General features: G+C 42.3%; 1 protein-coding gene across 2 annotated transcripts; it reads left to right on the top strand.

Annotated features, from left to right (window-relative positions):
- Positions 1-2,368: 2,368 nt before the first annotated feature.
- SUCLG1 (succinate-CoA ligase alpha subunit) lies at positions 2,369-18,980 on the top strand. Of its 2 annotated transcripts, XM_030947975.1 has the most exons (10): positions 2,383-2,471; positions 8,252-8,320; positions 11,089-11,192; positions 12,072-12,188; positions 12,701-12,913; positions 13,002-13,059; positions 15,368-15,451; positions 16,060-16,211; positions 16,747-16,935; positions 17,931-18,980. In XM_030947975.1, the coding sequence occupies exons 1-10, from the start codon at positions 2,420-2,422 to the stop codon at positions 17,955-17,957; spliced, it is 1,065 nt and encodes a 354-aa protein (XP_030803835.1). In that variant the 5' UTR covers positions 2,383-2,419; the 3' UTR covers positions 17,958-18,980. The 2 variants fall into 2 exon arrangements, with proteins under 2 accessions (XP_030803836.1, XP_030803835.1); XM_030947976.1 differs by lacking the exon at positions 8,252-8,320 and having other exon boundaries at positions 2,369-2,471.
- The last annotated feature ends 44,108 nt before the right edge of the window (positions 18,981-63,088 follow it).

Here is a 63,088-nt window from a genome sequence, read left to right as displayed (position 1 = left end):
TGGATGCTGTTAAATACCTGCCCACAAAGTCCATTTTGTGGCTGTACTGACTGTGCAGTTTGTACAGATGCCAGGCTGAACACAACCTGAAGTTTTTTAGTATGTTATGGATCAAGCGTGTGACTCCTGCCACACAGTTACAGAATGTCTTGGGTTGGAAGGGACATTAAAAACCACCTAGGTCCAACCCCCTGCCATGGGTGGGGACACCTCCCACTAGACCAGGCTACTCAGAGCCCCATCAAGTCTGGTCTCAAACACTTCCACGGATGGGGAATTCACAGCTTTTCTGGGCAACAAGATTATCCTGAAGGATTTCTGCCTGGTGGGAAGCTCACCACAATGTTTGTGTTCATAAGGGGCTGCAGTCCTAGGACAGTGAGCAGTCCTTTGGTCGCTAGAACTGGGTCTGACAGGAGCATTTAAGAGGCAGCCCCTGTCACTGCTACCTGAGTGTTGGTAATTGCTGCATTGTTTCTCCCTGGCCTGAATGGTTTCTTTCGAGGCAGTTGAATAAATCAGCAAAATTAATGTTGGTGGGACAGAGTGTTCTCTGACAGGAACCAAACTACTGCATTAAAAAAATTGAAAAGAAGTTTATTTTTCCTCAATTCCATGTATGTCTGGCCAATTAGATATTGTACAGCTTGTTTCTATACCCTGAAACTTCAACAGTTAGAGTATGATGACTTGCATTAATGTTAATTACAGAATCAAGACTCTATACACAATAGGTTTTGAAAGGTTTTGAATGCAAAGGACTGAAGAAATGTTTCTGCTACCAAGGTTTAAAAAAAAACAAGCCATCAAACCAACAACCCCTACCCTCATCTGACATGATCCTATTAAAAACACTGAAAAAGTGAAATGTTCCTGTATACAGAATGACGATGCATTGGCAGCTAACTCAAATTCTGTAATCTCAGCAAGAGTCTTAGTGAAAGCCTCAAGGAAAAATTGATTTGGAAATGGATCCAGGTATAAATCTTTTGGTAGTGAAGATGTTCCTTATAAAATCAGTGTGTGTGTCCTCCTAAGGGGATACTTCATGAGAAGTTTAACATTTGGATGCTTCATTCATTACAGCCTCCTTCCAGCCTCAGTTTTAGGGACACAATTAATTAATAAATCAGAAAGAAATCAGAGTATGACTTTACTTGTTTATTTTTGCTCTGAAGCAATACTTTGTCTCTTCTCAACCACTTCCACAGCCCTCCCCACCTCATCTATGCTCAAAAATATACAATTATTTGTACTGGTTATATTTACAGGAATGTTTCTGGAGGCAGCTGATGGAATGGGTCAAATCAGGTAACATGCTGTGGTTCCTCCCAACCTGACCCACCCTGTGATCCTGCAAGGTGATGGAGTAGAACAAGCTGAGTTGGAAGGGACCCACAAGCATCATCCAGTCCAGCTCCTGGCCCTACACAGCCCCATCCCCCAGAGTCACCCCCCGTGCCCCAGAGCATTGTCCAAACACCCCTTGAGCTCTGCCAGGCTGGCGCTGTGACCACTGCCCTGGGCAGCCTGGTCAGGGCCCAGCCACCCTCTGGGGGAAGAACCTTTTCCTGATACCCAACACAAACCTCCCCTGACACAGCTTCAGGCCATTCCCTGGGTCCCATCACTGTCACCAGAGAGCAGAGATCAGTGTCTGTCCCTCCTGTTCCCCTCATGAGGAATTTGTAACTGCACTGAGGTCTCCTCTCTGTCCCCTCCAGGCTGAACAGACCAAGTGCCCTCAGCCTCTCCTCACACGGCTTCCCCTCCAGGCCCTTCACCATCCCCGTGCCCTCCTTTGGGCACTCTCTGACAGTTTAATGATTTTGTTCTCTTGTGGCACCCAAAGCTGCCCCCAGCACTCGAGGTGAGGCCGCCCCAGCCCCGAGCAGAGTGGGACAATCCCTCCCTTGCCCGGCTGGCCATGCTGGGCCTGGTGTCCCCAGGACAGGGATGTCCCTCCTGGCTGCCAGGCCACTGCTGGCTCAGGTTCAACTTTCCACTGCCCAGAGCCCCAGGTCCCTTTCCCTGGCACTGCTCTCCAGCCCCTCATTCCCCAGGCTGTCCGTAGACCCAGGGTTGCTCCATCCCAGGTGCAGAATCCGGCACTGTCCCTGTTGAACCTCACATGGTTGATGATTGCCCAGCCCTCACATTTGCTGAGGTCTCTCTGCAGGGCCTCCCTGCCTTTAAGGGAGTCCACAGCTCCCCGCTGTCACCGTCCCTGGCGGCGTTTGAAGCCAGACTGACGTGTCCGTACCGGTGCCGGGTGGCGGCTTGGACTCGGTGATCCCGGAGCCCTTCCCCACCTTTATGGCTCCCGTGCCTACAACACCCAGAAGGCCCCGCAGAGCGGCTTCCGCCGCCGGGGCGGGCCGAGCTCGGGGCCGCCGCCGCCGTCATTGCGGAGGGGACGATGTCTCGCTGCAGCCCCGCCGCCGCCCGCCTGCTCGGCCGCTTCCTCCGCCGTGAGTACCGGGACGAGCCCTCCCGGCCCCGCCGCGGGGGCCGCGGGCAGCGCCGGGGCTCGGCCGGGCCGGGCCGGGCAGGGGCCGGGCAAGGTCACGGCGGAGCGCGGCCGGGCGCGCTCGGCCCGCGGACACTGGGGCGGGATCCGGGCTGTGCCCGGAGGAACCCGCGCTGCTCCCGGCGCTGCTCCTGCATCGCTGGGAGCGGGGCAGGATCGTCCTGCTCGGGGCAGGGGCACGCCTGGCTGCTGGGGAGCTGTTTGTAAATGTAGTGGGAAGTTTCCCGTGCAGAGTGGGCGGCCGCGTGTGTGGGGGCACCGGGAGGTTTTCTGGTTTGCTCGGCGTTGTGGCCCCGGAAAGGCTCCAAAGGGCAAGGGCTGGAGGGAGCCCCTAGAACTGGGGCTGGAGGCCTCTGGAGGGCCTTGAATTACCCTGTGGTTTCAGCACAGCGTGCTAAAGTTCTTTCTGTTGCCAAGATAAAGGTTGTAGATTTCCGTTTTTGGAGATTTCGAGCAGTCTGAGACTGGTACTTCAGCTCAAAACATTTAATATGTGTTGTTCTGAACATCGCAATAGAAAATAAAGTGCTTTTCTCCTTTTTTTTTTTTTTTTCTTCTTTCCAGTGTGCTTTTTCTTTGGCGGCATCCTCTTGAAAAGGAGACTTATAGTGATAGAAAAAGGATAGTGGCCTCAAAGTGAAAGAGAGTAAGTTTAGATTGGATATTAGGAAGAAATTCTTTACAGTGCAGAAACTGGAACAGGTTTCCCAGAGAAGCTGTGGCTGCCCCATCCCTGGACATGTTCAAGGCTGGGTTGATGTGGCTTGGAGCAGCCTGGTCCAGTGAAGGGTCCCTGCCTATGGCAAGGGTTTGGACTGAGATGGGCTTTAAGGTCTTTTCCAACCCAAACCATTTTGTGAGATCAGTGTGGGTATGCCCAGGCACAAGAGGAGATACTAGGAATGTAAATATAGAAATTTGTGCGTTAATGTGGTTCTTGTAGCTGAAAATGAATGAACAAACTCAAACCTTCCTCATTTGACTGCACACAGTCGAATGAGGAAGGTTTGTCTTGCTGGGATGGTGACTTGCAGGTCAGGTAACGTAATCAGGTCACAACCCCAGGCTGGTCTGAGTGGTTCCTGTGGCACACCTGCTGTCCAGGTGGGTATCCGTTCCTGCCTCTTGCTCTCCACAAGGATGATCAGAAAACTATTTATGCTCTTAATTTCTGCCACTTCAGCTTTTTGAATTGGCTCCCCTGGGCCCAATAAGAATTGGTTCTGATGGAGGGGAACAGATGGGAATGTAGCAGCTTCCAATTTAGTTTAATTTATATTCCCAGCAAAGCTTCTCTTGAGTGCAGTTTTATGTGTTAAAACTCCACATTGTTCTCTTTACAAATAGCAGTAAGAGATTCAGGGAGTAGTTATTAAAATAGTCATTTTGAGGGGTAAAAAGGAAAAGGTGAAAGAAAGGGGGAAGTGGCTCAAGAAGTGCCTTTTTGCAGCTGTTCCTGAAGTCTTTTACAGAAACTCCTGCAAGATGAAATAGTCCTTCATTGCAAATCTTTGGTTTGATACTCTTTACCCTTTAAAGACTCCTGAAAACTTAAATTTGGGCTTTGTACATACATTTTCACCTAACAATTAACATTTCCTTCTCTGAGTGATTTGAAATCACGAGTGTCCAGTGTGTTCTGTTGCAAAAGAGATGCACACCTTGTTTTTGTTGGTGCATTGCTGAAGGAACATGCAGGGTGTGTATCCTAAGGTTCAGATCGGGAAGCTGTGGAAATGGAGTATGAAATCTGTCAATACATGGTGAGTGCTGTTCAGAGGTCAGCTCAGAGCACAGCTGCTGTATGGACAGAATCAGGAGAGACCTGTGCTTGTCCACATCCTTGAAGAGTTTTTGTAGGCATCTGAACTGACTGGAGAGTCAGGATTAGGGGTTCCATGTCCTGGATGTGTTAGAAGCTTTGGAGAGCTCTTAGATTAAAAGTTTACAGTAATTATGTGAGTAACCCTGGCAAAGGATTGCTGCAGAAATAACAGCCCAAACTGAAGAATTCCTTAATTGTTTTTATATCAACAGTGTGTAGGGAGGAAAGCTCACAAACCTTTACCTGCTCACATTCTTGGTGGAGGATACCTGGGGAAAAGCAGCTTGGCTTGCAGGAAGTACTGGATTTGTGCTGAGGAGAGACTGATTAGGAAAGAGAGATGTGTTGGAAGAACTGAATTTTTTCTGAATGTCATTTCCCACTGGTTGTAGATTTGTTTTAGTGTGATGGCTGTAGTGGAGGCATTGCATCTGCCCTTTGCAGCCTGATTAATTTACTTAATTCCTCAACTCCTATTTCATGGTCACAGATCTGGGTTTCCATCATTAACAGGAATTTGGCAAGAGGAGAGTGAGAGTAGAGAACCTGGGGACTGATAAACAGGAATCCTGGAGTGCACAGTCCTCTTAAACAAAGGATATTTTGAACAATCCCTCAATAGCATGAAGGCTTCTTTGTCATCAAGGAGCATCCTCTGCTAATGTAACTGATAACTTTAGGGGTGAGCTCTGGGGATGGGATTATCCTCCTGTGCACTGTCAGGAGCTCCCCAGAACTGTTCCTGTTGTGTCTTCCTCAGGCCTTGCATTTGTTGGCAGAGGAAGGAGAAAGAAGATGGTCATAAAAATGTAAATTAAACTTGCAAAAAAAACCATTGAAAGGAACTCTGAGGAGTGAGCTGAAGGCCCATAACTGGTGGGAGATAAAGAGGGGTAGTTGGGACGTGTGTGTGGAAAAAAGACACAGCATTTTAAGTAGCACTCCTCCTACCTCATACAATGGAAAATAAAGTGCTTTTCTCCTTCTTTTTTTTTTTCTCTTCTCCCTTTTCTCTTGTTCCCTGAGATTCCCCTGCACTGACCTCCATTTTCCCCATTTATATTGGAGCTCCTATGATTTCTAAGGCTTTCTTCTTTCCTTACATAGGTTATAGAAAAGAAAAGGAGTATCTTCCATCATCTCCAAGTTCTGTGGCTATTTCAAGGAGCAGTAGAGGAAGAATTTCACTTCTTCTTCTTTCCGTAAATAGGTCCAAGAAAAGAAAGGGATTGTCTTCCTTCATCTCCAAGTTCTGTGGGTATTTCAAGGAGCAATAGAGGAAGAAGTTCAGTCTTCTGGCAATGTTGGTGTCAGCTCAGGTCATTGTGGGGAGGAATCTGCTCTTTCACCTTCCTCTTATACTGGGCTTGTTTTATGAACAGCCTCAGATGCTACCTTAGCTTCCAAATTTCCTTATTTTTTTGGTTTGGGGTAAATATGGGTAAGAAGGCGACACTTTGATTGGATTTGTGTCCATAGGAAATGTTACAAGAAGTCCTGATAATAGTAAGTTTTGAGCTTTGTATATTTTGGATGACGAAGAGATTCAGCCTTTAGTGTCTGTGCTGTCACCTACTTTGCACAACCCAAATAGAGAAGGGCTTGGAGTGGATGACCTCTTAAGGTCCCTTCCAACCCAAACCATTCTGTGATTCCATGAAATGTAGCTTGAGTTGCATTGTTTTAAATTACATTTGTGCCTGAGAGGTGTTGCTGCTCAAGGAGGGCCTGAAAGCTCAGTGTAAATGGTATTTAAATACCCTGTGTGCTTTAACATACCTTGTAAATGGATCAGTTTTCTTTTTAACAAGTAAATTGCTGTTTGGACTCCGTGATAAATGAGAGGGTATTTTTCTAGAAAGCCTTGTTAATTGTAATGCACAAGTGAGCTTTAAATCCTGCTTGAGCCTTGGGATTGTGAGATTTTTTTCCCTAAGAGGTAAATGAGGTGGATTTTCCAATTATTTGTACTGCAGTGAGTTCTGCTCTTGGCTGAGGCCTCGTTGCCTGGAAATGCCAGAGGAGCCAGCAGCAGTGTGTGGTGTTGGAGGAACTCTGTCCCTTAGTTTCTAATAAGGTTTCTTGACTCTAAAACAGCTGTTGTTCCATATACAGACTTATGCCCCACTGCTAAATTTAGATACTGCTTTTCAAATCTCCCCTGAGACAGCAGGGGTTGGTACTTGTGCAATTTTCATAACTGTTTTCCTATACAATGGACCAAACTAGGCTCTTGCCACAGTACTCACATCTCACTTTTTATCTAAGTAGAAATTAAAGCACTGAAAAGCCAAAATAAATCATCTTGTGATTTGAATAAATTTATTTTTAAACCACAAACTGAACAGGGGTGGGGCAGAAATGAACATTGTGCCTGGGAAAGATTGTCCAGTCTCTTATTTTATTTTTAATACATTTTTTTAAAGGTCTGTTACAGGCCTTTGTTGGACATGGTAATGTTATCTTAGAACTCTGGCTTGATGAAATGTAACATTTTCCCTGTGCTTTTGGGAAGAGTTGGATTTGATAAGACTTGTCCTTGTGCTCTAAGACTTCATCTGGAGCCTTCACCTTTGTGACTTGGCCTGTAATTTAGATGTGAGCATTAAAATAGCATCACCAATGGGTTTGGCCTTGCTGGTTCACAGCTGAAGAGCATTTTATTTTAATTTTTTTTTTCCCTCCAGTCTTCATGAAGCAGCGTGCATTTACACCTAAGCACCCAGATTTTTTTTTTTTGGTAGTAAAATCAATTGTCTGGGCTGATTTGGAAGTTGTGAAGCAGGTCCTGGGTGGAAGTTGAGACTTGGCTTCTATTTCTGACTCCTACCTGCTGTGAACTTGGGCATGCCATTTCCACTTTCCACCTGTTTCCTTCTCATCTTGTATCTGTCTTAACTATTGAAATTGCCAGCTGCTTGCGCCCAGGGCTTGCTGTTTGTGCCACGTGGAGCAGAAGCTCATCCTGACCCATGGCCCTGCTGCTCCCCCTCTGCTGATAACTGAGGCAAACCTTGCTGCTGCAGGCAGGGCAGGAGCACAAGTACAGAACTGTATCAAGCCATTTGAAAAACTCCAGAAACTCAGACTCATCCAGCCCAGTGCAAGGTGATTTTTAGGTTTTTTGTCCATAAATCACTTCAAAAATATGTTGCTCTCCAGACATTTGCCCATGTTAAGCAGCGCCTGCCTCTGGAGACAGCAAAGGGCTCAAATCTGTAGCCAGGATTTTTGAACCAGCTGTGTTTTCTCTGAAGGAAGGCCATACAGTAATGTAAGAAGCACATGGTTTTCAAGGGTAAATCCATACAAAGTTTAAATTTTAAGCTGCTGTTTAGATATCAGTGCCTAAAGGTTTTTTTTTGATAGTTTAGAAAATGCTCAGAAGCTTTTTATCTTTGAAAAATATATTAATAGTGTCTTCTGAAAATGGAGGATTGCCAAACTTAAGCTTTCAAAAACATTTTTATGCAATGTTATAAATACCTGAGAATAGATCTGGAATGAACAGTTGAACTGGAGTGTGCAGTTGCTGTAAGGTCTAGAGAAATGTGACTATTTATTAGTTTGTCAGCAACAAAGAGACTGTGGAGTCTCCCTCACTGGAGATATTCAGGAACGATCTGGACACAATCCTGTGCAATGTGCTGCAGGATGACCCTGCTTGAGCAGGGAGGTTGGACCAGCTGTAATCCAACCACTGTAATCCATTCCAGCCTGACTCATTCTGTGATTTTTATTTTTTCCAAAGTACTGAAATTGCTCAGTGACAGATAGGTGGCCAGCAAGCGTCCCTCTCTTACTTTGCAGGTGGATTTGTCAGTGGTTGGGCACAGGCTCTGTAAAACTTAGATCTGAGTCAGTTTATGTTGCCTGTTTGTTCTTTCCCCTTGCAGGCCCATTTTCAAACAGTCATTGCCATTCTCCTGGAAGCCTGGAGTGTTCTCCCCAAGGCCTCACTGGGGGTAAGGACTGTAACAGCTCCTTCTCAAGGGGAACCATCCTCTGCTGTCCTCAGGGTTGGGTGTCACCCAGGCACATCTTGTGACAGTGAGGGATTGCCTGAGTTGCTGGGCTCAGGCAGATAATTCCCTGCTCTCCTGACCAGCATTCCAGCTGTTCCTGGTTTTGTTTTGCCTCTCCTTTGCTGGTGGCAGGCTGCTCTTCACCAGATGTGCCTTTGAGTTGATTCAGGTGCAGGACCTTGCAGCCCTGCCTAGGAAGACCCAAGTCCTCAGCCTAGGACAAAGATCATCCTGTGCTGTTTTCCGTAGCAGTGGCTTCTCTCTCCCCTCCCACAGCCAGCCTGGTAGCCTTTGTTCATTAAATCTCAGCCTTAGATATATTCTCATAAAATCATAGAATTACAAAATACTTGGGCTCAGAAGGTGACCTTGAAGATCATCTTGTTCCACCCCCCTGCCATGGGCAGGGACACCTTCCACTAGACCGGGTTGCTCCAAGCCCCATCCAGCCTGTCGTGAAACACTCCAGGGATGGGGCAGCCACAGCTCTGCACAACCTGTGCCAGGCCCTCACCACCCTCACAGTACAGGTTTTTTTCCTAATACCCAGTTTAAATGTTTTCTTTTTCACTTTGAAGCCATTCCCCCTTGTCTTGTCATTACATGCCCATGTCAATAGTCTTGTTCCATCTTTCCTCTAAGTTCCCTTCAGTTACTGGAGGGAATTGAGTCACCCCAAAGGCTTCTCTTTTCTAGGCTGAGCAATCCCAATTCTCTCAGCCTTTCCTCATAGCATCCTCATAGCTCCATCCCTCCCATCAACTTCCTGCCTTCCTCTGGATTCACTCCAGCAGCTCCACCTCCTTCCTGTGCTGGGTCCCAGAGCTGGACACAGCCCTGCAGGTGGGGTCTCACTTGAGTGGGGCAGAGAGGCAGAATCCCCTCCCTCACCCTGCCCATGCTGTTTTGGATACAGTCCAGGAAACAATTGGCTTTTTTATGGCTTTTCCTCAGGATTTCACATGGATTTTGTCTGTTGCTGCTTTGTATTTCCTGGCACGAGGAGCTCTGCAGCAGTATTTGTGGTGATTTAGGTTAAAACCCTGCAGGTCACTAAGCTCAAGTACACTTTTGCCACTTTCCTCAGAAGTTTGCTGCATCCTAGTCTGTTCCTTTCTGTATGGAGTTTTACTTTGTGTCTGTGTGAAGTTGAGGATTTGCTGCAGCTCCTTAGAGAACAGCAGAAGGTGGCTGGAGTTAAACCCTGGGTTTGCCAGCACTTTCTAAGAACAGCGGAAGGACTTCAGGTTTAGCAGTAGCACTGATGTGTGTAGGCTGCTTCTGGCATGGTTTGGTTTTTCTGCTCACTCCTTTGAATACAACTGAAGCATAAAAGCAGTGTAGCACTAATCTTTGGTTGGCAAGAGAGGACTGTGAAGCTCTGATGGAAATGTGTGTGTGTATGTATCTTAAAAAGTTTCTGCAGATTTACTAACCCATAGAAATTCTGTTATTATAATAATTTAATAATGCATCTTACCAAATTCTGTGCATTATCATAAAGATACTTTTTTTTTGCTTTTTTCTCCTTAAAAGCTTTTACTCCCTTCCTAAAAAGAGAGAAAGGAAAAAATATTCCCTTGTTCAGATGTGCCTGAGTATGTATATGGAATATTTTGGGGACCATGATTCAGGATCTGTTATTTTGATTTCAACTGTACTATTTACTTCATTGCTAAAGTTTTAAAAGAGCTAAAGGAGTAAATAGTAACATATTGGTTTATACATTGAAGATCCTGTATTAGGATTGTGCCTTCCCAGGGTCACTCTATGTATAAATTAAGGTTTTTATGTCGAACACTTGCAGGGAATAAATTGGTTCTGATCCCCTCAAAACTGTGGTGTGTGAAAAAGCACATGGCAATAAATGTAGATGTGCATCCTATTATATCAGAAGCCTTTTCTTCTCATCTCAAGCTTTCTTCCGTGGTAACATTCTGTGCATTTGCTGTCATCGTTCCTTCTCTTCAGCACAGATGCAGTCATTCCCCTTGGCTTTTTGTTGCCAGCACACACTGTGCTCTTTTTCTACAATTGTGTTGTTTTCTTCTCTCAGCACCAGAACTGTGAGAACTAAATTGAAAATCACTTTAGTGGAGTATCTGGAGAGCTGTGTTTCCTCTCAAGCCCAAATGTGTGTCCAGCAGTGATGCCATAGCTAGGAATCTGTTGGAAAAAGATCTCTTGCTTCTTACATAGCATCAGGTTATTCCTGGGCTGAGGGACCCTCGAGCTCCTCAGTGTCTCTCATTGTCTGCTCTGGACTGTGCTCTGTTCACAGGAGGTGTCACATAGTACCAGCGTTGTAACAACCTCAGGATTTAATCAGGATTTTAGCTCTGCTTTGTCACTTTGCAGAGTGTCTGAGAAGCTAAAAAGGAGTGTTTGATTGCAGATGAAAGCAGTGCTTAAGAAGTTGTTTCTGTCTGTCAGGAGGAATCCTGACATTGAGTACTCAGTATGAGAAACCTCTCCTAATTTCTAGTAAATGGAGTAATTGGCATAATAGGGTGAGCTACAGGTGTTTAATGTCTTAGCCTGACAAGCACTGAATGAGGCTTCTGAGCTGCTCTTGAAAACATGAGCTGCTCATGATTTTTTGATACAAGCATTGACTGATATGCATTTACTTGGTAGGACATTTTTTGACTCAGAGTCTACCAAAGGAGTGGATTAATGGTTTGTGCTCTCTTCTCTTTTCTCTCCAGTTCCACAGAATGGAGTCCGACACTGCTCCTACACAGCATCCAGGAAAAACCTGTATGTTAACAAGAACACAAAGGTTATCTGTCAGGGTTTTACAGGCAAACAGGTATGTCTATGTTATTTTTTCTATCAGCCCTTCAGTCAGAGAGTTAATTGCTCAGAAAACATATTTATGTATGAAATGGGTTATATACTGCCTTTGTCTGTGTTGATAGGATTCCTTCACCATCAGGAAGGTCCCTTAGCACTGTAGTTTACAGTTTACTACACTGTAGTTTCTTTGGCCCAAATACTTGTGCACAAGCTTGAAAGTTAATTTTTAGTCATCTCTGTTACAGTGTTTTTCATTTTTGTTTTTCATATTTTATACAGCTGAAAGGGTTTCCTTGTAAAAGGCTATTTGCAAAAAAACTGCAAAAACCTGCCAATTTTCAAAGTGCTTCTTTCACAAATGAATTTCAATATCAATGCCTATAAACGAAATTTCTGGTTTTATTTCAGGATATTTAATAATTTTCTCAGATTCACTCTTTTACACATTTGCAGGCAGAGAAGGTTGCTTTTGTAAAACTATGAGGTAGTCATGGATGAGCATGCTAATTTCTATTTCACTGTAATGTTTGTCACTGTAGTGTTCATCATCTGCCAAACTTGATGTGGGAAAGAAACTGTCTGGAGGTGTGTTAGCAGCACACAACAGAATACTCTTGAGCATGAAACTACAGTGCTATGACTGAAAAACAAAAAGAGCATATTAGCATATTCCAAATGCATTTAAAACATGTGGATGCACTCTCCAAAATACCTGATTATATATATTTATATATATATACATATATATATATATGTGTAGTGAAAACTTCCCTTCTTATTGCAGATTTCAGTGACATAAATTGCCTTCTGAATTATAGATAACATCAAAGTTTTTGGTTAAGTTTATTTGCTATTATGTGCCTTCTAACTTTACTTATTTTCTCTCTCATAGGGCACCTTTCACAGCCAGCAGGCATTGGACTATGGCACCAATCTAGTTGGAGGAATTTCTCCAGGGAAAGGGGGAAAAACTCATCTAGGTCTGCCTGTGTTTAATTCTGTGAAGGAGGTAATTTGCAGCAGTGACTGGAGGGCACAGAGTTTAAAGCTGAAGGGCTCCTTATTTCATTGCTCACAATATTTGAGCTGTGGATGTCACTGGGCACGGAGTGAAACAGAAGCCTTGTAAGAGAGGGAGTATTCAGGGTGCTCAGGCACCAGTTTGGCTTCCACTGTGAAGTTCACAGAGCCCGGGTACACTTGCTTTATGAATGCAGCTAGTTTCTGATTGATTCTGCTGTGCACGATGAATTTTTAGCAAACTGTTTTGTAAGAGTATTCATGATGGTGATCACAGGGCAGATCCTTCCCAGACAGTGGTCAGTTCTCAGTTCCCTGGTTATGCTCCATCTTCAGGGAATTTAAACTTGCTTAGATTATAATTGATGTATATATATCCTTAACTCGTGCCTGAGAATGGATGTATTTTAAATGCCTTGTTGTCAGTTTCTCTCAGCTTGTTGTCGATTTCTCTTCAGCCCCGCTAAACGCACAATGTGTTTTTTCTCATGTCCCTTGCAGGCCAAAGAACAAACGGGTGCTTCAGCCACTGTCATCTACGTCCCTCCCCCGTTTGCTGCTGCTGCCATCAACGAGGCCATCGATGCAGAGATGCCCCTGGTGGTGTGCATCACCGAGGGCATCCCCCAGCAGGACATGGTACGCGTCAAACACCGGCTGCTGCGGCAGAACAAGACCCGCCTGGTGGGCCCCAACTGCCCCGGCGTCATCAATGTAAGTGAGCTCTGCCTTTGGACCAAGGCTGAACTGTTCCTAGTGGTGCTTTGAATGTTCCATCTGACTTCTCCCACTCTTTCCTTAGCCTGGAGAATGTAAAATTGGTATCATGCCTGGTCACATTCACAAGAAAGGAAGAATTGGTGAGTTTTTGAATATTTATGCGTCATCTAAAACACAAGTTTGGTGCTCTAGTCTTTTTCCTCATGAGGCAAGGCACATCCTGCCCTGGAGGGAGTTGATAACACTGTGGGACAGCTTGTCCGTCCTCAGTTTGTACATGAATTTTAGCATTATCAATTCTGAAGGCCTAAATCTGGAATTCTTCCATAGTAGACACTGAGTGCTGATGGTAGAGGCAAAGCAGTTAGGAATTCCTGTAGGTAATGTGATTGACTTGGTATCTTCAAAGGAGAGCATTGAGGAAACTTCCATTTTTCTTAGGATTTGAGAGCACTAAGCTGCAACATTATTCCTTCCAACAACTTGGCTGCTTGGGACTGGGATCCAACTCTTCTGGTGATCTCAGTACTACAGCAAAGAGAAGAGACTACAGAGAAGTTTGAACATAGTTTAGACAACTATGAAACCATCACAAGTGGGAGTGACAAATATACCCAATATTTAGGCAGTGTGGTAAAGGGCAGGAAGGCAGTGACTTGTTCAGTGTTAATCACACTCCCTGTGTGTAATGAGTTACACACCCTGTTGCATGCAAGTCTCTTGTCCTGACTTTTGTCAGCTCCTTGTTGTAAACTATAGATATAACAACTTGATTTTTTTATTTTCAAATAATGCAGTTCAGGAGCTGTAGAGAAATTTCTTCTGAAATGTCCATTTGTACTTAGGTAGTGCTTCAGAAATATTGCTGTAAACAGTACATGCTGCTGTTGCCTGTCAGCAAGGTAACCAGTTTCACTTGTGCACAGTAGTACCCTTTGCAGCACTACCTTTTTTTGTGATGGAAGATGTGTTTATTGTGGGGAAGCCTGTTCAATGCTGTTGAACTACAAGGACTCAATGCATTTTTTTAGCATGAGGAGCTCCCTCTGCTAGGTAACCACTTCTGTCTTGAGACTAGACTGTACCTAAGGAATGCTGGAAGATATGTTAGCACTCATTTCCACCTCCAGGTTTCACAAGTACTCATAAACCTGGAACTGAAAAATCAAATGGTTGCAATTATGCCCTTTGTAAAAATCACTGAGACATTGCTCTGTGACTGTCAAAGGGAACATCAACCAGTGTTGCTCTGAGCTCCCTTCTGAATCAAAGTTCTGTTCTGATTTTCTAATTATATACGAGAAATGTGTTGCAGCCACAAGTTATTAGAATCTGAATGCAAGGCACATCAAGTGCAAAAGAATATGTAACATCTTGAATCCAGTAGCTCTGCCATTGCTGGACATGTTTTCAATGGTGATCCAAGAATCAAGGAATAAAAATGTGGATTTGCCACCCTCCCAGTTTCATCTAACGTGTGACCTTTGGTGATGTGCTCTCCAGCTTTCTATTACCGTGAGGCATCCAATAATCATCTGAATATACTGTGATGCAAGGTATAAAAATAGCCACAGTCTTTGGACTTTCATCTGTAGCTTCTCTGAGGCAATCTGATCTTAGTGGTAAACAGGGAGGCCTTTTCAAACATAGCAAGGAAAAAAACCCTGTGCTAGAACAAGTCTGAGCTGGCCAACAGTATAAATAGTTGATAAAACTAAGGTTCTCAGTGTAGTGCTGTATTTCCTCCTCTGTTCATGCAATGTATGTGTTATATTCCTTCTTATATGGCTTAAAGTAGATGGAAGATGGTGTCTTGTTTTTCCTGAAAACCTTTTCTTTTGTAGTACTAACAGAAGTCTCGACTTGAAAAAATGAACAAAAAGCCATGCAAATATTTTGCCCCTGCTCTAAGCTCTGTGCTACCTTCCATCCTGAATTTAAAACTGGGTCTCTTGTGATATTGTAATGTAAATGCCAGGTGTGTTGTGTAGAGAAGCAACAAATACCTTAATAGTGATAGGTATAAGATTTGCGTTTGTGCAGCATTTTCCTGATCTGGAAGATCTCTTATGTGCCTGGCCATACTGGGGATGTGATTAATACAGAATTATTTTGTTAATTGTTCAGCTGCAGCTTTGTTTCAAGACCAGTGCATCAGCTACTCACATACAAGATAAGAAGTATTTTATTTTATTTGCTTTTCAGTTTTCTTTCCTGGTAAGGCTTTATCATGACAAAAATACTATATACTTTCTGGGCAGCTTTAGTCCAGTCTCAGTTAAGTGTCAAAAGATGAAAACCAAGAAAGAGTACAGTGTTTTGGCAAGGCCAGCTGGAAAACCTGGAATCTCATGTTGTTTACTGAGGTGATTTTCATTACTGTAAGAACAGCCGCCTCTAGTTATGTGCTGTGTTAGTGGTAAGTTTATCTTCTTTTCTTTCCTCAAGGTATTGTGTCAAGATCTGGAACCCTGACGTACGAAGCTGTTCATCAGACGACACAAGTTGGGTTGGGGCAGTCTTTTTGTGTTGGTAGGTTCCCTCAGAATCAGCCTCTTGGACCTAGACTAATTGCTTTTCCTTCACAAGTGTACATCCAAAAGAATTCCTTTTTGCAAGCGTAGAATTTGCTGAATGGCAGTTGTGTTGACAAGTGAGATCCCTGTGTGCTGTGAAGAGTACAGCTCATCTCTAATTTCCACATCAGGTTAATGAAAGTCTTAAAACCAGCTTTGAACAGAGAACTGCCAGCAAATATGTCCATTTGGAAACAGACTGTCCCAAGAAGTTTAGCTATAAAGGATTAGGGCATTCTTAGGCATTTAGTTGGGTGTGTTAAGTAAATTCAGTTTTCATACACCAAAATTCTGGAGCTGGCATCTTGGTCCTGGTGTGTTCATAACATTTTGTTTATGGTTTGAAAGGTGAACACTCAGATATCAGAGTTCTCTGTGAATTGTGGGGGAGGTGTTTGGAGAAGGAATTTGACATGCTCTGACTTGGGTAGAGCCTTCAGAGCTGCCTGTCTTATGAGCCTGTGGGAATACTTCTCATGCTGAAATTTACTTCTAAACTTCAATTGTTAGTGCAATATCTTTATCCTGAGTTACTCTTTTTTTGTGGTTTTTATATTTTTGTAGGTATTGGAGGTGATCCCTTCAATGGAACTAATTTCATTGACTGCCTTGATGTCTTCCTGAAGGATCCTCACACTGAGGGGATCATATTGATTGGGGAGATTGGAGGAAATGCTGAAGAAGATGCAGCAGCATTTTTGAAAGAAAATAATTCTGTAAGTCTTAAAACACCTTGCTTCTAGACACTTTCATAGTTAGCCATCTTCTTTTGCCACATCAAGGAAAACTCATTTCAGTCTCTCATCTCTATTTACAAAAACCACAAACAGTCATGGGTTTTTTAAAGGAAAAGAGTTGAAATTAAGAGCGTTGTCAAGGTTGGACTCAATGGTCTTAGAGGTCTTTCCAAGCATATTCTGTGGTTCTGTGAAGGGGAGAGCATTGTCAACTTTGGAATTTTATTCCTGTAACAATATTTGTAGTGATTTTTTTTGTAGTATGCATGGTCTGTAGAAAGATTTAAAGTTTCTGTTTGCTTCTGGTTTATGGTAATTATCAGGAGAGGAAATACTCCACACTTCTTTGTGCTGTGTGAGCTTAATAACTTTGCTTGGCAAGTTGATATTGAAATAAAAAATGAACAATTTAATTAAAAAATAAACAAAATAAAGATGAACAAAATGAGCAATTTGCCACCTGGAACTGCCTTTCCTCTCACCCTCCTCCACATAACACATTTATCTCTTCCAGGGCCCCAATGCCAAGCCAGTGGTGTCCTTCATAGCTGGCCTGACAGCTCCTCCTGGCCGGCGGATGGGCCACGCTGGAGCCATCATTGCTGGGGGAAAGGGGGGAGCCAAGGAGAAGATTGCAGCCCTCCAGAGTGCAGGGGTTGTGGTCAGCATGTCCCCTGCTCAGCTGGGCAGCACCATCTACAAGGTTGGTTCCTCAGGCATTGGCTCATCCAGAGCAAGAAGCCACTTCTGAGGGAATATGAGCTGGGAGTCCATTTCTTACCCAGACCCGCTGCTGCTCTGAACTTGCTTAAAAATAAAAACTCTCTTGGCTGGACAAGCTGAAATTACTACATAAAAGATATGTGCACACAATTTTTTAAAAATATTGTTTTATAGAAAAGTAAACGTAGCAAGATAGAGATTACATTCTGTTTCAAACGTAGCTACTTGTTGAAATTGTTTTCTGCATGCAAAGAGCATGAATTAATGTAAAATATGAGAACATTATTTCTCATATTTCTCATATCTCTAATGTAAAATATGAGAACATTATTTCTATTTGAGGAAGGAGAGCCTTGGCATATAATTCAGAGTTATGGTTGAATATATGCGTCTGAAAAACTGAGGTGCGGAATGGGATTATTTGCATTTTACTTAATTCATATCCAAAAAAGGGGATTGCTTCACAGCTAGAGGAGATGCATAATTCAGCTCTGTTAGGTACTTTTTTGTTTCCTGTGGTGACTGTATAGTACAGCATCTCCACAGGCTTCTGTGGGATTCTTCCCTTCTTTTGTTGTGCTTTTTCTTTACTGAAATGAAAATCTTGATTTTGTTGCTTCCCTGGCTTGAGTCCTTTACTGTAAGGATTCTACTGCAGTTCTGATGCAGAATTGGTGTTTTTCAAGCCTGTTATGCTGTTTCTGGGAGCAAATGGTTCCTTGACAGCATTACAGTCTGGCAGTGACTACAGTCTGGCTTTCCAGAGCTGGCTTGTTATTGTGAGGTTGGAGAATGCTCATTTTCCTTTCCCCCTAACTTGCACACTTTATGCTTTTTATATTTTAATTTTTAATACAAAGTTTTAATTCTTAACATCATGTTTCCTAAGATACATACAAAGTCATTTGAAATAGAAAAGAATAATAGAAGCATTTTCTGTTTTCCCTGCTGGTAACATCTGTGTGCTCTTTGCAGGAGTTTGAGAAAAGGAAATTGCTCTAAGAGAAGACACTTTGGAATACTTTCTCCAAAACACCAGTGCAGCACCCGGCCTCCGCTTATGTTTTGTCTGATAATCTTCAGTTGCCCCAATGTCTTGACATTGGTCAATGAATTTGACTGGGAAGCCATAAACCTCCTGGCTAAACCTGTTTTGGGGTCTCCTTGTTTCAGACATTGTCTCCCTGTTGTAAATCACAGCAAATTAATAAATCTACTACTAAATCTGATCCATCCTTTGAATTCCTGAAGCAGAGCCGTTTCTTCGGTCATCATAAACAAAATCTTTTGTAACTTAAGCACTGCCCCTTTTTAAGGTGAAGCTGCTTGTAGAGCTGCATTTAAGGATCAAGGCACTGACTTTATGCACATACCACACTTTGGTTTATTTTTAAGAAGTCCAGTCCTGCTTGTTGGTTGCTGGCCAATACCTTTGAACAATAGGCCAAAGTTTCCGTCCATTAAACCAAAGCTGCTGGATCTGGAAGGATTGGTGTTGATCCACGTAGCTGGATATGCCTGAGGTCCAGACTTCCTCTTCAAGGCTGATTAGCCATGCACAGTGCAGTCCTCTACTGCCAAGGAATTCTGTTTGTTGTGTATAAAATGAAATTGTTACTGATAAAAATTATTATAATTTCACATGGAAAATATATATTAAAATTATCTGTAACTATGAAGATGATTTGGTCTTTAGCTGTCATTACCCTGATTTCCACTTTATCTTAACTAGCATTGCGCTGCTTGTATTCTGAAATCCAAGTAACAATGGGACATAGAGGAGAACAATTATTATTTAGAAAAGAACATCATAAAGTAAGTTTCTTGTTAACCACTCCCAGCACTGTAATGCATATTCCTCTCTTTTTTTACTGTGGATATAGCCCAAGTATTGTGCCTATAAATGTTGCAAGTTTCATCAGGATGGATTAAACCCCAGATTGCTTTATGTAGAGGACTGAAAGTTCATGTAACCTGGCACTTGTTCAAAGCTAACCATGTCCCATAAAGGTGCTGTTACGAAAACCCGTGTCTTTATTTATTTAAAACTGTTCTTGGTTTTCCTACTCAAATAAATCCCTGTGGAATTTCTCTTCCTGAAGCAAGCAGATGTGTCAATACTGACATTTGCAGCTCCTAGAGCTAAGCCGTGGTGAAGTGCATAAGGGACAGGTCACATCTCTGCACACTAAAAGTGTATTCATGCACTTGATGTATGGTCTGGCTCCAGCCTTGGGACACAGAGACCAGGTGCTGCATTGTTCACCTGGGCATGATTTACTGAAATGAACCTGACACCCTGTCACTGGACAGCTGAAAGCAGCATTGAGCAGTACATCATTTGATAGAGCCTATGACAGCAGAGAAGGTTTTTTTTTTTACTAGATCTGCTCAGTTTTCTGGTGGTGCTTGTTATAATCTGGAGCAAAATGACTAATGGGTGCCCTTTAGAGACATACCACTGCTAAATTGTCTCAGTCTGTGCAAGACTGCAATTCCTTAGTACTTAGTGTCAAGGAACTGCAGGCAGTCTTCTTATGAGCCTGACAATCAGAGTAACTCATGGCAGTGCTGTGCTGCTGCCCTTTGGGATGGGCAGTGCTCTGTGATGAACTGCCTGAATTTCATCCCTGTAGCAGATGCTCTTCCAGGATAGCTGAGGTGCAGGGAGTTTCCTGCTAGGGATTGCTCCTTGAAAGCTCCTTTAGAGGCACCAGCTATTTTAGAAGACAGTTATAAACTCCAGTGATTGCTGTATCCTGAGAAAGTGTTTCCTTCTGCCTTGAGATCTGAGGCTGGGTTTAGAAATTCAGCCCTGGTTCTGAGGTTTGCAGCAATGTCCAGGGGTGTGCCTCAGCAGCTGCTGGATCTGCTCCAGCCTGGGCAGCAGTTTGTGCTAACCTGGCACTAATGTCACCTCAGGATGGAGAAGGACCCTGATCTTTGATAGAAAAGTTTGCTTTGCACAGTTTCTTCTTGCTGCCTAAAAATACGTACTTGACAAATATCAGCTAATTAATGACAGCATCTCTTTGGAAAAAGTTCACATCTGTTTAGTACCATATGTTCTTGTGCATAAATATTTTGAGTAATCTGATCTGGAAAATTGTTTATTTATTCTTTTTTTAAAGGCAAAACTTAAATTAGTGTTGAGCCTTAAAGCAGTTGCTACTTTATAACCTAGTGGTTATCCTATATAACTATAACCCGGTATAACCCAGGGAGTTTTTATGTGCAAGAGAAATGCTGCCAATGTTGGTGTTTCCATATTTTGTGGAATAGTGATTTTTGTGTTTCTTGATCTACACTTGACAGTGATGTCAATCCATAAATCACTTTGACTTTTGAGAAATTAATTCTGTAAGTTCATTTTGGTCAGGAAGATTTATTGCCACGCTGATTTTCTTCAACAAAGAGAGAAGGATGTAGAGCCCCTTGGGTTTTTTCCTCTTCCTGGACAATACTTGGTTCTGGATGATCCCTAACACTTTCTAGTGACTGGATTCCATGGTAGCAGCCAGGTGTCAATGCAAACTGGGCCAGAAAATGCTAGGATCTGAGCCATGAGAAATAAATTTCAGTAAGAACTTCAGACTGCCTTCTGTCCTGGTGGTTTCAAAGCAATGCCCAACTGGTGTCCCGAGTCTTAATTTTGCTGGAAGTGTGGAGTTAAATCTTGTGCTCCAACATAACTATATGCTCAGTTTACCTTTGCCTTCCCTTTCCCACTGCCTGGTGCTGGTCAGGATTAGATGACAGCTGTTCCTGGGAAGGTCTGTCTGATACCATGGGCAGGAGCCTGCAGGTGATTTTGGAAGGTGGCAGAAGCAGCTGCGCTGCTGCTGTGGATACCTGGCAGCAGCAGGTTCTGGGTGTTGTACACAGTGGGCTGCTCTTCCTGGAGCATCTGTGCAGGGCTGAGAGTGCTGAGACAGCCTCTAGCTTTGAGATGACTAGAAATAGCTGGTGAAGAGGGAAAAGTCCAGGTTTGATGCTTTCCATAGAAATTTTAACACCAAAAAAACCCCCCAGAAAGTCTTGGCCATCAACTTGCAGCACTCCAGTAGCAATTAAGTGAGGTTTATGCTACTGGCCATATTGTTAAATAATTGTTTTTCCTGAGTTCTTGAATAAGGGGTTAAAACTGTATTTCTCTATCAGAGATTATACCCCAGCACAGGGTGGTGCAGTTAAATTAAGGCTACATGCAAGAGCATATTTGGGAATTGCTCTTTGATTTGCATCCAACTTTTGCTCTGTGCAGCCCAAGGCTCTGAGGAGCCTTCATAGAGGCTGAGTGAGGTGAGTGGTGGGGGTAAGGTATTTCATAAGGTAGGGTAAATAAATAATGCACAATCCTGAAATTATCTGCCACTTCCTCCTTTCCTGCCTGGGCTCTATGATGAGCCACAGAGCCCTGTGACTGAATGTGTGATGGAGGTGATTCTATGATACAGGAATTAAAACCTGTAAGGTACCATTGTTAGGGAGAGGTTACTTCATCTGAAGTAACATCTCACAGAGCTCTCTTTGTATCTTTGTGAGTCTGGTTTAGTGTTGAATTGACCTGAAATCAATGCCAGCAATTTTGGAAAATTTCTTGACTCAGAAATGCTGCAGCTCTTTGAAATTTCTAAAGGAATTTGTCAGCTTGTCTCACTTGAACTTGAGGTAAAAACAAGATATTTTCCTAGAAGTGGAATCTGAGAGTTTTGCTCAAGTTAAAAAAAAATCAGGGAGATTGCTCAGAGTTGCACCATGTGGAGGGATAGAATGTAAGAAAATAAAGATAGTGCAGAAGGTAATCTCACACCTGAGGAGTTGCAGCTGTACTAATCACCAAAGGTTAGGAACAGGCCTGCCCTTAATAGGCCACAGCTGTGTCCAATGAGGATGAGTGTTATAAAAGAGTGGGTTAGCAATGTCAGGAGAGAGCTGGAGTTTGCTGGTTGTACTGTGAAGAAAAAGGAGTTAGTGTTGTGAGGAGCTGCCCTTGAGCAATCACCAAGAAGGTGATGGGAGCTTTGCAATAAGATGACAACAGCAACAAGGTTGTGGGTGTTTTTTGTTTATTTTGTGTGTGTGTGTATGGTGTGTTTGTTTGCTTTTTTTTTTTGTTGCATGGGGTTTTTTGTTGTTTGTTTTTGTTGGTTTGGTTTGTTGGGGGTTTTTTGGGGGGTTTTGTTTGTTTGTTTTCTGTTTTTTGTTTTTTCATGGGGTTTTTGTGGGGTTTTTTTTTGGCAGCTCCAGGTCCCCCCAATGTTTGTTGGACCTGCTGACCATCCATAGCTCACTCACAGGGCTCAGACCTAGACAATTCTCTGCCACTCAGAACATCCAAAAACTCTCATTAACTCTGGCTTTATTTCTGCAGCAGTTACATGATCTCAAAAGAAAAGGCAAGATATACCTCTCTGTTTACAAAACCACATAAATTTCTAGGACTGGGAGTAAACCTTGTAATGAGCAACTACAGAGCAGTGTTGGTGCTGGGAGCAGGAGCAGTATCCTGTAATGATGTCTGTGCTGTGCAGATACATAATTGAAGATCTCTTAAAACCTGTTTTGTTGCTGTAAAAGGCAGCGCAGCAAACTTATAGTTTCCAGCACCTCTGTAACATTATTAGATAGTTGCTTTAAAAAAACCCCACCAGCCTCCCAGCCTGCTCCTTTCCATTTGCTGTTTTGCTCTCTAGCTCGCAAGTTTTGACTCCAAGACATGGGTTTGGCTCCTGCTCTGAACTCAGCTCAAAGTGTGCTGGAGAAATAAAAGATGGAAGCAAACCACTGCCACTTTATTCTTTCTCTGTGTTAGACTGATTTATGATCATATTTGTTTGTATGAGTTGCAGAGAGGTGTTAAGAACTTGCCTGGTTTCCTCATGGTGTTCTCACTACACTCATGATGTTGAAATGTCTTCTTGTTTTTCTTGCTATATGTTATCTGAATTGTGTGGCTTTGGCAGTCAAATGGGACCTGCCTTAGAGAATTATCTGCCTTCCTTTTAAAGCAGGCAAGAAATGACTCAGACTGCTTCTTCAAAGGCTTAGCAACTCTGACTTTACTTTTTTTCCTTTTATTCACTTGTTTGCTCCTTGGGAGGGAAGCATCCTCTGTGCTGCTATGTCTACCAGGCTCTGTGACATACAGGGCAATGGGTCAGCTGTGCCCTCAGGGCTGGCACCCATCCTGCTCCTCTCAGGGCCAGCTGGGTTTAGTTGGAACCAACCCAGTCTTGTTGGAGGTGTCCCTGCCCAAGGCAGGGGGGGTGGGACTGGATGATCTTCTCAGGTCTCTTCCAACCTAAACTGTCACTGTCATATTTTCTGAAAAATCCCATTGCCCAGGATTTTTCTCCTGGAAAGCTGAGAAGCCTCAGAGAAAAAGGAAAACTATATTACCTCATTTGCTTCTCCTGTGTTTTGCTTTTTGGAATGTGGTTGGAGATTGTTTATGCAACAGGTGGTTGTTTCATGTGAATTGTTTTATTTTAATGACCAATCACGGTCAGGCTGTGTCAGGGCTCTGGAAGGAGTCACGAGTTTTCATTAGTATCTTTTAACCTTCTGTCTGTATCCTTTCTCTATTCTTTAGTATAATTTTAATATAGCATTCTTTAATATAATATAGATAATAAAATAATAAATTAGCCTTCTAAGAACATGGAGTCAGATTCATCATTTCCTCCTTCGTCCTGGGGACCCGGCAAATACCACACTCATCTCCATGGTGAACTCCTTTAATCAACTGTGCTTAAGATGATTTACACATTTCCAAGAGCCAAAGTCAAATCACATCACTGGGTTATTCTTGGATTATTATTCATGAAGCTCATTCAAAGGGCATCTATACACAGTTGGGGAAGAGCTGGGACCCCCACTGTAATACATGAGTCATTTCGCAGTGGAGAAGGAAAAACTTACCATGTCAGCAGGAAGAATGCACATGGCAGAACCTAGAGAGAAAAACAGAACAGGGTTAAGGGAATGGAAATACAAGGGAATCTTAGGGGAAACAGAGAGGGCAAAATATAGAAGTGGAAGGAGTGTCAGATGGAGTGGTGCAAGGAATTACTCTCATGAAGATTTTCAAAAGCTCTAGAGCTTCAGAATGAGAGAAGATAATTCAGTTTGTAAAACTCCTTTGCACCCCCTTCCCACCCAGCTTTCTTCTCAAACTGGGTGTCCAGCTGCAGAAGAGGTGCTGCAAGGATTCCCAAAGGGAATCAGTCCCTAAAGACATTGATCCATGAATAAACTTATGAAGTCAGGGCATGATTTTCCAGAAGGTGTTTGGCTGAGAGCAGACTGGATGGCAGATGAAGGCCAGTTCACCGGCCTACTACCATTGTTCTCCAAGGAGAGAGCAAGCATCCAGGTAGGAGCATCCACAGTACAAGGGAAAGCAGTCAGGAACATTTTCATGCTCTTGCTGCACTGTCCATAACAAATTTTTGGTCCTGAAGGACAAAATTTTCTCTTGCACTGGGCAATATCAGCCTTTCCTGAACTATCTGGAACTTCTGCCTGATGTTTGGTAAGAAAAGTACAAAGTGCCCTTAATTTTGTGTGAGCTGAACCAGAGCGGGGTTACATCAGTGACTCTGCAGGGGAATTCAGGGGAATTTCTACTCTGCAGGGACTGCAAAATCAGAGCCAGCCCTGAGGGCTCCAAGGATGAAGGCTGGTAACCTGCAGAGCTGGTTAATGCTCATGCAAGGAAAGATTTCCTCCCAGGACAGACCAAAGCTTCCTAACCCAGTTGCCAAAGGTTCATCTACTGGAAATGAAAACAATTCATATGAAACCAATCAAACAATGATCAGTTGGTAAACAATCTCCAAACCACATTCCAAAGCAGCAAAAATTAGGAGAAGCAAATGACATAATATTGCTTTAATTTTTCTCTGAGGCTTTTCTCTTCTTTTGGAGACATTAATTCTCCTGATACTTTAGGGTTTTTTGGGTTTTTTCCAATTCTATTTCTTTTGATCCTATCTCCTTTTCAATGTGTTTGTAAGCCTTTCTTCTAGGGCTCAAAAGATTCTGTTTCCCTTCCTGAAAGAAAGTGAAATTTCCATTCAATAGGGACCAGTTTGAATGGGAACCAAGAGGGGAATCTTTAGTGCATGTCCCTGCAGCTGATGGTATATGGCCTGCCCTTGGACGGCTTAGATTTTGGGGAAGATTTTTGTCTATTTTTCTTTTAGGTATCCATGCCATGTTCCTCATATCTTCCCCTCCAAGTTGTGTCTTCCTCTGTGCCATTTTCCCCTGCTTGTGCAACATCTTTGAGCTTAGTTTTGGCCTGTTTTGATCCTTTGCACTACACCTGATATAAAGCCGGTCCATTTTCTTGTAGTCACTAAATATCCCAATTTTTTTTTTTCCTGCAATTGCTTTTCATTTGATGGTATCTGCCTTTCAGACTGTTTGTAAGTCCTTCTTTTCTGTTTAGATATTCAGCGGGCATCACTTTTGGCCAGTATGCTGCATGTGCCTGCACTGGATGGCATATGGCCTGCCTTCTGATGACTTTGATATTGGGAAAGATTTTTGTCTGTTTTTTTTTTTGAAGTATCCATGCCATGTCCCTCATATCTTCCCCTCCAAGTTGTGTCTTCCTCCGTGCCTTTTTCCCCTGCTTGTGCAACATCTCTGAGCTTAGTTTTGGCCTGTTTTGCTCCTTTGCACTGCACCTGATATAAACCCGGTCCATTTCCTTGTAGTCACTAAATTTCCCCAATTCTTTTTTCCTCCTCCAATTGCATTTCATTTGATGCTATCTCACTTTCAGAGTGTTTGTAAGTCCTTTTTTCTGTTTTGACATTCAGCGGGCATCACTTTTGGCAAGCTTTGCTGCATGTGCCTGCACTGGATGGCATATGGCCTGCCTTTTGATGACTTTGATATTGGTGAAGATTTTTGTCTTGTTTTTTTTTGAAGTATCCATGCCATGTCGCTGATATCTTCTCCTCCAAATTGTGTCTTCCTCCGTGCCTTTTTCCCCTGCTTGTGCAACATCTCTGAGCTTAGTTTGGGCCTGTTTTCTCCTTTGCACTGCAGCTCATTTCCTCACCATTTTTGAAGACACTAACTCTCCCGATTTTCTGGGATTTTTTCAATTGCATTTTATTTGATCCTATCTCCTTTCCAATGCCTTTGTAAGCCTTTCTTTTCGGGTTCGCAAGATTCCGTTTCCCTTCCCGAAAGGAAATTTCATTTCCTTTCGGGAAGGGAAACGGAATCTTGCGATTTCAATGGGGGGACCAAGAGGGGAATCTTTGGTGCATGTCCATGCAGCTGATGGCATGCCATGCCTTTTGATGGCTTTGAATTTTTGGGTGACAATTTTTATTTTTTTATTGTGTCCATGCCATGTTGCTCATATCTTCCCCTCCAAGTTGTGTCTTCCTCCGTGCCTTTTTCCCCTGCTTGTGCAACATCTCTGAGCTTAGTTTTGGCCTGTTTTGATCCTTTGCACTGCACCTGATATAAAGCCGGTCCATTTTCTTTTAGTTATGAAATTTCCCTAATTTTTATTTTCTCCTCGAATTGCAGTTTATTTGATGCTATCTCCCTTTTAGAGTAAGTCCTTTTTTATGTTTTCAGTTTCAGAAGGCATCTCTTTTGGCATGCTTTGCTGCATGTGCCTGCACTGGATGGCATATGGCCTGCGTTTTGATGACTTTGATATTGGTGAAGATTTTTGTCTTGTTTTTTTTTTGAAGTATCCATGCCATGTCGCTCATATCTTCTCCTCCAAATTGTGTCTTCCTCCGTGACTTTTTCCCCTGCTTTTGCAACATCTCTGAGCTTAGTTTGGGCCTGTTTTTCTCCTTTGCGCTACAGCTCACTTCCTCACCGACCATTTTTCGAAGATGCTACCTCTCCGATTTTCTGGGGTTTTTTTGCTTTCTTTTCAATTGCATTTCATTTGATCCCTTCTCCTTTCCATTTCATTTGTAAACCTTTCTTTTCAGGTTCTAATATTCCATTTCCATTCCCGAAAGGATATTTTCTTTTCGCAAAATCATATTTCATGCCTGGAAGGGAAATTATATTTTGTAATTTCAGTGGGGATTACAGCTGCAGACTACACATCCTTTCTGCTGGGCATGACACAGGGGCAGTGTAGGCCCCTGGTTGGGGAGGACATCTGGAACTCCTCTGCCGTATGTAGGTGATCAGGGTGTGTCTCATTATCTGTTTTCTCTTCCGGAGTTTAAGATGGATGGGGATGGCTGTCTGTACAGCCCCATGGTATAACCAAGTCTGTGCTGCCTCTTTGAGATATTGCAGTACAGGCTGATCTGTGTTGTGAGAGATATTTGCTCACTTTGAACATTTAAAATTATATTAAATGTTAACAAAAATATTACAATGGACCCTATAAGAAAAATCTTCAGCGCCGAGTACTACCTCATGCACACCATGTGGCCTGTTCTTCTTCAAGATTGATCCTCAGTCTTTTATAGCCCTGGCGGTTGCATCAGCCAACCGTGGCCCCTCCCAAAGTCTGTCAGTGAGCTCTTCTTTGCCATTTATCTGTGGAGGCTGCTTTCTTGTACCTGGATTGGAGGTTAGATCTTGCCATGCCTCACCCCCTAAGCACCAAGCTTTTCCATTCCTAACTGCCCAAGCTAAGGGAGAGGTGCAGCCTTCTTTGTACCTGTCCTAGACAGCCCAAGGTTGTCTGATGTCAACAATACAGGGGGGAAAGGGAGCTATGGGTAGAACAGAGGACATCTAAACTACAATAACGCAACCATACATCACTAAAGCTTTTCCTAATATTCACACAATAATTATCTTTTAATTGTGAGAGCCAATAATCTCATTATCCATCTATGACAGTGGTTAGCATTAATCCAGTTATAAAGAAGAAATCCAGCCCAGTTTCATAAACCAGCCTCTGGGTTGACTGACAGAGGTTTCAACCAATAACAACTCTCCTAAAATACAGGCATTTGACTGATTCAGGGTCTGCGGTGTAGAGACCAGACCAATGGCTGTGTAGCACTGGGAGTTTTTGAATTGCCTATAAATGCTGCTCAGGAGCAATAAAATATAGGAAAAGCGGGACAACCCCGACGAGGGGGAGAGAATCGTGCATCTGACTCCATTGATACCAGAAGGTGTCACTGTCATATTTTCTTAAAAATCTCTTCACCAGGTTTTTTTCTCCTGGGAAGCTGCGAAGCCTTAGAAAAGAATGAAAACAATAATTATCTGATTGCTTTGGAATGTGGTCTGGAGATCGTTTACCAGCAGGTGGATGTTTGATTGGTTCCATGTGAATTGTTTTAACTTAATGATCAATCACAGCCAGCTGTGTCGGACTTTTTAAGTCAGTCACGAGTTTTCATTATCATTCTTGTTAAACTTTCTAATGTATAGCTTCTCTTTCTTTAGAATAGTTTTTCTTTAGAATTGTTTTAGTATAGCATTCTATAATAGAATAGAATAGAATAATAAGTCAGCCTTCTGGGAACAAGGAGTCAGATTCTCATCTCTCACCTCATCCTGGGGACCCTCACAAACACCACAAGAAGGCTAATTAATTACTTTGTTATGCTATATTATTCTCTATTGTATTACACTATATTACATTACATCTAAACGTAATCTGCACAAAGCACCCAAGTCAATTGCCCAGAATCTCGTGATTGTCAGCTGACAGTCCTGACACACACACACACACAGAGTTGGCCCTGATAGGCCAAGGAAACAAAACACCATCACTTCGGGTAAACAATCTCCATATTGCATTCTACTTTGGCACAACACAGGAGCAGTGAATGAGATAAGAATTGTTTTGATCATTCTTTTCTCTGCTTCTGTCACTGTCATATTTTCTGAAAAGCTCTTCGCCAGGATTTCTCTCCTGGGAAGCTGAGAAGCCTCAGAGAAAAAGGGAAACAATGTCATCTCATTTGCTTCTCCTGTGTTTTGGTGTTTTGGAATGTGGTTGGAGATTGTTTATCCAACAGGTGTTTTTTTGATTGGTTTAATGTGAATTGTTTTAACTTAATGACTAATCACAGTCCAGCTGTGTTGGACCCTGAGGAGAGAGTCACGAGTTTTGCATTAGCATCTTGTTAAGCCTTCTGTAAGTATCCTTTCTCTATTCTTTAGTATAGTTTAGTACAGTACTGCTTAATATAATATAAGATCATAAAACAATAAATTAGCCTTCTAAGAACATGGAGTCAGATTCATAATTTCCTTCCTGTCACGGGGGACCCTGAAAATACCACAAGTTTCCCTCACTGCTTCTCTCAGGTTCAGAGAATGTGAATCCCCCAATAAAACACTGATGAACAACGGGGGTCTGGCCTGTGTTGAGTCTCAGACATAAGAACACCACAGTATCATGTGGTGACATAGATAAGAGCTGTGATAAGAACTAATAGATAGATAAGGCTAACATAGATAAGAACTAATAAACATCTGAGTCCAAACAAGAAATATTGTCTTGAGATTTAATCCTGACCTTGGCAGAAAAGGAGCAAAGAATCCATCAAGCTGGATCACAAGGTGCTGGGAGGAAGAGAGAACCAGCAGGCCTGGCTTTGCCTCTTGTCCATGGCCTTGCTTACACCTCATGGACAGAGGAGTGACAAGGCTCAGCCCATGAGGTTGGGGAGATGAAGTGAGACTAGTCAGTTCATATGTCTCTTTTTTTTAGTTGCCATGTCAAGTGTGTAACTTCCATAATTCCAGTAATATCCTTTTGGCTGGAAGCTCAAGCAGGATGTGCATCTGAATGGGCAGTTTTAGTCCTGTCTGCTTCACCTGTGCCAGTCTTTCAGCTGCCCCTGTATCTGATTTTGAAGTTTGATCTGATTTGATTCTGAGCCCTCAGCAGTTATTCCTCCACCCAATGGCATCTCCCAAATACCCTCTCTGTCTCCCTAGCAGCCCCTCTTTGAAATGCTACATTGGCCTTGCAGGGACTGAGGTAAGAGAAGAAAGAGTTCTTCCTGACAGTTAAAGGTTTCTTTTTTTTTCCTCCTCTTTTTTGTGGAGTTTGGTGGCTGTTTGCTCTGCTGGTGAAGAACAGCGTAAATACCAGAGCAACATGTCCCCTGTAAGAAAGCTGTGGGTGAGCCTCTCCTTGCCCTGGAGCTGCTTGCTCTTGCTTTGGCAGCATCTTTGGGAGCTGAATGTACAGCTGGTCTGGCACTACTGAAGCCTGTTACTGCAAAAATTGATCTTTTTGGTCCTAAAGTGCTTATTCTCAGGAACTTTACTGGCTGTATGTGTGAGAAACAGGACAGTAAAAGTTGCTGGGCAAACTAGGCTTTAACCATCATCTCTGCAGATTCAAGGATTACTTATAGTCCTTGCCTTCATGGCCTTGTGAACACAGTAGAGCTTGATAGAACCCAGATAAATTATGATGGATATAGCTGTACAATAATGGGCTGCTTGCATCTCTGCCAATGTCATAGATCAAATTTGGTTCAGCCTTTCCGTGTTTTGACTAAACTGAGATCCTGAAATTGTGTCTGCTAATTGTGACTTAAATGCTTGAACTCAGTGGAAGCTTGGTGGCTGACTGTGATTAATTGTCTTATTTTAGTGCCACTGGTGTTATGGACCATAAAGTTTGTTTCAACAAAATGCCAGCAAAAGTTAAATGTATTTAAAGACAGGAATGGTAAAAGGGTCTGGGCAGAACACCAAGCTGGGTTCTGCCAGGGAACTGGCATTTTTTTTCCTTACTCTGCTGCTGAGTAACTGTAATAAATTTCCTAACTTTTTCTCTTTCTTCATCTCTACCCAGCTCAGAAAAGGGGCTATCCCTTCAAACCCATCTGTGTGGTGCCTGGAGAAATGGGGCTGTGAATCCTGCAGTGTGTCTGCGTGTTCCTGGAGTCAAGTCATGGCAATTCACAAGCATGTCTCAAATGTGCTCCTGCCTCAGAGCACACAGAGACTGAGGTGGGAGGAAAAACAGCTGAGGAAGGTCATGGATGAAACTGGGAGCCAAGCAAGATGGGACAGGCCACTGCCTAAAGCACTAGTGGAAAAAGAAAGACACAGGCACAGAGGGACCTGTCCTGGGCAGGGACAACTCTCCTATCAGTTTCTCTGGGTCTGGATTGAAGGCACTTGAGACAGTAGTTTTGTGTTTGGACTCAGGTGTTTATTATTTCTTATCAGTAAAACAGTCTCACAACAATGAGTTCTTCAGCCTTTCATTAGCAAGGCACAAAATGGCCAACTATCTCTTGTTACAAGGTCTTTTAGGACTAAACTATCCAATTAAGAACTGTCACCTAGATTATTTTCCCTTTTAACCCAATAACTGATCCCTGGAAGCCCACAATGCAGACTTTTCTGTCCAATTACAAAACATCACCCAAACCCATGAAGAAGAAGGAAGAAGAAGGTAAAGAAGAACAACCTGCCTCTGCCCTAAAACCTCCATCTTGCTTCATGTTTATTTCTATATTCTAAAACCCCAAACTCTAAGTTTTCCACGCTGTGATATTACACACTTCTGACCAACTCCACACCCGTAATCCCAGTGCTATTAATCAATTTTGGAAACCTTCTTCACAGTCTCGGGTCAAATGCAGTGTTCTCTTGTTGGTCTGTGCCTTTAAGCACAGAAAGTTTAAAATTCTCAGCATCCAGGGTTCCAACACTCTCCCAAGTGCTGAAGTGGTGACCAGTGCTCTCCTTGTGTCTGAAAACATAAGGACACCTGGCAGTGTCACGGTGAGCTCAGTGCAGCCTTTTGGGGGGCCCAGACTCTGTCCATGGCTTCTCTCTGATACCTAATTTGGGTTGCCCAGTCTGACCTGCTGGCAGACAGACAATAATCAGAGCCCATTCCTGCTGCTTTTTAATGTATTAAACTCAAAATCACTTCTTTGGGACCCTGTGTCTCATTCTTTCAAGAGTTTTTCTTTTCTTGGCAGTGAGACCACTTACTCCAGGGGTTTGCTCCCCTGTGCTCCCCTGCAGTTCCCTGCTGTGTCATGGGATGGATCAGGTTAAACACAACCCAAGTTCCATGGTGTCTTTAGGTGGAAAGGAGACTTAATTGCCTTTTTTAGATAAGAGGAGAACATTTGAAGAACTCATTGTTTTTACCAAATTTTGAAGCTGCCTGTAGACTCCAGACCTCTTTAAAGACATCTCTCAGCATAATGTTTTAAAAGAGATTATTTCTAGCTGATATCACTTATTTTGTTTATCTAGTGCTAAAAACAACAGGGACCAGTATGGGAGATGGCTTGACCCTGGTTAATGTTCTGTGCTGTGTTTGTTGATTGTGCTGAGCTGGGGGATTACAGATACTGACTTTGTCCAACTGGGAGCCAGATGGCTCTGGCTGTGGCATGGATTGAGGAGATACTGATCAGAGAAAACTCCCTGGAGGGTACAGAGACTTTACAGGAGAGAGCAGGTGCTGCCTGAGGTGTCCCAAATGCCCAACCTAGACAGAAGGACACAGAGTTCCATAGGTGCTGTGTGGTTTGTGCCCACTGCAGGAGGTTCTCTAATGTCCCAAATAGCTCAAGGCACTAATCTGGGTCATTAAATTGTGCCTTTGTGTCTCTCCATCTTTTGTACCCCAGATGGAGGGGTCTGCATTTTGCTTCACCTTTAGCAGTCTGGTAAGGTGATAAACCCACCAAAATCTGTGTCCAGTGCTCACAAAATCAGCTTCTGTTTCATCACAGCCAAGTCCTCTCTGCCCTACCAGGACAGCTTTGAGAGGCTTTCAAGGCACTTGAGACAGGCTCTCTTGCTGTGTGCCCTTTTGAAGAAGGACACAAATTCCTAATCTGAGTGTAATCTCATCCCTTTGGTGCTGAGCAGAAAGCCATTAAGGATGTCAGAGACATATTTTAGCTGTAGGAAGTCCTTAGCATGAGATCTTAGATTGACCACTTAAGCAATTCCTAAAAGCCTCTATATTTCTATTGTTATTGTATCTTTCCTCAGTTATTTTCACAGAAGATTTTTAGGAGGAAATTGGCAATTAATTACAATAACAATGATGATGATGATGATGATTAGCTGTAATGAGAATAGTGATAGAGCAGAGCTCACCACCCACAAAAAATGCTACCAAACCTAGATGAATGAAACCACTACAGGAAATACATGAATATTAAATTCATAAAGCAATTTCCTCCAGCGTTGTTACCACATCTTCTGGTGTAATTCAAGAAAATAGGTGTTCATGTGGCAGCTGTAAATATTCATCTGCACAAGGAGATTTCAGTCCCTTGCCTCCTGCTATTGGTTTTTCCATTGCCAGGAATTTTGTTGTTTTATTCCCCTCCAAGCTGAGGGTGAGAAGGCACCAGGTGCACAACAGCAAAGTCAGAGATGGTGCTGGCTGAAATTAAATTCACCCCTGTTGAATCCTGATGAACGTTTCTTATCTCCAGAGCCACTCCTGCAGAGAAATGTTTTTATGATCTATTTGGCCATTATGAGGGGTAAAAAGGGCTCGTGGGCCTGTTTCATCCTGGAGTAAAGGTTGTGGATATGTGCAGTGCCCTGCATGAGGTGCCCCAGATCCTCCTGACTGGCTCTGAGCTCCTGAGTTAATGCAAACAGCATTATGCTCCCTAAAGGAGCTTTATAGTTAGAAAGAGTTATACGGTAATAAGAGTTATATAGATGCAATACACCTGGGGTGCATAAAAATGCTCAAATTGCAACCCTTTCAAAGAAGTTATCATCCTTGGAAGTGGCTATAAACATGTGTGAGCAGGAGCTGAGGGCTGAAAGGGGAAAAAAAAGTCAGCTGAAGTTTTCTATTCCCACTTTCCCAGCCCCTTCCAGTGAAATTCAAAGTTATATCAAACCTATTGAAATAATTCAGAGCCCTGTATGATGGAGCAGTACTATCTTATGGGGAACCATAATCCTAAAAAGCCATAACCATACAAATAACCCCCCTCACTCTCCAAATAAATGACCATAACATAAAAAAAGAAGAAAAATCTATAAATGCAGCTCTACACACAACAATATTTCCTTTTTCTTTTAAGAAATATGTCAGGAACCCTACTGATGTTGCTTTAATTCATTTTATTATACATCTATTTATTTTCCACCCGTCTGAGGAAAATAAAGTCAAAGAACATGTACCTGTACTTTTATGTTAAAAGAGTTGGTTTCCATTCCACTTCTGCTTTCACTCTGCAATCTGTTCTTTTGAAAAGCAAAGTAGATTAAAATATTTGCTTTATTTGAAATTTTCCTGCTGGGAAGGAATTTAAAGGTGACGGCCAAAAAAGATTTCATTGTAGAATGTAAATTCCTTTTGACAAAAACCTGTTTTCCAGCAGAAACAAACCAATGCATAATCCAGCCACCCTCACTTCATGTAGCAGTGGAGCCGTATAATCTTTCATATGAAGTTAATTTCAGAGAGGAATTTTCTCAGCCATTCTAGAAGAATCAACATGGCAAGGCCTCCACAAAACCCCAAGGCAAGATTTTAATGGAAAACATCAGATAAGCATGAACATTTTCCTCTTTTAACATCCAAGTGCATACAAACCTCACTGATCTGCACAAGCAAACTAGAAAATCTCCCTTCCAAAGGGCACAGTGATGGCAGTTGTGAAAAGAGAGTTATTTTTTCCCAGTGTAACTCAAATGAGTCATTTCAACTTAGGTTTGAGTAAAAAAAAAAATTGAAACAATTTATCAAAATGATCTCCCTTTGAGGTGGGTTTTTTATCATACTTAAACCACATTCAAGGCACATGATGTTGATGAGCTCCCATGGCGTCTGACTTCCTGCTTTTCCTCACTTTTCTTAACCCAATGACACAAATTATAGATGGTTTCCAAATTCATAGGGACCTGTGGGAGGTATTCTTACCAAGGAACCAGAGGCAGGGCAGCTCTAGATATAAAGTGCTTGAAAAACTGGTTGCATGTATGTTAATGTTAATTATTATGAATCAATTTCGTGGAAACAGTAATAAAAGGTTAAGAAATAAAGTGAGTGCTGTTTTTTTTAGGAAGCCAGTCAGTTCCACTTCATTGATGAAGTTAAAGATATGTTTGCCAACCTGATAGCTTTGAAAGATCAGAAGATCATTTCAGGGGAGCTGAGCTTACACAGCAGCAAAGTAAGGAGAATTTGAACTACCTGTTTTTATTGCTGAAATCAAAGTCTCTTTCAACACACTCCGAAGCCTGGCAGACTGGGTGGAAGATGAATGACAGCCATGGGGAACTGCTCCAGAGTGTTGTTCTTAACAACCCTTTTACCTCTAAACCAGCCAGAGCAATATCCATGAATTAACTGCTCGTGCTGCCACTCAGCAGTAAATCTGGGCTACCATATCCCCCTGATTTAGCATAACTACAGTTGCATTTGTGGCACAAAAACCTTGAGTTACAGCATCATTTTTAACCTTGCTCATTGATTTCTAACTATGTCAAGTTAAAAGTGGTTGTCTTGTAAACAGATTAAGAATTGTAGATGTCAAATAGTTTCTGAGATAAAATCTTATTCCCAGCTTAACCAATGAATACATCTCAAGGCTTTTTACCCTTCTGCCTAATCAAGAGGAGCCCAAATAGCATTTGTTGGAGGTAAGTAATTTGTACATCTCTATCCATACTGATCACCTGAGCTTGCTTCTCCTGTAACTCCTGATGAAACTCCTCAAAGGAAAGCCCTTCCAGGCAGGAAACTCACCAATTTTTAGATGTATTTTAATACATCAGAGTTGAAATTTAGCCTCTGCTCTGCTTTTGGAAGGAGATAGAGGGCACAGAGCAGGAAAAATGTGTATGCAATCCTCTGACACACAAAGGAGCAGCCCTGGTGCTGCAGGAGCACTGAGAGCAGTGTGGGGCTGTGAGATGCTGCTCAAACTGTACAGCTCTCAGCACACCAGTGGGAGCACTTCAGTGGGATTTTTCTGGGCCAGAACAAGTTGGATGTCTGTAAAATCAAAGTGGGATTATCGCAGGAAAGGTCCTAGGTATTCCCAAAATTTACCCAACTGTGCTTTCTGAGCCTAAGAGCTTTCACCTGAACTTCTCAAGGCACTTGGTGGGAGACTGAGGGGGGATTGGTTTTTATGGTTTTGGGGAGCAAGCCCTTGCTCTCTTTTTGCTGCTTGTAGCCATCCCACTTTCCTTCTCAGAAGCAGCAGTAATGATGGCTCTGGGGTGGCAGTGTCACCTGTTAAAGCTGCCACTTGGGGGTTTGTAATACTTCAAAACCTGTAAACTCCCTCTCTGGGCACTGAGTGCTTTGTGCATTAGTCAGGAGCACTGTCACAGATCTATCCAGAACACAAATGAAGCTGCCTGGATGGGGGCAAGGCAAACTGCACTTCCCTGCACTTATGTGTCTTTCTATCTCAGGAGATTAAATTGGTTTGCAGAAGTGCCTTTCAGCACTTTGGAAAAATCCATCCTGCTGGCTCTTACCTGGAGAGGGTTACTGAGCTGCTATTGAGTGGGGCTTGAAGATATAAATGATGGCAAGGTCTGCTTGCAATGGCCAAGGCTTATCAGTGATATTTTTGCCCGACGCCGGGGAGGAATGATGAGGAGGAATCCATCTTATCAGAAGGCTAATTAATTACTTTATTGTACTATATTATTCTATATTATATTACACTATGTTACATTACATCTATACTGAATCTGCCAAGCACCCAACTCAACTCCACTGCCCAGAATCTCGTGACTGTCAGCCCACACTCCCGACACACACACATGGATTCAACTGGTCAGTGAATCAAAACACTCACAGCAGAATCCAATTACCAATTCCCTTCAGGTGAACAATCTTCCACAATGCATTCCACTTGTGAACAACACAAATGAGCAGCAAATGAGATAAGAGTTATTTTTTTCTTTCTCAGAGGTTCAGAGAATGTGAATCCCAGAAATGTTCTTGGGAAGTTGTGCCTTGCTTTTCTCTGTGAAGAGAAATGCGGCTACAAAGGCTCAGCACCTCACCCAGTGCTGGTGCTGGCCCTGCCATACAAAGGACAAAAAAGAAAAGATTTCAATTCACAGAATGACCAGGTTGGAAGAGACCTTCAAAATCATCGAGTCCAACCCAGCCCCAACACCTCAACTAAACCCTGGCACCCAGTGCCACATCCAGGCTTTTTTAAACACACCCAGGGATGGTGACTCCACCACCTCCCCAGACAGACAATTCCAGAACTTTATCACCCTTTCCGTGAAAAACTTTTTCCTAATATCCAACCTGAATTTCCCTTGCCACAGCTTAACCAAGAGCTTATTTGCTCTTGGTCATGCTCTGCTCTGTCTCAGCAGACTGGGAACCAGAACCTCCCCTGCCAGAAGGTCTCAACAAGAAAGTCATCTGTGCCATGAGCTTTCTGGGCTCAGCTACAGGGCCAGCCTTGGCCTTGCCTCTCTTCTGCATCTGCTGCCAGGACTTCCCAGCAGTGTCCCTGCAGCTCCATTCCAGCTGCAGAAGCTCCATCCAAGGGGCAGTGATGCCTTGGAAGGGCTACCTAGAACAGAGGCTGGACAGAGCTAGAAAATAAAGCAGGAATTTGTTGAAAGGACTTCAAAGGATACACCTTGGGCAGTGCAGGAGCCTGGAAGAGGCTATAACCAAGATGGATCACAGTCATGGGTTTTTCAGACAGATGTAAGTTTGGTCTATTTACATAGCAAATTGTTCAATTGGGGTTCAGGGGTTAATTGTCCAATTATAGCTTCAGATAATGGAGTCACATCCCCTCAGTTTGCTCCCCCCAATTCACTTTTGTTTATACTTTTTGGGCCTGAGGCTGAGATGGTGACCTTGGTTCCCATGTGGGAAAGGATTATTTTGTCTGACCAAACTGTGAAGAGAACTTGCTCACACTTTATATGAAGTTCAGAATTATACACTAATGCAGTACGGGATCTGAAAAATATAAAAGCTAAAACTGAAGGCATCAGCAGGAATGAGGTGCCTGGGAAGAAGGAGGACACACCTCTGGATAGAGAAAGCTTCCAAGGGGGAAGGTTGAACTCCTTTCCCCTTCCCCACTGCTTGTTGAGCTGTAAGAAGGACCCACCTTGCCATAAATTCAACATGGCAAAGAGGCAAAAGGTCCCAGCCTCCCATTTCTGTAATGCAGAGCAAACATAAAAAATGATGGGCAGGGAAATGTGAAGAGAAAATTCCTGGTTTATGTCTGCTTCTATGCAAGTTTCTTTTTCCACTTCTAAACTGCACCTGATACATTTTTATTGGACCAAGGTGTAAAACCTGAATTCGATTGCAGCCATGATTTCTGACCCACTAAGTGTTATTGAGAATTATCTCTTGAGGCAGAGTAACTATTTAATACTGTGCATCCCTTGTGTTCAGTCATGAAAGCTGCCTACAGGGTCTAACATTTCTAAATTGAGTGATTATCTATTGGTAATTTCACTCTCTAAATAGACCTGGGTAACAGACATATGGTTAGAAGAATGGCTCCATTTTTTTCTCCTTCCTTTTTCTTTGGCTGCTCACTGCTAACGACAGCACTTCAGCTGTTTCCAGGCTCTGAAAAATGTAAAATCTGAAGGAGTCAGAAAAAAATTCCACAAACAGCAACTTTCCTTGGCAGAAATACTGTTACCCCTGTCACTTCAAGGTGCTTTTATGTCACACAGCCAAGCTGAGTAGAGAAGTCCACACACTGAGGTCTAAAATCAAACTCAGCTTTCTTTCTTCACTGGCTCTACTAGATTGGCACTCTGTTATCTGGACACGCCTCATTTCCAGTACCAATCTATGCAGGGAGAAATGTGTATGACTTGATCTTTGCACCTTAGCTCTACTTGCTGAGCCTTGCCTCTTCATCTTGCAAACGGGAGTTAGAAACAGCCTTTACACCCTGAGAAGTCCCACTGTGTTTATCATAACTCTGATTTCAGCATGGCAGAAATATGGATCTCAGAATGTGAACTAGGGCAGCGTGGCTCCTGTGGCTGCTGGCCACAGTAAAGAGTGGTGGCAAAAGCTGTTGTAGGAAAGGGTATACATTAATATATATATATATATTCTATATATATATACATATATAGAATATATATGTATTCAATATATATATTTTCTATATATATAAAAATTTATACATAATATATAGTATAGAATACATATAATATAGAAATATATACATAATATATGTAGAATATATATATGAATATATATTCAACACATATTCAATATAATATATTATATAATATATAATGTATATATAATAAATGTATATTTATATATAAATATTCAATATATTTTCAATATATATATTTAATATTCAATATATATATATTCAATATATATATATAATAATATAATATATTCAATTATATATCTTCTAAATATACATGGAATATTCCAGACAGGTCCCAGAGACTTACCCAAGACTTCAGCTACAAGAGAATTTGCAAATTCCCTGCCAATTATCAATGCTCAAGTACTTTTCAGTGGCTGTGGTGATTCTACTTTGAGATCTAAATACTTTCAAGGCCTAACTTAATGCACAAAAAATCTGGAACTAATATGCATATGGGTCCATGAAGTCAGTGTCTAAAGCTTTGTCCCCATTGAAGCTGTAATAACCTCACAGCTACAGCTCAAGCAGTAAATTTTTGGGAATTTAATTATCTTCAGCACCTGCAAAGGCAAAGCTGCAACCTCACAGCTACAGCTCAAGCAGTATTTTGGGGCATCACCAACCCTGTTCCCTGTGGGAATGATTTTGGCAAGTCCCTTGAAGTTTTAATCACCTTCTGAAGTTGTCCCTGGAGTGATGCAGTGAGGGATGAAAGAATGCCAGGAGATGTGGATAAGGATGTTGCAGTCAGTACTGCAGCAAGGGAAAATTTTTCTCCCAAATGCAGCTTGGCTGGAGATATATGAAGCATCAGAGTTTGAGTAAAGATCTGTGAGCTGCTGGCTGTCCTTGGGGACTTGGAAAGCTTCACCCTCCTCTCCAACAAGGAATTCTCAGAAGGAACCAGCAAGGAGCTCTCAGAACTTTGGGCCTGTAAGCCAAAGTTTAGGATTAAATACAGGATTTGATCTGAGACCTTAGAAAAGTCTTCCAAACTTAGGTGCTAGAAGTGAGAATGTGGATTTATAGTTTAAAGCAGAGACATGTTAAGTTAAATAAAGGAAAGCTTATTTAACTTTAGACTTAAATAGGCTTAAATAGTTTAGTTTAGAGTTTTAGAGTTTAAGATATAGAAAAAATAAAAGTAGTTACAAAGGTAAACAAAGAGTTTAGAATGCAGTACTGTAGGTTTGTGTGTCATAACATGATTGGCTAAGAAAGCTTACACTATAGCATGAGTCCATAAGATGAAATATTTAAGGATTGGGTAAAAAACATAAATATCCTTGTTGGCAGTGTTTGGTGGTCAATAAATCCTTAAAAGATCTTGTAACCAGGGGCCTTGTGACCTTCTGAACCATGGGGTAAAGATGTGAGCCAAACTCACCCTTCCTACCTATGTAGAAGATAAGAAAATAAACCTCATAATCTAAAAACTCAGAGGTCCCCTCTCTAACTCATTCAAAATTCTTTCAAAAATCCCAATGTTTGTGCTCTAAAGGGATCTTAACAGAGTGTGAAAATCCACTCTGTGGAACCTCTTTAACTCTCACTGCAGCGGCCTTTCCCTGCCTCTAGATGTTGCAGATCACCTGCCTCTCCCTCCATGGCACATGGTCTTTATTCCTTTATTTCTCCAAGGTGACCTTTGAGACAGGGAGCTGCTTCCACAGGACCAGTGAAGAGGTGGTTGTTTAGTGCTGCACTTCTGAATTTCAGCATGACAGTGTTTGGCATGCAGATACAAATTAAAGGATGAGAAACAGGTGTTTGGATGGGGAAAAGGCTTTTAATTATGAAGAATATTCTTGCTGCCTGGTTGTTCTGTGGTTAAATGGTTCTATCATCATGCTCCTGAGATCTGTAAATAAACAACACCCAAACATTCAATATTAATTAGAAATGTTACATAGGCATATGCTAATATTGAAGCACCATGACATGATCACTGATTGCACAGCTGGAAGTAATGGTGAATTTTTAAGAAACACCATCCTAGCTAGAATTGTCTGTGGGGAAAAAAACAAACAAGGAAACATCACCACCCCCAAAAACCCAAAACCAAACAAAAACCTGAGGTGGCAAATTTCCATGGATAGAAACTGATCTGTAGAAGTTGGTCAGCAAACAGTTCTTGGCCTGATGACAGAGTGTGTGCCCAACAAGTGAGCTCTGTCCTAAAGCAGATGCCTCAGAATGTTGCTGTTTCTGTCTATGCCCACCATCCCCTGACAGGGGAACAGAGCTGTGGAGCTTCTGACACCACCAGAGGTGGCTGTGAGCTGGTGCATCTGAGCCCTCTGCTCACACCCATCCCCAGGAGTCACCCCCTGTGCCCCAGAGCATTGTCCAAGCACCCCTTGAGCTCTGCCAGGCTGGTGCTGTGACCACTGCCCTGGGCAGCCTGGTCAGTGCCCAGCCACCCTCTGGGGGAAGAACCTTTTCCTGATACCCAACACAAACCTCCCCTGACACAGCTTCAGGCCATTCCCTGGGTCCTGTCACTGTCACCACAGAGAAGGGATCAGTGTCCTCACCCTTTGTGCAGAGATTTCTTGGCTTTGAGCTGCCTGGGTCTCCCCTGGGTGTTTCCAACCTTTTTCCCTCTAACTTTTTGGACACCACTCATATCTTAGCCTTGAGATGTCTTCTGCTATGACAAGAAGGAAATCATCACCTCTGTTTAAAGATCTGTGAGGATTCAAAACCTCTGGTGGAAGGAAGGGAGAAATGTGTACACATGTATCTCTAGAATTAATCCTCCAACTGAAATTCAGCCATTAGTCAAAAACCCAAAAACATTCTGGGAGCTGAAGTCAGAATCATTAGTAAATGCTTAATGATTTACCTTTTAATCACTCTAACATGGACTTTGTTCCAAAGAGCTTTGCTGAAGTGGCTGAAGCCTGCACAGATGGATGAGGAGCAGAATCAGACAGCAGTGGGTCACGGCCCACCTGTGAGGAGAAGCAGCAGCCCCTGAATTATAGGGACTTACAGAAGGACTTGAATAATCACACTGTGGGACTGAGCTAAAGGGTTTCATGGGGAGTGGGAAGGGATTTCAACCTTCCAGGACTCTCACCAGGGTTAATGGCTGTAACAGCCTGAGTTTTAACTTAAACAGGAGGTTATTAGAAGGGCAATTATTATGTCAGGCTGATTCCTTGGCCCTTTGCAGGGTGGTCTGCTGAGAGCTGGCACCTTGTTTTTCCCCTTACAGATGGATTTTCAAGCATGTGGACCTGAGGTTCAGATGGCTGAGGGTGGCAGAGCTGGCACAGTTAAATCTGAATTTCTTCTCAGCCAGTGCAACCACAAGAGCATTAGCAGTGAGCCTGAGCAGCCTGGTTTATGTGGTTTGTCCCTGGATTAGGTGGGCTGATGACTTTTTTATAATGTTATCTTAGTGTGTGTTTGACCACTGTAATCTGGCAGCGTGGACCTGATTCAACCTCTCTGTCTCTGCCTCTAAAGCAAACACTTTTATGCTGTCTGAGACTCCTTCCAATTCCTCCCCACACCACATCATTCTCTTCCTTGGCAGCCTTGTACAAGCTAAGGACTGAGGGGAAGCAAAAACCTATCTAGCAAAGACAAATAAATGAACAGCACACACAAAAGCAGCTTGCCTTGAAACTTAAATTGGTTGCTGCTAACTTTCTTCTGGTTTTGGCAGGGAAACAGATTATTTCCAGTGCCCCAGCCTTAGGAGCTTGGCTGCTTTTCAGTATCTGACTAGGGCTTCAATGCTGGGAATTTAATTGTCTTCAGCACCTGCAAAGGCAAAGCTAATAAATTACTGAAGTTTCAAGGTAAAGTTAGATGCTGTTTGGTTTGTTAATTGAATATTTAGCCTGACTTCCTAAGGAGGCAAAGCTTGCTGGCTGTTTGTATACGTCTTGCCATTAAATTTTAAACCAAAAATTGAGTAGGAATGACACCCAAAAGGCATAAGAAGTGTCCAGTTAGAGATGAGAACTCTTTCCTAGTCCCCAGAACAGGAGAAAAAAGGCAGTGTGAGGGCTTTGAGTATTCCTGGGCAAATCCACATAGAATTACACTGCCTGAGGGTCCAATCCACAAGAGAACCTGACTTTGCATCATGTATGTTTGCATTTTAAGACTTTTCATGAGCCATTTCAGTTGCAGGCTGAATGATTTTGATCCTTGTCATGGCAAATATCTCATGTGAGGGCTGAGGGGTCAGATCATCTTCTTCCTGTTCATTCAATTAAAAGAAATATTTTTGTCTGCTTTTTTTGCATGCATTAGGCAATGCAAAAAAAAGATATCTTGTAAGACAATGGTATCTTGTGAGACAAAGAGATAGTTATGTAGAAGAATGGCACTAGAACCAATGGCACACCTACCTGCAATTTTTCCTACCTCTTGCAACAAAAAAATTCTCCTAAAATGGTCAATATTGAGCTAAGAAGAAATCAATTCCCACAAGTAATAAATACCAGACACTCAGCTCATCAGGGCCTTTATAGTTTGTCTCTATTCCCATTGTTATATGGAAGGTGTTGGGCTGTTCTGCAGGAATCAAGATGAAAGAGTTGGATGGAATGAAAGTTTATTACAGACAATTCAAGACATTTAGAAGAAAAATCCTCACAAGTTCTTCTGAGCAGGGTCACACAAAGTGCAGTGGGTTCAGTTGCTTTTATTCTTGTCAACAGGGTCCTGAATCAACAAAGAATTATGCATGCACCTGGCTTTGCAAGCAGAATAAATTTCCACTGCCTGTGCATTTAAAGCTCATTAGCCTCCAAGAGGACTCTGCCCAGAGCTTTGAGTTAATCTCATGTCACTGAAGATCTTCAGAAATGGGTCTAAGGGTGGCTGCAACAGTGAATTGTGCTGGAAGTCCCTCTCCTTCAACTCCTTCTGCAGAATCTGGGCTTCTTTGAGCATCATTAGAGGAGAAGAGGCGCATGCATCTCACCTTCTGACATGGCTGTTCAGTCTATCCAGAGTTATCTTTCTCCTTCCAATAAAGAGATGCCAGTAAAATGCTTCACTGGGAATAGATTCCGGGTCTGTGGTAGGAGGTGAAGCAATAAGAAGGACAGTCATGGAGGTTTTATGGGTCTGAAAAGCAGAAACATCTTCTAAAGAGCTGCTCAAGGTACTGAACCAGCAAGTTGCCTTGGTGTCTGTGTATGATCCATCCCAGACTAGGCAGGAGCAACGACTGCAGAGGCATTTAGCAGTCAAAAGATCTTGACACATTGACTTAATGCTCTGTATTGTCAGACCAAACCTTGCAAGTAGACTAAGCTGAGCCCTGGGGTTTATTTTTCACTCCTCCCATCCCTGTCAAAAGCCTATGGGTGACTCTTGAAAGGCAGGAGAGTTTGGTGCCTTTTGGTTCAGACAGCAAAAATGGAGAAGCCATTCCAGCATTAACTTCAGTAATATCCAGAAATTAACCACAGAAATATCCATTTACATGGAGCTGCTCTGACCGGGTCGTTTTCAGGTGAGAGGAGGCTGATGTGCGTCGCAGATAACTTTTATGAAAAATCCTTTCCTTAGGATTTTTCCTCCTGAGAAGCTGAGAGGCCTCAGGAACAAAATGTAAATAATGATTATCTGCTGCTGTGGAATGCAACAGGTGCATCTGTGATTGGCCTCATAGAGTTGTTTCTAATTAATGGCCAATTACACTCAGCTGGCTTGGACTCTGTCCGAGACACAAGCCTTTGTTATCATTCCTTGCTATTCTATTCTTAGCTAGCCTTCTGATGAAACCTTTTCTTCTATTCTTTTAGTATAGTTTTAATATAATACATATCATAAAATAATAAATCAAGCCTTCTGAAACATGGAGTCAGATCCTCATCTCTTCCCCAATCCAAAACCCTCTGTGAACACCGTCGCAGACGTGGAATACTCTGCTGCTCCCAACACAGAGGAGATGTGAGAGTGAGCTCTCCTATTCCCTGAGAAGGAGCAGTGATCCCACATTTCTTTCTTTGGCTCACCCTCATGTGAGGGTGCAGGCAGCAGAGCTTCCAACCTGTGCCAGGCACTGAGAGAAAGAAGGAAGGGACCTGGGATAAATGTGTCTATGTGACTTTCTGTGGACAAATTAAATCAAATCAATATACGAGGGTGTGATCCAAAACTGCCAATTTCCAGTTGTCCTTAGATTACCATCACTTTATTATTTTCTGAAATAAAACTGGTTTTTGGTAGTTGATGTGATGAGCTTCATGTCCTGTGCTGAATCAGAAGGACTGGACTGACAGATCATCCACTTTGGAAATACATTTTACATATATTGATGTTTGTGGCTCCATGAACCACCCAGTAAAATCTGCTGCAGAAAGTCTTTGGCCTTAATTTCTGCACAGAACAAATTCTGCTTCAGTGTATATTTAAGGAAAAACCATGAAAGTTCAGGTAGAATCCAGATATGCCTTCTAAATAAATCCACTTATCACGAGCAGACAAGCCACCACTTCCTTTTGATTGTAGCAATTAATAACTCCCACCCTTTGTGAGTTTAGGATTAATGTCAGGATTAACACCAAACACCAGCTCTCCCCTACAGAGCTCAGAAATTTCAGTACTGCATTGCAATTAGGCTGTGTGAGCAGCAGAGGGTAGTGTATTACAGAGAAAAACTTCCATCTGGATACCAGAAGCTATTTGGGAGCATTTTTCAGAAAAGCAGATTGCTAAGAAGCATTTAAAGTGAGAGCAGGACAGCCCCTCTCTGCTGCAGTCCTGTGTGGAAAGGCTGCAGTGTGTGAGCCTTGGCTGCTGCATTGTTTAAAGATGATTTAAAAGTGATATTTATTTATATTTATTTAAAAGTGATATTTGTTTGGGTGCAGGAGGTTTGTCTGTAGTGAAATGCTTCAAACTTCTGCTCTGCACTGAGATCTGATGCTGGATTTGAAGTTTGATTTCCAAGTATCCAGGCAAAGGTTTTGCAGGATTGCATCTCAGCTGTGTCCCCTTCCCACTGGGGAGAGGCTTGACAATGCCCTGTTCTCCTCTCACACAGTTTAATTTGGAGCCCACTCAGAGGTCACCAGGGGCACTCAGCCTGGGTCACCAGGGCTGTAGGGCTCACACAAAATCACAGAATTCTTAAAGCTGGACAAGACCTCTAACATTAACCCAGCACCAATGTTCACCACTAGACCATGACCCCAAATGCCACGGTCAAACATCTTTTGAGCACTTTCAGGGATGGTGATTCCAACCACTGCCCTGGGCAGCCTGTTCCTGTGCCTGACAGCCTTTTCAGTAGAAGAAATTTTTCTTATACTCAATCTGAACCTCCTCTAGAGCAACTTGAGGCCATTTCCTCTCATCCTGTCACTTGTTACCTGGGAAAACAAACTGACCCCCCTGGCTACAGCCTTCTGTCAGAAACTTGCAGAGAGAAATATGGTTCACTTTGAGTCTCTTTTCCTGCAGTTTCTTCACCTGCTCCTTGTCGAAACCCGGAAATTCCTCTGGCTGCCCTGGAGGGCTCAAGGCCCTGCCCAGGGGGCTCAGAGACCTTGACACAGAGCCCAAGACCCCTGTGCCTTTGATTTAGCCCTTGGAAAAAACTATTATCAACCCTATATGAAGAATTACAAGCCACAAAAGTTTAAATAGATTGATACTGAGTTTATCACAGGGTGAAAAATAGATTTTGGGGTTTTTAGAATGGGGGTTCAGGGGGCAAGATGGAGGAATCTGGACGCGTCCAGCCTTTCTCCTTCTTCTTCTTGGCCTCCATTCTTGGCCTCTTCTGCTGTGATATTGGCACTTTTAGATTGGTTTAGAGTAGAAGCTCACTGTCTAACATAGGTGATAGGTATTGGAAAGTAATTGTAAATATTGAACATGTAGTTTTTAGTATAAAAAGATAACACCACCCCAGGGGAGGCAGAGTGCCTCTGACTGTCTTGCTGAGCGGACCTTGGCTGGACAGGAGAAAGAATTTTATAGATAAGAAACAATAAATAACCCTGAGACTGAGGACTGAAGAGCTCTGACTCGCTCTTTGACCGCCAGGCTGGGAAAAGAGACTTTCTAATGTATCTTGGGGTCACTCTGACCAGCTAGAGAACCTGAGAGCTCCTCATCAGACTTGTGTTTCAGACCCTTGAAAATCCATCTGTAAAGGGAAAAACAAGATGCCAGCTCTCACCGGACCACCCTGCAAAGGGCCAAGGAATCACCCTGCCTCTGTTCCCTTCTCTGGACATGAAAAAATCCAGTGTAAATGTAGTTTTAAAATGTCCTCCCCTATGGGGGTTCAGCAAACATCTGCCTGGGTGTAGTCTGGGTTAAATACTGTGAGGATTATCAATGTACCACCACTTCCCTCCTTCCATCTACTGAGATGACTTGCTCTGCCTCTGAAGAGCAAACCTGTGCGTTCCCAAGCTGCTCCTGCTTTTCCAAGAGTATTTGAAGAATTAAAGTGGTGTGTGAGCCTCCTTGTGCTGCTGTTTCGCCTCTCCACCTCTCAAGGCTCAAGATGAATTGTAGCAGCCTCAGTGAAGAACATCTCACCTTGTCATCTCAGTGCCTCTGCAAAGGAGAGCTCCAAACAGGTCCTCAGTGACTGCAAAATTTCTCTGCCTTTCTTGTGACTTAAGAGAGGGAAAATTTGGTAACTGGTGCTGAGGGAAGCTGCTAGAGAACAGCTGTACTCTTTGAGATAATACACTTATATCTGCACATTAATTTACAGATATATGTGAGAGTGTTTTTGCCTTTTTTTTTTTTTGCTTTTTTTTTCTTTTGCTTTTTTGCAAGGAAGTCTTTGTATAACAAACACTAAATGAAGTGCAGGCAAGAGCAAGAGCAGAGAGGATTTTTTAGGGCTGCTGGGAAGGACTGTCATCACCTGCTTTCTCTCTTTAATTGATGCATCGCAGTAAATATCCCACTGGGAGACATCCCTAGGCAGGATGGTCTTTCTTGCATCTCCTTTTGTATGAATGAGGACAATGAACAAGATGGTTCTTGACCTTTCTGGTTTCCTCTGGAAAATTTGAATGCTAATTTAAAAATTCCAGAAAAAAAAGGAAGATCTTAGAAATTACCTCCATCCCCCTTACACAGAGACAGCTTGAATATGGACAAAATGGCATTTTACAGCACTGTTTAATTGGAAAACCCTTGCCAATTTCTGCTGGCAGTGACAATGGAAAGGAAGTCAAAAGGAAAAGGAAGTCAAAAGAAGTTTAGTGATGTTGAGGTGGATGTGGAAGACGGGATGTACAAGCACCGGAGCTCTTCCTGGGCAGCCACCTGTGTCTGGATGGGTTGTGCTCTGTTAGAACCATGGTTCTCCCTGCTGCTGACTTCCTCCCTGACACAGAAATGCAAAATAACGTGATCTTTTTGTCTTAATAAAGTGAATTTGTCTCTCCCATTTCCTAATGAGGCTCCTGAACTCCTGCCAAGATGCTCATAGCAAGAAATGTTATGAAGCCCATTTCCTAAATGGTTTGGGGTTTAATTTGGTCCTTATGGCCCTGGATAATTTAAGGACTTTTGATCTGCTTAATCACAGTTATTTGTTTTATGGTCTGAGGCCTTTGGGTCTTGCAACAGTCATTCATCCATTTCTTGTGCTAAAATGCTACTTTCTGTCCTTAATCATCATCTTGGTGATAAAGGTGATTTATAACTTTGTTTTTCCCTGTTCAGAGGGGGATTTGACAGCTACAATCCCTCAGGTGTACCGCACCCTCCATCAAGCAAACCATTAATTCTAGCGCAGCAAAGGTGTCAACCTGACTGGTTTGGAGGTCCTGAAACACGTGTATCTCCCCTTAGATAAATGAAGTCAATTAAATCTCCCATTAAGATCTTCTACTTCCACAGATGGTCTTTCTTTTTCTCATATGATAATCATATTAAAATTGCATGCAGAGCCATTTGTACACTTTAGCATTAATGTTTGCTGCTCCAAATCAGCTGGGGAAGAGGGAATTGTCACAGTTTTCATCAGCCTCTTCTGCTGTCATTATAATCCTTCCAAAGGGAGCCACTGCAGCCCAAGCAATCAGCAGCTAATATTTGTTTGCATGGGCAGGTGAGAAAAGTAAAACAGCAATCCAGGACTTTCCTGGGACTCCACTGTAAAATGGAAATATGTTTTCTGGGAAATTATTTCTGAAGGAAATGAACAGGGCCAGGGGATGCCCTGCACAGCTGGCTCTTCTCAGATACCAAGGAGCCAATACTTTCAGCAATTGAGAAAAGCAAATTTGAGTCTTGGAGTTCTCTGCTGCCCTTGAATCTGGGACTGGCCAGGGCTGAGTGCCCTCAATTTTCACTTGTTATGATGGCAGCACTGGCAGTGTTGGAGAACACAGCAGAATGATGTTGGGATTGGTCTCACATGTCAAGTTGTCTGTAATGAAAACCAGCACCTCATACTCTCCTCTCAGAGAGGGTGAAGCTCTGTCTTTAAGAGTTTTTTGGTTTTTTTTCCTCTCTGCTTTAATCTCCAACTGGGACTTGACTTAGTGGAAGTTGTTTCTAATTGCCAGTTTAAATATATTAATGGCCAATTTTCCAGCAATTTTTCCTTTTGTCAGTGTTTTCCTTCAGCTTCAGGGTGCTTTTCTCTGTCTCTTGTTACAGCCAAGAGGAATTAGGTTCCCTCAGCTCTCTTTGGCAGGCAGGGGAAGCCCCATTTCAGAAGAATCATTTTTCATCCCCATCTCATCCTCTCACCATTTTTTCCACCACGTTTCCCATCTCACCCTCTTCTAGATACAGAATAATTTAATTCCTTTCTGAAATGGCTTTGCTATATCTTTACCTGTGCCTGGAAATACGTAGGTGCCCACTGAGTTAAGAGAGGTCTTACCAAAGGGCTGACAGGTGGATTTTGGGGTAGGGAACAGCTCATTTGGCTTCAGCTCTGTGTAGTAGCTGTGCCTCCCTCTCAGGTTGCCTGAACAAATAAAGTTCATTGTGGAAGGACTTGTCTATTTTATTGGCCATGAAGAATTTGGGTTTCACCCTTGCACATGCAAGGTCATCCATGGGCTCCTGAGCTTGGCAGTTTGGGAAGAGGTAGAACAAATTCAGCTCTAACTCTCACCCACAGTTCTCAGTGATTTCATTATTTAAGAAGATATTCCATCTGTGGTACATCATATACATCATTCCTAGTGGTTTTCTAGGAGAGGAATGCCCTGGATTTACAGCTCAAGGACAGAATCTTCATCAAAACTTAATAAAGATTTAGTTTTAATTCTCATTTATTTTACTTTACAACATTTACAGACAATGAGCTTTACTGCTTTAATGAAACATTTCTTATTATAAACCTGTCAAGTCTGCTACAAAAAGAACACTGATTATTTTTCAGTGCATGCCAAGGGAATTAATTTTTTGTGATCACCTACTTATAGTTTATGCCACAGCTTCCAAAGCAGCTAAACTGGAGGGAATTCCCTTTGCATTGGCCCATTTGCAGCAAAAAGGACGCAGTAAGAACACATTGGTGGCAACCTCAACATCTCTTTTTGGTGTTGGGGAGAGAGGTGCTGGGTGCTCAATAACTTTTGTTTGTGAACTACTATTAAGTAAGGGACTAGAAACAAAGAAACTCAGATCTTGTAGTATTGCACTATACCCTTGGGCAGTTTCACAGCTCTGAGTCACTCTCCTCATTTGTGAAAGGAGAACATCATGAAAATCCAGTAAAGTGCTAAAATTGATATGTATAAACCCAAGCAATATGGAGACAACACTTCAGCCACTTCTGAAGGGGCTCCCACTAAATCCTGTGAAACAGAAATGTGGTGAAATTTAACACAAAACAAGCAGACATGACTGCGCAGCATTTTGGGACAGAGAAGGAAGAGGGGTTCAGAGGATTGGGTGTGTACCTATTTTCTGTATGTAGTGAACAGGGAAATGATGCAGCTGGAAATGGTGTCCACAAACACACATCAGGCTGACAAATCATGGGAAATGTCCAAGTCCTATCTGAGCCCATAAAGATCTCCCTGACCTTGGTATCCACCTGCAGTTCCTTGTTGGCTTCCTCTTTTTAGTGAGGTTTTCTGGACAAAACCATACCTCTCATATTTTAATTTATTTTTAGACCATAGAAAAATAGTCATTTTTGTATTTAAAAAAAACCCAGCAGGTATCAGTAATCCCTGCTTATTCATGAGAGCCTAATAAGAATTTTGGTCCAGAAGCAGCATATTGTTTTGTGGTTATTTTCTTTTAAGCCTCAGGGGTTGGAACTTGCATTTGCTTTGCTTCCCAAACCCTGGCAGAGGGAATTTGACCCCACAGTTGTTGTGCGGCTGTGTCACCTGAGAGGAGATGGGTGGGTCAGATTTCAGGTCAGATGAGTTTTTCCTCTTCTTCATATCCTGGAGCTGGATCTGGTGCACAGCTGATGTGCAGTGGGAGCCCCTGTGAGACCTTTGCTGGCTTCAGGGGCTCTTCAGGTGGAGTTTCTTGAGAGAAATTGAGTTTCTGGCTTGACTGACAGCACAAGCTCTGGAAGATGTCTCAATCCATGAGCTGTAGGTTTTAAACAGTCCCTCACAACTTCCCTGCTGAGAGGTGACTCTAGTGCAGCCCATAGCTCTTTGATCCATTCAAAGTGAAAACCTAAAAATCTCAGAAATGGCTTTTGGTTGAGAACTGGATCAATACAAGTTAGGGCTAAACTTTGCAAAGCAATTGAGCCCCTGGCTGCTCACAAAACGCTGCTGCTGTGATGACAAATAATAATAATAATGACAGCCATCATCATTATGGCTTTTGGTAGAAAGATTTAATGGGGAGTGAGTTGAAGAACTTAAATGTCAATAAACTTGCTGTGGTTTCAGAAATGCTCAAGTTCTGCCTTCCAAGGTAAAGTGGCCAGTGTTAATTTGGCTCTCAGCATTAGAATGAGCTTCTAAGGTGAGGACAGCCTTCCTCAGCAGTCAGAGTGGATCTCCTGTGGTTTGCATGCCCAGCCTCTCAGCTGCTGGATTTTGGGGATGCTGCCTGGGCAGTGCTGTGTTTTCCTGATTTCCTCTTTCCATGCTGTGCCCCTCTGCTGTGTGTGTCCTGCTGCATGCTGTGGGTGCCAGGCTAATACTGTAAATTACACCATTGTGTAATTGTGCGTAAAAGCCTCATCAAGCCACATGTCCCTGCAAATGGCACCAGGATGCCTGCTCAAGTGGCACATAACTCAATGGTGGCTGTCAGGTCCAGGCTGAAATCTCCCAGTGGATAGAAAAAATAATAATTGGTACTTACAATCTTACCTCCAGACCTTATTGTTTCTGTGTCTTATTTTCAGAGGAAGGAGGGGACAATTACCAGCACTTTGATGGGGATGTAAAGTGAGAGTTATTACCCACTGTTTAGTACTTGGTTATTCTTTTCCAATTGAAAATTAGAAAGAAAAATAACGGGGAAAAATAAAACCACAAAAAGCCACACACACACAAAAAAACCCCAAACTTGAAAGCATGACCTGTTTGGGTAGGATGGATGCTCTGTCCTATACTGACATTTTCCCCTAGGCAAAGCCATCTCATAGAGTCAGAAGGCTCCTCAAAATGGTCACGAAGCTGCTCCTTTGTCAAGTAAATTATAGGTGGCAAAAAGCTGAAAGTGTGCTGTTTTTGCTTTACTTGGGGTTGTGTTGGTCACTAGAAAGGAGGGAGTGCATCAGGGCCAAAAGAAGGGGAGAATATGAGAATATTGTACCTGCAGTGAAGAAAATTCCAAACTGAACCAGGAAAACCAAAATTAACCAGGAGAGCAGAAATATCTTACTGAAAATGATTTAGCAAACCTGAGAATCTTGTTTTGGTGGGGTGTGAGAGTGTGCTCCTGGCTTACAGAGTGGGACATCCTGGTCATTTTCAAATCCACAGCTCCTGCCTTGACTTCCTTCACAAGATCTTCCTCTTGTGGCTACAGCCACACAAACACCATCACCCCCACTCTAAAAACCAGACTGCCACTGGGTTTTGGCAGTAGGTTTCAAATTTCTCCTTTTGGGAAGAGGAGATTGGATAGTTTGAGCATGGATGGACAGGGGAAAAAATAAAAGTAGTCAGAATATTTCAATTTTATAGAGATTTTCATCGGACAATGATATGCAAAGCAATCTTTGCTTTCTTTTGCCCAGTAAAGGGTTATGAAGGGCTGCTGCTGTTAGGTGGGAGCATCCCCATGTTCCCTCAGACACCCCAGGTCCGTCCTGATTATGGAAGAAAGGTGTGGCTACAATGGGTCCCCCAGTTTCCTCCTTTCCACCCTCATTCCTTCCCAAGTAACCCACCCGCACATACTCCCTTTTTTTTCCCCCAGTGGTCACAATTTTGCTGTGTCAATCCTAAAACTTGCTGGTTTCTACATGGTTATTTCCTATTTCTGATGTATGCAACCTCATTTTTTGGCAGCATTGCTGATTTAGTTCCCCAGGTGCTGCTGCTGTCCTGGCTACACTTGGATCCCCAAAAGGTCCCTGGTGTTCCCATCCAGGCACCCAACCAATCTGGCCACTATCTGCAGATTTATTGGTTTATCACCTTGTTATTTAATACATTCAGCCCTTTCTTGTGTCAAACCTAGCAGTTTTCCACATCCATCCAGTTATCCAGACCTCCTGGATCCAGAGTTCTGCCCGCTGCCTGCAGCCTCAGCACTCCCAGCAGGGACCAGCTGGGCAGGGAGGAAGTATTACATTGAGCAGCATTGAAATGAATGAAGCAATCTACTCTCTTTAAGCTTTCCTTATTAGAAAAGTTGACTATTTTAACTTATATTTATTAAAACATAGCTTTTGGTGGCTGAAAAGCCTTTTCAATCTCTCCAAAAACAGGAGGTAAAGGCACATCCCCGTTAGTCCTTGTCACTGAGGTTGTTGCTTCACTGCTCAGGATCAAATCTCTCTAACAAGTACCTTGCCTTATTTTTGGAGATTTATGCCTCAGATCTCTCCCTGGGAAACACTTGTGACAGGACACTTTACCTTCCTCCTGATCCTATCTCACAGCAAGGAATATTTAAGTATACTCCAGTGAGTGCACTGGCATTTGGCCAGTACTGGAACCCACTCCAGGAACTGAAATCCCTCTGGGAGAGGCTGCTCTTTTGGAAACATCTCTGATTTTGGAGATGTGCACCAGTGTTCAGTCAGATCCCTCACCATCCACGCTAGTCATCCTATTGCAAAAGTTCCATACCTTCTTGGTGATGTCTCATGGGCATCTCCTTGCAGCACCAACTCCTCCTTCCTCACAGCACAGCCAATAAACTCCAATTCTACCACCTAACCCACTCCTTTATAGCACTCAACCTCATTGGACACAGCTGTGCCCTGTTAAGGGCAGGCCTGTTCCTAATCTTTGGTAATTAGTGCAGCTGCAACTCTTCAGGGGTGAGATTACCTTTAGCACTATATTTATTTTCTTACATTCTATCCCCTCAAAGTCCAGGATAATGCTCTGCAGCTCAGCCTTATCAATTCTCTGATAAGACTGAGCAGTACATTAGAAGGATGCTCAGCTTGATCCACCAGTGCATATTTACTGGTTTAGATGTGAAGGAGAAGAGGAAGAGCGCCCAGCAATTCTTCACTGACTCCTTACTTTGGCAGAAACACCAATCTGTAAAATTAACAACTGTTGAGTCATTACTTGCAGATATTATTCAGTTCTTCTTCAGGGCTGCTATTTTTTTTTTCTGGAGAGAGGAGTGAAGAAATATATTGAGAAATTTCAATTATATATTTTTTTTTCCTATTGCTTAATACAAATGACTCTGTGACTTTCCTAGGGACTGCTTGTCCTAGTCAGGAACACCTGTATGTGGCAAATATTCAGGGATTAAACTTTACAGAAAAAACCCCAAAAACGAACAAAAAAAAAAAAAAAAAAAAAAAAAAAAACAAAACAACAACAAAAAAAACCACCAAAACCAAAACAACCCAAAATACCAAACCAAAGCAACCAAAAAGGAATTTTACCTTTTAAGTTGAGTGAGACCAGATCAGGAGGGAAAACTACAAGAATACAGCTCCTCCTGTGTCAAAAATAAATAAGAAAAGGAAGGGAAATGCCCCAAATCGTGGTGATTAGGCATTAATTCTGTGAACTGAGGTCACCCCATACATTGAGCTCCAGAGAAAGGATGGCACAGTAAGGGATGGATATGTCCCAAATGGCAGGTCCCTGGAGGTAGGAGCCATTCCAGGGAGCCTATGGAGGGAAATAATGCTTGGCTACCCATATGTGCATGTGGAAAATATCCATCATTATTACCTATACTGTAGGCTCATTATTAACATGCAGCTCACAGCAGCTAATGGCTAAAAAAATCAATCTTGCTCACTGAGGAGAATGGGAAAGAAATAATTTTTTTCCCGTCTTCAAGAGGTTTGGAAGATAGCTGTTTCCACCTTGAAACGTTGCTCAGAGGGGTGAAAAAATAAATAGGGGGAAGATAAAGGAGAAGAAGGGAAAGGAAGTAAATTCCTGCTGTGAGCAGCAGGTTCTGAAATGCTCTTCTGGTCTGTTTTAGGAGAGAGAAATGGCTCATAATAAAAAAGGGTGGAAGAAGCTTCCTTAACTTTTCAGTTTGGCAAGAAGTTATTGTAGAGTGGCTGGGCCAATACTCACCCAGAGCATGTCCCAGGTGGCAGCAGGGCTGTGGCAGTCACAGAAATGTGATTTGTTTTCTAGATAAACTGATATTTTCATCTTTCCTTTTCCAAGCTGCTTTGGCAACTGCCGCCCAGCTTGTTTCACATATTCCTTGGAACAGGTTAGCACTGAACATCACCTCATGATTCAGGACCAACATTTCCCATAGGTGAAGACCACATACAACCAAGGCAGGGAACAAAAAATCAACCTCCAGTTCCCATCAGGCTTTAAATCCAACACTCCAAAATATCCAGGATCTGTTTAAACTGGGATTTCTTGTTGGACAGCAGAACGACTTCAGCTCCTGACTAACCTGTCTGACTGTCAGTTGGATAAGAGTGAAATCATGCTTTTCTTGTGTCACTTGCATCCCTTAAACAAGCCTGAAAGAGACCAAAAAATGCAAGTTCTGTTTGTTTATTCAGATTCTAAGGATTCTTATAGCTCATTAGCAGGACATAATACCTTAGAGAAACAAGTTTTATTATGGCTTACTTGAGGCCTTCCAGCTTTTGTGTCGCTTGTTTTATCAAAGTCTCAAACTTCTTCTAGACCAACTGCTCTGACACATTTTTCATGAAGTAGAGCCAAAAAGAGGAAATGGTTTTGTAGAAGTCATAATCAAGAAAGTCAGGAAAAGAAATGAAAGCAGGGTGTGCAGGATTTATACTCACTTGTTCCTCTGAGTGTCTCCCAAGTAATCTGGGAGGAATTCTGTTTCAGGTATTATGAATGTTCTGTGATGAATAAAGTTGCAATTTAAACGTTATCAGTGCAAACTGGGGGTGGATTCAGAGATCACACACAGGCTGCTGAATGGGAGAAAGGGATCTGCTTAAAATTCTGCTCTGTTTTCTGCGTGACTCAACCCAAGATTGAGATGGTAGGTGTTTGAATACCTGCACACCTTTTATTTTATAGATAATGTAATTATATTCTCACTTCAGCTCACCTATAAAAAGAGCTCAAATTTGCAATAAAAATATCTTTACCCCTTTTCTGCTGATCGTTGCTTAGCAAAGTATTTCACACAAGAGGTTTGTTATCTTTAATAGCACTAAAATTACTTTAAGCAATTACCTGCGTAATTTTAGACTCTGCAGAGGTTATTAAAATATTCTCATGGCAACTATAAAGAAATATGAAAATAAGTAAAGAATAAATTGCACTTTGTCCCAAAAAGTCATTTGCCTTAAAGCATGTTTGGTTCTTAATTTCTAAATAGGCATCTTTGTTTCCTGAATTGAATATTCTCCTCCATGTTTGACCTTTCACATTCCAGCCTTGAAGGTGGGTCTTTTCTTTACAATAACCATTTCAATTTCAGAACAAACAGAGACAACCAAACATACTTGGCAAAATACCTGCATGGCCAAGCTGACAGTGCCATGCCAGAAACGACCCTAAGCTTTAAAAATCTACTCTTATATATGAGGAACCAGAATTTAACTATTTAAGACTCAATCTCATATCCTGCATGTGGCTTTGATTACTTTTATTTATCTTTAGGCAGAAATTTCTTACAGCACCCAGTGGCACAGGCCAGCTGAGGAAGAATTTTCCACTACTGGGGTTTAATAAGTATTGGTCTGGTTTCCCACCAGGAAAGGGGGAATTGTACAAGAATGTGTGGAATTATCAGGAAAATCTTGTTGCTTTACATCCTAGGAAATGATGCAGCGTAGTGAGAGTCTCTTTTGCTGCCTGTGGTGCATCCTCTTTACTGGTCCTCCTTTGATTTCCATCTCCCACATCAACAACGTGGAGCTGAAAGAGTGGCTTTTTATAGAATAATGATGTTGAAGGAAATTAGCATGGTTCTAATTAGGGGATGAAAGGAGCAATTAATTTAGAGAGTTTTGACTTCTGTGCCAGAGACATCACCCCAGCAGACCTCCTGGAGTGGGGCAGGAGCATTTCAAAGCACAATGCTACAGCATGGCACAAGTGTCAGTGAACATGAAAGCAAAATTGAGAGAATAGAAAATCTAGAGCAATTATGTTACAATTTCATTTATTTTTACATGCTCTGTTGAGATAGCAGATTTGTAATATCCACTGCAATTCAGAATCCCATTTTTTCCCACAGTTGTTATTAAACCAAGTGGTTTCTTATACTATTTTTTCCCTCCATTGAAGAGCCCAGTCCCAGAAAACCTGGAGGCAACATTTCTCCCAAGTTCCTGCAGAGTCCAGGGTGAGGAGCCAGCTTGGTCATGACGTGGTGCTTTCCCCCTGGTAGGCTAAGGCTTGAAATCAATTACAATCACAGTGGAAGGGCTGCAAGTTGCTGACTCAAGCAGCCCTTTTCTGACAGCTTTGCACTCAGTGCTTCCTGATCTCCCACCTCCACAGATAAAAGCTGGAATCAGAGATCAAAACTTCCTCAAGCTGTTAAGCCTCTGACATCTGCAAAGCCAAGAGTTCAGAGATGATGTCAAAATCATTATCTGCAGCTGAACCAGAAACATTTCTTTTTGTTAGCAGTTGCACAGGCAAGTTCTTGTTCTATTATTTTCATGTGGTTTCACGGGGTTTGAGGCCAGAAGGGGTGATTAGATAATTTAATTTGTCCTGCTGGGAATGGCAAGTCACTTCTTCCTTCTTAGATTCTCCCAGGTGGCTTTGAAAACTCAAGCATTCATCTCCACAGGCAACCAAACCTTTGGGAAATAGGAGAAATGGGCATAACCTCAGTAACTGAGGCTCCTGTGATGGCAAGGAACTGACTCATAATGCTGTGTGTGACCAGAGAAGTCCTAATTCTTTGTCCCAGTGCTCCAGAGAGAGCCAAACTCCAAGTGAACATCTCTGAAAACCCAGGATAGAACAGCTGAGGGGAGAGTTGTTCCTCAGGCACCCATCTGCCAGAGGTTTTGGGTGACCTGTGATCCCTGAGGTCATTGGTGGCTGGAGAAGGCAGGAAAGCCTGAGTGCACTGAAATGAGCCCAGCTCAGGATGCCCAGAGCTGACTTTGAGGGCTGCCAGCTCCAAAGATCTCCTTCCTGAACTTGGTGACACCACCTGGCCCTGTTAATGTCTCTGCAGGAAACAACTACTCTGTTTCTAAGCTGAATTACTCAGTGGAGGCTTTTCACCAGGTCTAATTTTCATTTCACCTCTCCAAGCTAAAATCAGTAGATTAAGGGTGAGTTTCAGTCAGGTGCCCAACAATTAAACAAGTTTTAGGGTGCCCCACTTGCCCTGCAGAAGAGCCAAGGTTTCCTGTGTGTCCTGTGTGGCAGGAGATACCCCAAAGCATCCTGGAGACCTGTTTTAGGTAATTAATAAGAGAACTGTATCCCGCTCTAAGCTTCACACTGCAAGACCCACATTACAGGTGTATCATGTGTAAATTGTGTGAGTTCTCCGCTTTTATAAACTATTATATAAAATTTTAAATGATTTTATCTATATAAACTATTCTATAAATTAATATATTTCATATAATTTATAAATGCTAGAAATAGAAAATTATAAATTTTATAAATTATAGTAGAAATATATTTTAATAAATAAATAAAATAGAAATATATTAATTTAATCAAAATAAAATATAAATTATATTATAAACATAAATTATAGTATAAATATATATTATAATAAATAAATAGAATAGAAATCTAATAATAGAATAGAAATATAATATAGACTATATTATAATTATATAAATTATATTAATTTATACAATACAAATTTACTAGTATTATATAAACTAATACTAATAAACTGTATTAGTTTTCATAACTAATTACAGCTAACATGAATCTAGTGCTTTTTTTAATATAGCACATTAATCAGAGATTTAAGTGCAGGCATAAAGGATTCAATGAATTAAATCCTGAGACTAATTAGTCTCCATTCCAACATTCAGGTAAGACTCATATGTGGACTTGTGGGTCTAATGTATGTCTAACAAAGTTGGCATTATTCACTTGTCAAATAACAAAATTTATATATTAAAAAGGAAAACAAAAGATGGCATCAGGTACATACAGATTTTCTAGTGTGGCTGTAATAGTGAGGAATACTTCAGTTTTTTCAGAGGGAAAAAAGGTAATTCCTGCTGTAATCTTGGAAATCATCAATGGAGAAGAAAGAAGTCCTGGTTGCATTTGTTGATCTTAAGATGTTTATGGACTTTCAAGAAAACAGTGAGAAAAATGGACGTGTACATATCTCAGAGAAGTAATTTCCAGCAGAATCAGGAAATTATGTAGTGCTATAAAATCTCATTTGGAATGATAACATGCAGTTCTAGTCACACATATTCAAGAAGGATTAACTAAAATTGAAAGAGGTGATGGAGAACATAGTTAAAAAAATAGGTGATAGCTTTGCTTATTTAACCTAGAAAACTGCAGTTTAAGGGAATAAGAGTATACTGACATAATGATATAAGAGAGACTTTGCAACTACATCAGAAGCTTTGGCAGAGAAGTTTAAAATAAGCACCTGACAGCAGTGCAGAAAGCTTTGAAAGGATGGTGGCTGCATTTCACCTGATATTTGAAGGGAGTTAAGCTCCAGAAGGTTGTAGCTCTGCAGTGACTTTTCAACAGGGACAATAGAAGAGAAGCCTGAGCTGCAGCACACAGTTGTACAAAATACATGGAGGAGGGACAGGCTGAGTTAAGAAATTTCTGTTCATTTAATGACTTACCTTGAAAAGTATAACTTTTTGTCCCTGATCAAACTAACTTGTGATTTTTGTGATTTTTTAGTTTGTTTGGCTTTTTTTTTTTTAAGGTGTATTTCCATTGCACAGCACATTTAGGCCAGAACTGATTTGATCTTTTCTATTTATATTCTTGTAGTTGATGACAATTGATGTTCTTTCACTTGGGTTTCAAAGGCATGAACCTCATGATCAATTTATGCCTTGCCACAATTCACCTCAGGATATGATATATACCTGGCATCCAGTTCCTGGGTAACAGATCTTTAGGACAGCTTAATGACTGATGCAGCTGTGCAAGTGGTGGTGATGGAAAGAAAATCCATATTTCACTTTTCACTCAAAATAGGGGACATTCAATCAGTAATTCCGAGGGAGGGCAAAAGCAGAGATGTGAAAGATTTTGGCCTCTGCTAATTTTTCTAGCTGTCAATAGGAATAGTTTCTGTGGGCTCCTGGATTTACTCAAAGACAGGGTGCAGATGGCCTATTTGTCATTAAAAGAGCATTTTAATGCAAGCTTGACCAGGTCTGAGATGTTATCATTTCAAAACACTGCGAAATGTCACTGACCTTTCTTTACAGAAGTTTGATGATCAGAGATAAAGTGAAGATGAGAGTGGCAGTCAGATCTGTGGTGAGGGAAACTGGGAAAGTCAGAGAAAGCACTTTGAGCCCAATGGCCCCAAATCACCAAATTTTATGCAGGTCTGACTTCAAGCTCAGCAACGAGACAGACGGACATACACAAAACAAATCACCTGCCTAAGCTGGCCCATTTTTAATCTCAGTCTGGGATGAGACCCAAAAAGAATAAAGACAGTAAATTGCCTAGAAAGAAAAGCAATATGTACAAAAGTTGCTGTTATTTACTGACATTAAGAAATGTCAGCAGAGAGTTCAGGGCTGGGCAGGGCTCAGATCACTGGCCCCTCTGAGTCACTCAGACTGTGCTCAGGAAGTGATGGTCAAGCTGAACTCAGAAAAAGGCATAGAAATACATTATTTTAATAATTGCTTGCAAACCCATAATTTATAAAATTCTGGAACATAAATCTTGCCAGATTTGTAGGAAGGAGGATAGGGAATAACATTAGAAACCCACCAGAGCTGCAACTTGTCTCAGTATGCGAGTTGCATAAAGGGAACATGGAGTCTCCCATTAGATGTGAATTTGCAGTTAAATGCAGTTAAATTCAGTTAAATGCTCAATAAGGCTTTACTTTGGACTCATCCAGCTCTTTTCTGTCCATGCTTGGTTCCACGCAGCAGTGTAGAAGAGAACAGGGAGATACAAGTGAGGGAAGAGCCTGTCTGGAGGTGCTTTTTCAGTGTGGTGTAAGGAGGGGACAGTGAGAAGGGTGATACCCCAGGCAAAGAGCCCTGATTGAGAATGGCAGTAAAAAATATGAATCTGTGACTTGCTTTGAAGCAGGGAGGTGTTTCCCCTCTCTTTCAGGCAACAAAATTCAGGGCAGGTACGTTCTGGTGCAGATCAGAAACAAAATGGTGCCTCAGGTGGAAAATGGTCTGAACTTGAGCAGGTGCTAAAGTAAATAAATTTCCTTTTACCTGCCTTGCTGGGCACATTGCTCTGAGAGCTGGAACCACACCTGGTCTCTCAGGTGCTGTTAATGGTCCCAAAGTGACCATGGGGGAGCAGGATAAAGCAAATTAACCTGCCTCTTACCAGTAAGCCCACCACAATTAGTACCTGTGTGGAGCTTTGGTTGCCCAAAAGTTGATGTTTCCCTGCAGTCCAGCACCCTGGGCAGGTAATTGGACATTGATGCCTTTTCTTTGAACTGTTTGCTGCAGCACTGGAGGATTTTGTCAGACATTTTATCTTTTATGTATCATTCACATGGTTTTGGCAGCTCTCCAAAACACAGTGATGCTCTTTGAAATTATTTCTGATTTTTTGGTAGTTTGGTTGTTTTTAGAGAGCATCCTCTCTGCTGGACTTGGATTAGAACAGTTCTTCCTTTAAGGTGCTTACAGGTGAATTTCAAGGGGCAGAAAGGGAAGGAGAGGAGCGAGTTGTACCTGAATTAATGAGAAAAACTAAAGGGCAACGTTATAATTTTCCTGTTTCTAACATAACAGCAGCCTTGTCAGGCCAGTGATCTATGCCCAGGAGGGAAACAATTTCACTGGCAAAGAGACCTGGCAGGGGGAAGAAAAAGGCAGGTGAATTGTTCTCATGTAAAAAGCTCATTCTGCAAAGGAGAAAGAAAGCAGGGAAACAGCCTCTTGTTCACTGGCAAAAGAGCCCAAAAGCTAATTTTTTTATTAAACTCTTGCACTAAAAGGTCTGTGGGCTCCTTCATCTTCCCAGGAGAAACCTCTCCACAGGATAAGCCCGTGGCTGCTCCCAGCTGGGGCAGGGGATGTTTTATGGCTCTGAGCTTGCAGGGAAGCTCAGTCCCACAGATGATTCAGGCTGCAGATGCTGAGGCACTTTCATTTCAGGAATCACTTTGAAATGAGGTTTTATATTGCAGCATTGAAATACTCTGGGAAAATCTATTAGGGCAGCTGCAGGATGGGGTCAGCAGGCATCACAGCAAGGAGCCCAGGGGACTCTAATTTACACAAACTCTCTACCACCAGCAAACACACCAGGGGTGGCATTTAAATGGTCTCTTCACTCTAGCTGTGCTACCAAAACAAGTAATTTGTGGATG

This window comes from Camarhynchus parvulus, chromosome 4 (assembly GCF_901933205.1).
Source record: "Camarhynchus parvulus chromosome 4, STF_HiC, whole genome shotgun sequence".
NCBI lineage: Eukaryota > Metazoa > Chordata > Aves > Passeriformes > Thraupidae > Camarhynchus > Camarhynchus parvulus.
The sequence above is the reverse complement of the archived record's forward strand: the minus strand, read 5'-3'. Positions and strand labels throughout refer to the sequence as shown.

What these genes read in the sequence shown, in the direction of transcription:
- SUCLG1 (XM_030947975.1), top strand. Translation starts at nt 2,420, where the DNA reads ATGTCTCGCTGCAGCCCCGCCGCCGCCCGCCTGCTCGGCCGCTTCCTC. An exon ending in TCACAAGAAAGGAAGAATTG is followed by an intron (nt 13,060 to 15,367) that starts GTGAGTTTTTGA and finishes TCTTTCCTCAAG; the next exon opens with GTATTGTGTCAAGATCTGGA. An exon ending in TGGGCAGCACCATCTACAAG is followed by an intron (nt 16,936 to 17,930) that starts GTTGGTTCCTCA and finishes TGCTCTTTGCAG; the next exon opens with GAGTTTGAGAAAAGGAAATT.